This window comes from Artemia franciscana, chromosome 19 (assembly GCF_032884065.1).
Source record: "Artemia franciscana chromosome 19, ASM3288406v1, whole genome shotgun sequence".
NCBI lineage: Eukaryota > Metazoa > Arthropoda > Branchiopoda > Anostraca > Artemiidae > Artemia > Artemia franciscana.
The window spans coordinates 15,260,314-15,332,402 of record NC_088881.1 but is presented as its reverse complement, the minus strand read 5'-3'; the positions used below and the strand labels follow the sequence as shown (position 1 = coordinate 15,332,402).

The window sequence follows — 72,089 nt, the reverse complement described above, 5'->3', positions numbered from 1 at the left end:
AAAAATGGCAGTCAATTGAAGCCTTTGGAAAGGTGGTGTTTGATGGTACTTGGGTATTATTCAGAACACACTCAATAAGTGAAGTTTAGTTCTTTTGTGAAACTAACTATGATGCAGGTATATTTTAATTAAATATTTGGTACTTGTTCATTACTCAATTGATTCAATTCAATTCAGAACACACTCAAGAATTTTGCTGAGAAAATCCAGTTTCATAGCCACAAAGACAAAACTCAATTTAGTTTCCTATGCATAGTGATAGAAGATAGTGTTTGAACATGGATTTTGAAATGAAGATTTGGGATTTGCCAAAGGCTGAAAAAGAGGGAATTATATTTTTCCAGGATAAGGGGTTGTTGCCCACAACAAAACAGTGCATCAATGGACACAATATGACTATACTCTTAAAAGACAGAATATTTTTGGAAGTGAAACAATAGGCCATGTTTGAAAAAAGTCAATTTGCATGTAAATATATGGTTTGCTGACAGTAAATACCATTTATTACTACAGTTTATTGCTGGGTAATGCATTGTAGTTTCTTTCACAAAAGAACCTAACTTTACTTATTGAGTGTGTTCTGAATAATAAACAAGTACCTGTTTGATTTTTGACCTAGACTTTGAGTCACTAAACCAAGGGATAAGAAAAATGAAAGAAAAGGTTGGCAATTTCTAAGCTAGAAACTAGAAATGATACATCAAGATAACAGATTTCTTGTATGTCTAAAATATATACAGTTTAGAATTACAGTAGTTGAAGGTCATGAAGTGGGCAAGAATTTGGATCAGTACCAAGATACATTTCCTTGTTCTGTCAAGAGGCATTTTTTTTATTTTTTTGGACTCCCATCCTGCAGCAAAAATAAAGTTGCTTATAGCAATATCTTTTGATGGAGATGAAAAATGACAGTCAACTGAGCCAGTACAAATCAAAATATACAACTCTTACTTTGCCTTACTATCAGAAACAATTGCTTTAAAGCCTTCTGTACAAAATGAATATGTCCCATTTTAATATATGCTACTTGAGAAGCAAGTGTTGTATTTATAAAGTCTGGTCTAATATTGACAATGTTGAATAAATCATTCAAAAAAAATTAAAAATGTATGTAGTCTGATCTAAAGACCACACAGAAAGCATTAGAGATTTTTCTAAATATTTGTTCTTATGATGGCCTGAATAGAGTTAAAAGCTATGATAAGTACATTCTAAAATTTTTAGTGGTTAGGCTTCTATATTTAAGTCCTAAAATAGAACTTCTTAAATGTATTGAAGTGAAATTTTGCTAAAAACTAGTGGATCTTAAAATTGTCTGTTACCAAGGCTGGTTGTAGTAAAATGGTAAGGTCATTTTAAACAGACTATTCTAGGCCTACTAGAATTCAGCCTGAACTTGCCAAGTACCTTAGGTCTAGCCAAATTTGAGCAATAGTAGCCTAGGCCCAGGCTATGACTAGCTTCAAGGAGCCTAGCCTACAAGCAGCCATTTTGATTTCCAATTATTAAATGTTAACCTTAAGTTAACAGCCTAAGCTAATGATTTATAGCTGAGACAAGAACAAGCTTACAGTCAGTCAAGCTTCTACCCCCATATCTAAACTAGCCTACTTTGTAATTCAAAGAAGTCAACCCAGGCTATACAACCTGAGCCAGACCAGGCTATACTTACTCAGAAACTACTCCTGTAATGAAATAACAGAAGTTCTTAGCTAAATCGGACTTGCTACATGCAATCAGGCTATAACATTTTCTCTTAAAAATGGGTACTAACCAAATATTCAGAATAAAAAGTATTATTTTTGACAAATTGACCTACACAGATCTTTTTCACCTTCACAAGAAAAAAAATTACAGTGCCATAATAATGAGTAAATCTTGAATGTTTTCCAACTGTTTTTTTCTTCGTATCTCCAATAGGAGCGCTTCTGATGACCAATAATTTCAGCCATGCTATTCCTTCAATATAAATTAATTCCTCATATCATCAATATTTTCAAATAGCTTCGTGCTATAGATGGTGCTGAAGTAAAACGGTATACTTGTGAGCACTTCAGCTTCTTAACTATGTTTGTGCTAGTTATGTAGGCTCCCTAGAAAAATCAGTTACACTTATACCATGTTTTCTCCATCACCCTAAGCTCTTATACGACGAAAATTTTTCTTTAGTACTTATTTGAGCTAAATGACAGTCGTGTTATACAGGGGTTGAGTTGAATGAAGGTTGAGTTTTATGGGCATAGAGTTGAATGAAATTTGAGTTTCATGGGGCTCAGTTAAATGAAGTAACATTTATTGGGGATTTATTAAAAATGTTTTGAATTCGATGGCGGTTGATTTGGATAGAGGTAGAGTTGAATGGGGTTGGATTGAATTGAATCAGGGTTCTTTCAAATGGGTTGAGTTGAACGGGGGTTCAGTTACGCTCACACTTTTTAATTCAGAACAGAAAGGCTACTATTAAAAGCTTCACCTTAATACCCTTGGTGTACACAGTAGCACTAGTTTAAGTAGCATTAGTTGCAGTATGTACATAGTCTAAGCTTTAGTGACAGTAGTAATAATAGAAGTAGTAATAACAGTAAGAGCATTGGTAGTATGAGTAGAAACATTAGCATTAGGATGAATATATTTTCTTTTGGTAGTTCAGCATCCCTCACACCAATGCCTGTTAGTTTCAACTTCACACACGAAACTGTTCCTAAGGTATTGATGTTACACCCTTTTGACAACCTGCTTCTGTGGCATTGCTGATATGCCCTTTCGATAACATTTAAGCTATCAAATTTTCCTCTTAAAGTTCTTGCCCGTACTTGTAGTATAAATAGAGGTAGAATTAGTAGCAAAGGTGGCAGTAACAGTAGTATTTGTAGTAGTGTGCACATATTGCCTTTTGTGAGATGATCTTCCCCTTTAAGTATTCCCTGAAAGTCCAACTTAATCCCCAAAAAATTTTTCAGATACGCTATTTTGGCAATTTGCAGGCCCATAGCTTCTTTTGATTTAGCTCAAATTCCTCCTCAATGCTGTAAGTAGAGTTGTCTGGTAGTTTTATTGGTGGTAGTTGCAGTAGTGCTGGTAGCGTGTAAATATTGCTTTTTTGATCATATCCCTTATTCTTTCCTGAATTTTCCAAATTAATATATTCAGTTTTTCCTGTGTTACACCCTTTTGACATACTTACACACATAACGTGTTTTGGTTTAGTTCAACACTCCCCTCAACATTGTCTGAAAGGCTCACCTGAATGCCCTTCGTCTTTTTGGAAAATGAAGTTCAAACATGTATACTTTTCTCAATAACATAAGAGTGTGTAAACAATGAACGAATTGCTTAGCTTACAGCCCTTGTCCTGAGGACTGTTGGGAGGCTAACAACCCCAAAGACATAACTGCTGGACCTTTTAACAAGGCTGAACAACATAGATATCTTAAAATTTCGATCGGACATGTTTTGGACAATGATAGGCTTGGGGGAGCTGATTTCCCCCCATTCATTTCTGACTCTGAAAATGGCAATAAAGCTTTGGACTTCATTCAAATTAGCTCCATCCAATCGAAAGCTTATACGACCCCCCGTTCCATTAAGACTTTATATGCCCTGGGGCATTACTTAAAACCCTTGCCCATGGGCTCTGGGGGATTGTGTCCACGTTAAAGATATTGTTATTTGATTTTTGGACTATTGGTAACAAAACGGCTATCTCACAATTTTAATGAAATGTGTTTTGCGAAAAGAGGATGTCAGGGAGGGAGGCTAGTTGCTCTCCATCGAGTTTGACTCTTAAAAGGGATCTAGAACCATATATTTAAAATTAAATAGGCCTCTTCTAAAGACCCATGATCACTTTGACTCTAAAAAAAGGAACTGAAACATCTGATTTCCAATCCAATCATCCCCTTTGGCGTTTATGTGACCACCTTTTCTATAAAAACATTAAAGGCCCTCGGCGTATAACTGACAACCCTTGCACTGAGGGCTGGTGGGGGAGTGATATCATTTTCAAAGATATAATTTTCAGATCCTTGAACTACGCTGAACAAAATTTCTATCTCAAAATTTTGATTAGAAATGTCTTGGGAATTGATGGCTTATTTTTTTTTTTGGGGGGGGGGGCTTGTTGCCCTCCAATCACTTTTGACTATTAAAAAAGCTACTTCAATTTCCAATCGAACGAGCATTTTTTGAAGTTTCTACGACTACAAATGGCCATTCAAAAATTTCAATCAGATACATCCCGGGAAAATACGAAGTGTCGGGGGGAGGGGGTATCTATCCTGCGATCACTTTAGATCTTAGTCTTCTCAAAAATTCTCTATTTTTGACAATGTCACTCTACTTTGTCTTTGCTATCCGACTTAAGCATCTCATTTTGAATACGAGAAGGATAAGCTCGTTTTTGGCATTTATTGTACAGCCGAAAACGATATATGTTTAACGCCTATAGGGCGCGATGGGCATGGTCAGGCTGCTAAAAAGGTTAGTTTTTAGATGGTTCGAAAGGTGGCTGGACTTCCATGAATTTGAGAGTCTTCTGAAACTAGAGCTGGCAAAGACTAGGTGGCGTTTTACGTCTGCAGTGTGGCAATTATCAGCCGTTAACAGACTGCCAAGATAAAGCAATCGATTTCCTGTATCCACTTGATCACCATGAATTATTATAGAGGGGGGGGGATTTCGAGCTTTTTTGTGGATTGGTACTGTTGCTGACTTACACCACTGTCCTTGACATATCAAGGGGACTAGGTGGCTGTTGTAATACTATGGTTTAGGTCAACAACGTCTAATGAGTTGATATTTATTAGTTCCGCCGTGACATCGTCTGGTCCCAAAGTCTTTCCTCACTTCAGAGATTCTGTGGCTACTTTGGTCTCGGATCTTATTGGAGGTGGTGGGTTGTCACTTTCTGTGATTGGGATGTAGCTTAAGACGTTTGGTTCTATAATTACTTGTGGGTTTAATTTCGGATTAAATATTCCTTCCATCGGGCGAGCTTTATTTTTGCGTCATTGATGTTGTTCCCCTGTTTGCCCAAGATCACTGACGATCACACCAATCACTGACGATCACACCAACTCCCCCCAATGTCATCGGATCCAGTCGGGATTTAAAATAAGAGCTCTGAGACACGATATCCTTCCAACCTTCAAATTTCATTAAGATCTGATCACCACTCGTAAGCTAAAAATATCTCATTTTTTCTAATTTTTCAGAATTAACCCCCCCCCCAACTCCCCCAAAGAGAGTGGATCCGTTCCAGTTATGTCAATCACGTATCTAGGACTTGTGATTATTTTTTGTCTGAATAAAATGGCTATCTTAGAATTTTGTTCCGGTGTTTTTGGGAGAAAATGAGCATGGGAGGGGGCCTAGGTACCCTCCAATATTTTGGCTACTTAAAAAGGGCACTAAACTCTAATTTCCGTCAGAATGAGCCCTCTTGCGACATTCTAGGACCACGGGGTCGATACGATTACCCCTGCGGAAAAAAACAAACAAACAAATAAACACGCATCAGTCATCTGTCTTCTGGCAAAAAATACAAAATTCCACATTTTTGTAGATAGGAGCTTGAAACTTCTACAGTAGGGTTCTCTGAAACGCAATATCTGATGGTGTCATTTTCGTTAAGATTCTATGATTTTTAGGGGACATTTCCCCCTATTTTCTTAAATAAGGCAAATTTTCTCAGGCTCGTAACTTTTGATGGGCGAGACTAAACTTGATGAAACTTGTATATTTAAAATCAGCATTAAAATGCGATTCTTTTGATGTAACTATTGGTATCAAAATTCTGTTTTTTAGAGTTTCGGTTACTATTGAGCCGGGTCGCTCCTTACTACAGTTCGTTACCATGAACTGTTTGATATAATCACTTGGTATGACGTACTCCTTCAAATTACCTTGGCCAGTAAGATGCTGCAATCAATTTTAAGTTGAATTATCCTTATCATTAGTCAATACTGCCTACTCAGCCCTGGAAGAAAAGGTTTGAGCAGTTGAAGGCCAGGACTTCAATATTTTAATTACTCTTCAAGTTAGAATACTAGACAAACTGCCCGATCGACAAAAGCTTTTAATCAAATGCGAATAAATTGAAGAGCTATTGTACAATGGGAACAAAGTGACATTGTCGGGTGCGACGAGCTAGTTTTTCCACAAGCTTCCATTGGTTCACTTGAGATAATAGTGGTTTAAAGTACAAGAAAAAGTAATGAACCTATCAATTTAATCAATAATGAATCAGATTGAGAGGCATCAATTTAATGTTCAAAAAGGTGAAAAAATGCACAAAAACTGTATTTTAAGACCTTAAGTTTATATTTTTATGCCCCAGACCCCCCCCCCACCCAGTAGCGACATAAAATGTAGGCCTTGTACACTTCAGATTTTCGTCTTGGATTGGTCCTGATTCTAAGAAAACTTAAAACATACTTACCCTATGTTTATTTTGATAGTCGTTTCTCACTATTTAACACAGCCAAATGTCTCTTAGTACATAATTATATGGATGTCAACTTCTTCCCTGAAACTAGATTCCAAGAGTAATGAAAAAGCGAGATATCTCATTCAAGAAATTAATGTTCGGTAACTAAACTGTTGATGATTTAGAAACAAACTGTATTCTTTGAAGGGGCTATTTTACTTTTTATTAGCTTTATATTGATCTATCTGAGGCCCTTCATGTTCTTGTACATTTTGTTCCGATCAATCTGAATGTCCGCTTTTTAAACGAGAGATAGAAGAAAAAATCATATTGAAATTTTTTGCACTTCTTCCACAAGGTCAGAATCCAACACTGAGTACGCGTCATATTGCTGGAGTATGTTGTCTGTAGTGGGTAGATGATATCTCTAAAAAAAATACCTTAATTTGCTAGTTTCTATTTGATTTTGTTCCCCCTCTGGGTAGGTACGTCAAGAATAGGTAGGAGATTATTTACTTGTCAATTTTATCATGAGCTTAGTTAAATTGACTACACATAAATTATTATCTAGTATTCGATGGCCAAAAAGCCATCATTTGTGGCTTTATATCTCTATCTTTTAAGATCAGATTTCTGGTGCCAAAAATAAATGTTTTGACGTTTAATGTACTATATAGAATTCAATAAGAAGAACCAAATTGGATCGGCATTTAAATAGTTTAAGAGTCAACATTAAATTTAGTATATTTTAAATCTGAGTATACATAGATGCAAGTCCGGAATCCGAGCCGTAGCGAATAGCCTCTACTATTTTAGATCCTAATTAAGACGATAGCCAGGATTGCCGTTGGGCACGCAACTAAATACACTGAAAACATTTAAAAGTGCATTTTGGTAAAAGGCTCAAGTAAAACTGTTTGGCTGTTTTCTGAAAAAAATCAGCAGATTTTGAAGTTTAAGCTAGGATTTTTTTTTCCAAATGCAAATGGCACTTTAACTCAAAAACCCTAGAGAAAACACTAAAAAAATAATACAACAAAATTTTGTTACGCAAAAAATCAACACAGCAAGCATTTTGTTATGATCTTTTCCCGCCCCATTCGAGGAGGAAAACGCCCACTTTTACACTTAAATAGCCTATGAATTTATAAGTGCAGCCAATAAAAAACATTCAATTTTTATCATAAAACAATAGCTGTAGATGGGCTATCATACTCAAAACAGCCTAACTAAACCCTGTATGACATTGTATTTGTATTGTCTTTTGATCACAGGTACCAATTTTAGAGAATGGGGGCCATAGCTACCTTCAAGATGTTCACCCTCCTCAAAAAAAGATATACTTTTCTTAGTGCAGAACAAGCCCTTTACTTTCAGTTCATTTTGACGAGATTAAATTGAAACATCCTATTTTCTGTTGAGATTATTTCGGCATGAAACGGCAAAAAAAAAAAGAATAGAATCGGTTAGAAAAGAGACTAACCAAACCAAACAGTACGTAAATAAATTGAATTTTCAATTAGTTTATTTCCAATTTACAACATTTCAAATAAAAATCATCTAGACAGCAGTTTTGAGCGCAGCTGTGTATCTCTTGATTTTAGTTCCAATGCTCATGTCAACGAAACGATCTCCAATGGACACAACAAGTCCACCAATTATGGCTGGGTCAGTTTTCAAGGTTAACTTAATATTTTGACCTGGCTTCAGGAAGCCCTTCAGAGCCACTTCCAAATCTTTGCGCGCAGCTTCATCAAGAGGCTGAAATATTGAAATACACATTTCAGTAAACCTGTTCTTCTTGCGTTTATAAGTAAAATAATTTCCCTTACTCTCGGGGGGGGGGGGGCTAAAAGTTAATATTAGCATACGCTTAGAAAACATACTCTTTTTTTAATTCAAACAATGTAGCACATATAGAAATTATGGTGGTCATGTTTTGAACTGCACCATTTTCTTAAAATAATCCATGTTCAATCCTACATTTCAACGATGGAATTAGTCAAGTTTCTTGATAGGCTACTTAGTTAGTACACCATGAACCATTTCTTTTTTTTTACAAAGCCGCAAAGCTCACTATAATCCAAGCAATGTTTTTGCTGGTAACGCAATATTAAAACCATCTAATATTATTGTTCTGCTTTCCTGAATAAAAATCAATCTTTTGAGTTCTATCATAAAAAAAAAATGTACACAATATAAAGAGGTAACCTACATTCAAAAAATTTGTTTTGCAATACGAATAATAAATGCATTTTGTCGGGCTAAATGAACAGGGTCTGTTTTGTTCGGACACAAAACAGACAGTTTATTTTCAACAGGGGAAATTATTTTTTCCAAGTTTATCATTATACAATTTCACTATTTAGTATATAATCTGCTTGAGATCAATTTAAACGACATTTTTTTTTGTTCACCTTATGCTTCATTGGAAACTGGCATCTTCCCAAAAGGACTGAAGGCAACAACTGTCATCCTCCTCTCCAAAGGTGGATGCAGATTGGAATTAACTAGCAAAGGAATTATTTCAATTCTTTTGTTGTCCTATTAAGACACTTGAAAAAGTCGCCGATTGCCGTCCCTACCAGCATCTAACAAAATACGGATGGCTAAGTGATACTCAATTCGGTTTTCGCAAATGCCATTCGGTAACCCATTCAGTTCAGCCGTTTATAGGGTTTTGATATTAGTAAACTACCTCTTGCAGTTTTTTTTGTGGATTTTAAAATTTTTAGCACAGTGGATTTTAATATTTTAGCACTAAGATTGGAGTTTCTAGTAATTAAAGGTCAATGTTTGAGTTAATTTTCGTCTTTTTTAAAAGAAAGATGTATTCGATTCGTTCTTAATTGCTTCGAGTCCTTACTTTATTAAGTGTCGTGTTCCTCACGGTTTGATTTTAGGTCCGCTTTTATAAAATATTTGTGGATTTAGCTGAATCCAAATTTGTTCTGGAAACATAGTGACGTAGTTTCTTCCACGGATGACTAAATTGGTGCTTATCAAACGGATTTAAGGTCTCTCTGCATTACACAATCATTAATTCTTGCATATCTTATGGTTGTGTTCTATGGGCTAGTAACTTTTATGTGAATTTTGAACGTGCACAAATTTTACAAAATAAAGTTACAGTTCCGTGTTTTAGCAGGCTAAAAGTGCTGCAGGTAGGTAAACTCTGTAACAACCAGGCTCCTGTGTTTCTTTGCCACGTCTTAACGAGTTGTTTCATTAAGCCTTTTCAGATTATTTTAGATTAAACAGTTCTCTGCATGAATATTTACGAGAAATACCACTAACTTGGAGACAAAATACAGGAGGGGATGTAGGACAGTTTTTAACTTTAAATACGTGGGACAAGGCCTGTAAAAATTTTCCTCTAGATAGTCTAAGGGAGGTAGAGCACTAGTAGTTGTTTCAGAAAGAATAAACTTGTTTTTGTCGGATGGGAGACCAACAATATTATAGGGAATATAACAAATTATTAATGTGAAGTTTGTTTATTTCGAACTGAGTAAACTGTAAGAAATAATTGCTTAAAAAAAATGAACACTTGCAACGTTTGACTGAAAAAAAAGAAGACTGAAAGTCTTCAAAAGATACAAAAGAAAACACACAAAAAGATAACTAAGTCACACAAAAAGATAACTTTAATGAAAGCACAACTTCGATTAAGGTACAAGGAACAAACGACCTTAGTAAAGCAGAACTTTCGAATGTTTACGAAAAGGATTAAGCCGTACGATTGGCGTTCATAAGTAAGAGTAACAAATCACTGGTAGAATTACACTTAACATAATTAGATTCAGCACTTTTTAGGCTTTTTTGAAAGGCGATCGATCAGATCTGATTTCCTCTTCAAAACAAGTACTTCCACAGATTCAGCATCACCTGACTTTTCTCTTTCTTTGGAACGAGCTTTCAGTGCTGCTTCCAGCATGCTTTGAGCCAGACCCATGTTCAAGAAGTCCTTCTCTTCTACTGCTTTCCTTCAATTGTTCTCCTACTTCTTTCAGAAGAGTATCACGGATTTCTTTCTTCTGTTTGGCCATCTCTTTTTTCGTGAAATTTCTGACTCTAGCTCAACTATTTTCTGCTACTTCTGGACCAGGCCTTGGACTGCCAATTCGGCATCTATCTTTTCAGCTTCAAGCGTTTCTTTTTCCAATTCATCCTACTTTTTCCCAATAAGGGAAAGTTCATAGCTGATAGGGATAGCTATCAGCTATCCCTAGGTATCCTGATAAGGTATAGCTCTAGCTGATCTAGCAAAACACAGCACCTTCTTTGCGATCGGCACAAGGTGGGGCTTGTTCTCAAAGTTGCGGAGAGCATCCTCAACAAAAGCTTTAGCGTTTGGGGTCTGCTCCTCAGTATGGACTTGCATGCTAGTCATCAACTCAGCTGAACGAGAAAATCCTCGCTCCCCGTATGCACGTCCCTGGCAGAGCGAAAGAACTGCTCAACTACCCGACCCAAGGCCTGATACTTTACATTGCCACCTGATGGATTCGGTTCAAGGATCTTTTACCAATAGCTATCTATTCATGTACTGTTCATGGGTGGTGACAAAGGGTCCAACTGTAATAATAACCATTCTTCTTGGACTTTCTTAATGATCGTCCCAAAAGGAAGTTCTCTTGCGACGCAGAGAACATCACTGCAACCCCTCGGCCGAAAATCTGGCTTGGGAAGGCTGAAGAAGGCAAGGCTTCGGAGAAAATCATTTTTCAGAGGGCATTTTGCCAAAAAAAATACTGAACAGCAGCTTTGACGTACTTCCTAATTCTTAGAAAAAAAAAGTTTCCTATCTTTCTGAGTCACTTTCAAAGAAGCGAGATCTGCCAGGATCCGCTCATTACACACAAGGTTGCTCTAGACATACTTCTAGAGCCCTGTCTACGCTTTCAAACCGCACGGCGAGGTGATGGTTGACAAAATCGGTACGTACAATCTGTCCATGAAGAACTGTGCATAAGCGAAGCAACTCAAGATTCACCACACGAATCAACGCCTCTTGTTGTTGAAACACTCCAGTGTAAACACTCCAGAATACAGTGTAGGTATTTGCAGAACTCACAAAAAATTAGATTTCAGCTTTCATTGTTGTTTTTTTTTTTTTTTTTTTAGCCAACTGACCATTTCAAATACTTTAGATTTGAAATAAAGTTCTTTAAACTCTTTTTCCTTGGCACGAATTCCAGAAAATATTCAATCGGAGCAGGGCCTTGCTCGATCAAGCGGTTTGCAGCTTTTCCTATGGTAAGCCACATAGTGGGGACGTGCTTTACTAACTTATATGTCACGGAGCTTAACTTTTAGCTGACACTGGCTAAAATCGTCACAAGAGCAGACCATCCGCTGAATAAAATGGCAGACAGCAATTATCATATCAGAACATTCCTACCCGAGTTCCTGTAGTCTTTTTTGGAACGCATTATGCTCAGCATAGATGTTACAGGTACTGAATTTAAAAGATTGAATTTAAAGTTTGGTCAAAGTAAACAATTGACCAAACTTTCTTATTGACAACTGGACCATCGCTGGCAAGCATCAACAGTCTGTCAAGTGGAAGTCCTTCATCTTCTATACACTAGAGGAGCTTCTTACTCAGATCCTCACTAGTAGCATGTCCCAGATTATATGCTCTAAGATGCCGAGAATTGACTAGTTTTTGCTCCTTCTACTAGTACCGGACCTTAATTTGGGAGTCTTTTACCCCAGCATTGTTTATGGTCTTATCCTATTCCAGTACAAAGTCAGACATCTCAATGTCTTCAGCCCAATTTTCCCTAAATCACTGTTTATGGTCTTATCCTATTCCAGTACAAAGTCAGACATCTCACTGTCTTCAGCCCAATTTCCCTAAATCAAGGATAAATTGTCTGTCAACAAGTACGCCATTTTTTGGCATTTAACGAGAAGCCTTCTGGGACAGCGCCCGGGAACATAGTTCGAAAGACATCAGCAACGCCACCACACGACGATACAGGTAAAGACTTGGCTATGGCCTTCAAGACCCATATTATTTCTGCCTTTGAAGCCGCATCTCTCTCGCAGAACATCTCAAGCTTCTTCTCGTGTATTGTATTTCTAGCCTATGACTTGTTTCGGTTACAGTTGATCCAGTGAGTCAGAGTTGACACGGGTTTAGCACAGCAGACGCGTCCATCTTGTGTTCCTTTTTGGCGGATGTTGAAGAAAGGCTTGAAATCCTTTTCGACAGTTGAGTGTCTTTTGCATATTTTGCAGTATAATGAACTGTCACTATCACTACTCTTGGCACACCACTCTTGCACTAAGCGTCCAGTCTCGCCTTCCCTACCAAACCAGTTTAAAGGAAATTTTTTCTTACCCATCACTCAAAGTGATCTGAAAAAAGATGAGGCGTCACAATGGATTTAGAAAGCCTTCTCATCAACTCATATATTTTTGCAAACAAGTATAAATTCATAAAGCCATTGAAAGACCCTTATTCTTTCTTATATTTTAGCGCCCGTTAAAATAATTGGTCAGAATTTGTACCCTCTACAGGCAACAGCCAAACGAGAAAACAGAAGCAAATACTTGAAACATAACTCAAGAATCTCGGCCAAAGTGCCCATCTTCTAAGCAGTTAATTTGGGTGGAGGCTCAGTGAAAGGAGCATCTATGGTAGGATTATTTATCAAGAGTGAACTTACCTTTTCTAAAATCTTGAATGACTAACCTTCCGTTAGTTCACTAGACTAAAAAAGGAAGCTCAAAACATGAACAAAAAAGTGACTTTGGTGACAAATTCACTGAAGAAGTGACAAGTCCGAAAAAAGTGACTGCGGACGATTCCTGTAATAATAGCTGCACTGCCCCCGCCTTTCTAACTGGCTTATCAAGAAGTAACACCTTGATCCTCAAATAGGGAGAATGACACTTGTAAATAGAAAAGTACTCGAAGAAACACTACCTACGCTGGGCTGATATAATTATATTTTTCACCCTGCAAGACGACTCTAGAAAAAAAAATATGCAAAAGCAATAATAGACGCATAATAAAGTAGATGGGAGGAGAAAAGTAATGATGAGAGGAATGCTATTGACGAATATAACTGTTTATGTTTGTTTTAGGTTACAAATTCTGATTAGCCTATGGAGGCTTTAAAAATAAAATTAAAACTGTTCTCAATTTAATCTTATGTTCAATGGTTAATCTACATTTCAACTTAAGAGATATTAATTTAAACAGAGCTAATGTTCGGTTTTTCTCTTAAGCCGTCTTTGAAACACAATTTCCCTTTTTCTAACACCAAATGACTTTCAGCTACCCGAGATAGTCAGTCACTGGTGGCCAAAATTATTTAGAAAAAAAAACAAAACCAACGTAATCCGGTCCCATTTCGTCTGATTCATCTCATTTACATCTACGACTTCAACATACTTGGTGAAGCATTATAATACACGGAAATACAACAAAAAAGGGATTGAAACACACGCAAAAAGATAGTTCTTGGGCGAGAAAAAAGCCAAGTGAACTCGTAGTTTCCCGTTGTCTGGGTCTAACTTTACTAGTTGATACCCCTGTTTAGTTCTATGTCACCGGCAATATTTTGAAGACAGGTCAAATATATTCATTAATATATCTACCTGTGACCAAAATAATTTATTAGTAAGAAAAAGAAGTTTCAAATAGTATAAATATTGCTGTTAGAGTAGGAAGCAAATTACACTGAAAAAAATTCACAACTTTGCATTATTTATCAAGAATTATCCATTTCAATGCTTATAATTAAATATAGAAATATCTATATTTTTAATATATTATTTTCCCCATTCGCTTAGTTTTACCATTAAAAGAGACAGGCAAACGAAAGAAGACGGAGACAAAGAAAAAATGAAAGAGGAAAAAAACCTTAGCAGATGTAACTTCACAGATAACTTCTCCTCTATGAGCGGCCATGATAGTCTTGAAAGCATTAATGACACCATCAACCATCTTCAACCGATTATTTTCAGTCAACAAATCTAATAAAGAAAAAACACATTATGTGTAACTTTTCACCAAAAAATAACCTTTTAAATGGGTTTTATAAAAAGAAGAGCAAGATAGAGTTCGTCTTTAAGGGAATGGCCACCACAAGCAGAAACGGTAGCAGCAAGAGTGTTTTTCTTTAAGAATTAGCAATATTTTTACTAAAACGTGAAACGCCAATGAAGAAATTTTTTTTTAATCTTATCCAAATTGATTTTACAATTTCTTGACTTACAATTATTCAAAGACTGGCCATTACCGAAGGGCTTCGCCACCAAACATCTTTTTGAAGAAGGCAAGGATATTCCCTCTAATTATATACAGGATTCAGAAATTTTTACATGTGTCAAAAATTTTCTTTTTTCTAAAAAGAAGGCAAAAGTATATATTTTGTGGTCTTCAAAAAACAAAAATGTTTCCAAACATAGGGTAAAACACTCAGATGATTGGTCGAGGGAAAATGTTTGTGGTTCTGAGAGCAGCAATGTCTTTTTCAGACCCTCATAACAGACGAAATAGCATAGTAACTCAAATCAAACCAGATCATGCATTTGAGAGGAGAAGCAGAAAAAACTGCAGTGTGAGATTGAAATATTATTTGCAAATTATAGACGTCATACATGGATTTTTGGCAAGAGACACCAAGTTGCTTCTCAAAATAGAACAAGTATATCTGGAACTTCTAACTTTTAGTCAGCATATTGTAACTTTTTTTAAATTTAAAGCTGATACGTATTTTTCAGTGACTCAATTCGAGTATTTTAGCACAGCCATTGCATTGCATGCAGCTTACGACAAAACAGAGGAAATCTAAGCAAATACAAAAACTTCCGCTATCGCGCAAAACATCAACTATAGGAATACAGTAAACACATTTTTTATCTATTTATCACCCGAATTTTAGGGAAAAGTACTAATATAAGAAGCATCAAACAAAAGCCTCTTAGAAATACCATAAAACAAACAAAAACACCAAATTTCTAAGACGAACGAATACTGTGCGGATTGACACCAAATTTACTTATATTTAAGCTTTTTTTGGGGAAGTTCAGGGCATTTTCAATCGAAAAGGTTATTTCAAGTTTCTAACCCTAGAAGGCCCCCCAAGCAGTAGTGAGTCCAGGGAGTGAGGCACCTCCTGGATTGGATTTTGTGCAGTTTTACTTACATTAATACGTATCTAGTGACCACCCCCTGGCTTGGGTACATTTTCTACTTACACAATATAAATATATCATTAGAGAAAAAAACCATAATAATTCTAGTCCCCTCGCTTTCCAGTCTTCCCAAAATCCTGATACACTGTTGACCCTAGCCAGGCTAATAAGTGACTAGAATGTTTATTAAAGACAACAAAAGAAAAAGAAAAGTAATGTCCTAAATATACAAATTGCACTCTACATTTCCGAAATAAGAACCATTACTAATTCTCATTCTAATCCCCTAGCAGCCTGATAGAAAAGAAATTTCTTTATTTTTGGTGCTTACTTATATGCTTGACCATGGAGAATACAAGCACATTCCACAATTGACCTATTTAAATTAGAAAGCATATAAAAATTGTTTATAATACCTTGGCAAAACCATTTTTGTCATTAATCCTTCCTTTTAGAGAGTATCCTTGTCATTGTAGAGAGCTGAGATTCAATCAGATGCTTTAACTGCAAAAGTGCCCAAAACAGATTCCCCCAGATTCGGTTCTTGAAGACGCAATTTTTAGATGATCGAACCACTTAAGATTTTATATTTAAAACTTCCCATTTAGAGTTTACCTAAGGACTTTATTATTTAGTGTTTTACCTAAAATGTAGAGCAATCTAATGTGGATTCAAAAATCCGACTTAGGTCCTATGATCCCCAAAGATCAATTCAAGTCCCCCCCCCCCCCCCGAAAAAAAGAACAACGCCTCTCTCCCCATAAAAGGACATTGACTTTGCTTACAAAAAGATAGGAAGAGAATATGTGGTGTTCACAAGTTAAAACAATGACACCTACATTACATAAAGGGTTACCTAAGAAATTGGAGGTCAAATCTACAGCTTTTTGTTCTTTCAACATTGAGCCTATGGCATCTTTCTTCAACTGACGGCTCAACGTTGGATTCTTAAGGAGTTCACCAAGTCGAGGAAATTTCTTCAAGGATGCCTAAGATGCAACAAGAAGCATTAGCAAAAACAAAAAATTACAACAACCAATGAAAATATGGTAGTAATTAAAACGCTTAGAATGTAAACAAACAAAAAGGAAAGAAAAGGACATCTATAGTAACCAAAGAATGAAAAATAAAAAAACGGCAGAAATTTGTGACTTTTCCAAATCATTGTGAAAAAGAAGAGTACAATACTGAAAATATGCCTTGGTAATTCAGCACACCTGACAAAAGCAGTACTATTGAGTTACCTAAAAAAATAATAGCCAAATTCGTTTTGGTTTTTCTTCACTGAACTTTATACTTATCTTAATTGAACTTTTTCCAGAAACAAGGAACCTTGTTTTGAAACAGAAAACTTTGATTTGGGAACTTTTTATTTAACAACTGCAAAATATAGGACTTCGAATCCTTTTCAAAATCAAATATAATAATCTGCTTCCTTTCAAACAAATTGCAACTTATGGACTGCTAAAAGGTAAATTCTGACCCCTAACTATTTATTGTGAGATTCTCCAGAGAATGTTGCTTGGGCCACATATATTTCTTTTCACAGTTGCTAACCTCAGAAATTGGCTAAAAAGCCAATAGAAATCTGTGGACACCTTGTAGATTCTTAAAATTTGCAATAGAATTATTAAAAGCAACCCTTTTGAAATCCTTACCCCCTGTGCTGATGAGACCGTCGCTAAACTTGAAACTGAACACTTCGGAATCAAATATCTAACCTCATGAAATCTTTGCCCCATTTTTCTAATTACATTATAGACCTCTTTGATACTGTTATCTAAAGAGTTAACTAGCTAATACATCACTTTCTTTTGAATAAATTTAAATGCTCTTAGATCCATTCTCTGCCATTGTATCTGGTTTTTGCTTTGTCAAGCCACTACTGACTTAGTCTGGCATCCACACCTGTCAAAAGAATTTGGCAATAAAATTGAATCCGCCCAAAAGCTCCATCTCAGAAGTATATTTAAAGAGACTAGCATTCCATTCTCCTTGTAAAGTCCCCTTGCCACCCTGAAAGATTAAATGGATAGCATTTGCCTGCATTTTTCCGAAGTTTGCCTTCATCAATATCATTATCAAGTCATTTTCCTAGCCTTTACAGTCCTAATATCCTCCCTCCCGGTTTTTCCCTTTAAAATCCCAAATGAGTCATCAATATGTGTCTGCACTGAAGGTGATAGGGTGACTTCATCCTCTTGCTCATCAAATGTCTCAACAAATGTATTGTCTTCTAATCCACCCTCCAAAGTATTTTCATTTTCTAGGTATGCTCTCTCCCAGGGAGGGAGAGAGAGGGAGAGAGAGAGAGAGAGAGAGAGAGAGAGAGAGAGAGAGAGAGAGAGAGAGAGAGAGAGAGAGAGAGAGAGAGAGAGAGAGAGAGAGAGAGAGAGAGAGAAAGAGAGGAGAGAGAGAGAAAGAAGTCACTCTTGACTTTTTTGTTGTTGGAATAAATGCACAGTTTTCCAGTTAACAAGGATATAAAGTGGCAGGAAATAGAGAACACATCCACCATTCTTATCTAGGATAGTATTTATTTACCTTAACTGCATTTTTGACTTGGCTCCTATTGAATCCACATGTTTTTGGATTTTTGACTAAGTGAATAGCTCTGAGATTGCAATTTTTAAAGTAATGATGTGTATTAGGGGGCATGTGGCCCCTAGACTTTGATTTGACAATACCTTTTTGGGGGTGGTTATATTAAAAAAAAAATTAAAAAAGACAATTAAGTTTCCTTAGACCTGGGAAAATGAATTTTCCCACTGAATTTTCATAAATTAACACCACTGTCTATAAGTAAAAATTAACAGAGTGATAATGTGTATAAAAACCAAGATGAAAAGATTAAGTTACATTAAGCTGAACTAGATCCTTTTCGACAGCTTCAAGCTTCTTCTGTTTAACAGCAGCAGAATATAAAGCTGTTGCATATCTGCCTTCAATCCCAAAAACTTGAATAGGAGCCTTCACAAGCTGAGTTGCTGCTGATGTGGTCGAAAATTGTCTAGCAGCCTAAAATAATGATAATGATTTTACTGAAAACCTATTAAGCCATGTAAAAGATTTAAAGAAATAAACAAAGAAAAATAAGAAGGAGGCTTTACTAAACAGCAATAAGTTTATACAAAAGAATAGAATATACTGTGCATAACTGCTAAAATAGTTTAACAAAGGCCAAACTAAACAAATAATGATGATCACACACAAAGAGGAAGAGGACCTTCAGAAACAAATTACTTTTCTAACTTACTTTTTTAAAAAGTTAATATTTTTTTTTACAGTTTTAACTCCAGTCCACTGAATTCAAAATCAGGACCGAGGTGTCAAATCAAGAAATATGACCTTGAAATCAGAAAGAAACCAACAACAAAATAAGCAGTATAAAAGCTAGAGGAAGGATAATCATGGCACGAAAATGAGTAGTCAAATAAATCATCAAACTACTTGGACAAATTTTCATTTATAAGATAGCGAAAAGATACATTTAAAATGTCATAAAGCTGTGAGAAATTAAATTTGATATCTGATTCAGAGCACTGGAAGAAAATGAAATAAAGAAAAGAATAATTCTCAATAGCTTTACAACAGAGCATTACAAAACATAACATAATACTCATACGTAAATAAAGTTAGAAAGCACAAATTTATAACAGAAGATACAATTTTCTTGAAATATTACATGAAAAAAAAACTAATTAAAACCAGATATTAGAAACTTTAAAAATAAATAAAATATCTGTTTATTTAAAGAAAAATCAATATTTTAAAAGTATCTGTTTTTTGAAAGCAAGATTCTCATTCAAAATAAAACAAAAATAATAGAATTGTTATGAATTCAAACCAACTCAGGAATAGAAGCAGAGGCGCAGCTAGGGGGTGGGGCTCCCACTCCAAAGTTTCAAGGCAGTGGGATGAAGTGCTGATGCCTTGGAACTTTTGGTGTCTTTTGTGTCTTAATTTAGCTTACGTGTCAATATTTGTCAGCACACTGGACAATTGTGTTAGCACATTCTTTATACTGTTTTTTTTTTTTTGCAAAAACGGTCGACTTAATAAGCCTAAGGACTTAGCTTTAGCTACCTGTGTTCACATCTGGCTATGTAATTTCAGCTCATTATCAATTATAACTCCTTCTTCTAAACAACGAAAATAGGTAAACTACAAACTAGTCTCTGAAAAACTTCCCAATATGAATTGGAAAAAGCTTATTACTGATGATTTTGATGAGAGTTGTCAAATGTAAAAAACAGGAATTTTGAATGATGAAAAATCTTTTTGTAATCAAAAAACCAACCAAATAAAGGAGTTGAAAAGAGGATTTGAAAAAAAATTGGCTGAGGAAGTAAAGGATAACCCTAATTTTTCTGGCATTATTCCACTCAAAAATGTAGCTGCTAACACAGTCCCAGACATCCTGCACAATGGTCAATCAGTAGCTGATCCTGAGCTGAAAGTTTGAATTTTCAATCAATATTTCTCATCTGTTATTTCCTCCAGTTCCATTATTGTGTACCCCACACCTCCTTTATGATATATCCCATATGATGGAACCAATTACTGATACATTGGTTCTAGAGGAACTTACTTCCTTTGAACCGAATAAATCTGCTGGTCCAGACAGCATTCAGCCACATATCCTACATGAATGTTGTACAGTTTTGTGTCATCCTCTTTTCCTGTTTTTCAAGTTATCATTAAATTTTTCCAGACTACCTCTAGAATGGAAATCTATCATTCCCATATCATCCCTATATTTACAAAAGGTAGAAGTATCTTGATGAAAACTATTGAACCATTAGCATGACATTAGCAGTTGTTAAGGTCTTTGAAAGAATAATCAATTCTGCAGTTGTTAAACACCTTTAGGCAAATAAAGTTTTACACAGTTCACAACTTGTATTTTGTTTAGGAAGATCTGTTGACACCAATCTCCTTGAATTGTATGATCACATCACCAAGTTTCTTGATATGGGGGTGCCTGCTGACATGATTCTGCTTGACTTTTCTAAAGCTTTTGACAAAGTGTGTCAATATCAACTTGCAATCAAATTATTTGCAGTCAAACTTGATGAGAAATCCCTGATCTGGATCCTTGATTTTCTTCATTTTTGATCTCAATGTGTTCAGTTATTTGATGATTCTGGTAATTGTATTTTCTTACTCTATGCATGTTCTGAGGGGAGTTCATCAAGGAAGTATTTTGGATCCTAAACAATTTAATATCTTCACCAATGATGCTCCATCCATTTTCAGCAGTAAATCAATTCTTTATGCAGATGGCCCTAAGCTTCTTGGACCAGCTTTGTCCTGTGATGATCATACCCTGCTACAAAATCATCTTCAACTGCTGGGTCAATGGGCTGAGGCCTGGCTTCTTGAATTCAATGGTGCCAAGTGCCATATCATTCACATTGGCAAACTGAATCCTTGCTGCTCTCATTTAATCTTAGGCCACCCACTCTCCTCTATAAACAATAAGCTGGATCTTAGTGTCACTATTGACAATGTATTAAAATTTGGCACTCATCCTAAGAGATCTGCTGCTGGGGCTATTTCAACCATGGGTCTGATTAAGCATACTATTTCCACTCATTTCTCTAAAATCATCAGTCTTCTACAGAGGGGACTTGTAGGTTTCTAAGCTTGAAGTTGGAAGGTCTCTTGCCTCCCCATATTTTAAAAAAGACACTCTTCCAGCATTATTCCCTACTGTTGGTACCAACTCAAGAACTAGAGGTTATCACCTGAAACTTGTCAAGCAGTCTATAATATCTTGAGTCCATATTCAATTCTCTTCATAACACATTGTCAACAGTTAGAAAAAACTATCTAAGAAAACAGTTAATGCTGAATCCATTGATGTTTTCAAACAAATCTTGTATACTACTTGAGTCACCCATCAGACAGGCATGTATAAGTCACCAAAAATCCACCCCAAGTTGTCCCCCTCCCATCCTTTTCTCTGTCCAAAACTGAGACGTAAAAAATAACATATCTTGCAAACATTGTATGAACTCTGACAAGAAATTCAGTTTAGGACAGATGCATCTTTGGTAGACTGCAAAAAAGAAAATCCTTGGCTGCTGGACTGAGCTAGGTGATCTAAACCTGGCTATCAACCACTGAAAGATTATTGCAGAAAACTTGATATGTCCAAGTGGAGGGCATTCCCACCAGGCGATGGACTATTACATACTCCTTCTACCAGCCCTGTAAGATATGTAAATAGTAATATAGTAGATAGTAAAGAGCTGTGAAGTATTAATCAACTTTCTAAACCATCCTTCAACTCCATCACAAATGGAAGTCCTGTTTTAAGCAGTAATGAGCTGTTAAGTATTAATGAACTTTCTAAACCATCCTTCAAGTCCATCAAAAATGGTTTTTAAAATAAACGGAACAAGACCACCTCTGTTCTTTTAAAAGAACAAGCTGATATACTTGCAATTGTGGAAGTGTGCCCCAAATTTAGCAATATCAAACTTACAGAATCTTGCATCAGCATCAATGGCTATAAACTTTTTTCAAATTTATTGGACCCTGATTGTATTAGAGGAGTGGCTATTTTTGTTAGGGAGGAGCTGCAGGTGGGTGTTATTTTTCCCATAATCAATTATAGACCTTGGATTGAAACAGTGTGGTTTACTATAACTATTGACAATAATATAATATGCTTTGGATGTGCATATTGTAGCCCTAGTTCCTAAAGCCAGATTATTAGAAAAAATGCCCTTTCAGATATGGTATCTGATATCTTAAAAATCAAATCTTTAGAGACAATTATAGTTGGTGATTTCAACCTGCCAGAAACTTTATGGATTGATGGATATGGGTCATCTAAAACACAAACTAAGGGTTCTCCTTTTGCATCTTGTCTATCAAACAATTATCTATACCAAACTGTGAATGAGCCTACACGAATTTTTAGTGATCAAAACCCACCCCTTCTTGGCCTAGTTACTGTTTCTCGTCCTGAGATATTGATGAGCAATGATTATCTGCTTCCCCCCCCCCTGGAAAAAGCAACGATGTTACAATTCTCTCTACAATTAATATTCACAGCAAACAAACTACTTGTAAATGCTGCTCATTTATTGATTACAAAGCTGTATATAGAGATTTAGCATGTATTAACTGGAGCTTTGCCACAGATGATGATCTTGAGACTTTATGGCATATCTTCGAAACTTTATTACTTGGTGCTGAATTGAAACATGCTAGCATTAGGATGTTTAGACAGCCAAAAAAATCCTGCCATATCTAACTCCTTTTATTTGTAATCTCATCCAAAGAAAATCCAAAGCATGGAAAAAGTATTGCAAGATAGGAACTCATTTAACTTTGAAAGATACCAGGTAGCCAGAAATCTTACTACGAATAACATTAAAAAATCAAGAATCAAATTATGAAAATAAACTAGTTCAAAAAAATCAAGTTAAATCCCAAACTCTTTTGGAGGCATGCATCAACTAAAAAACCAGGCAGGCCCTCAGTTCCTGATTTGTGGGAAAATGGACATGGGATATCCACACCTGAAAGTAAAGCAGAAGTCTTGAACAAACAATTTTCCTGAGTATTTCTTGATGGTCAGGATGTCCAACACCCTGCACTCTCTTTTTACCCTGTCACTACCACTATGCCAGATATTGAAGTAACTGAATGCATGGTGAACAAGAAACTTGCTTCAATTAATGTAAATAAATCTAAGGGTCTTGACAATATTCATCCTCAGCTTCTCAAACATACTAAAGATGTCCTAGGTGCCCCATTAGCTGCAATCTTCCAAAAATCAATTAAAACAGCACAGCTTCTGGTGGATTGGAAAAAAGCATACATAACTTCTGTTTTCAAAAAGGAAAAAAGAAACTCTGCTGCAAATTACAGGCCAATCAGTATTACCTCTTCTGTTGTCAAAGTGATTGAAGAAATAGTTAATGATGCTATTATTAAACACCTTGAAAAGAACGGTATCCTTCACTATTCTCAGCATGGTGATCTATTGACACAAATTTACTGCAGTCTTACAATCTTATTACAGATCTAATAGATAAGGGAATTTCTGTTGATGTTACCTTCTTTGACATAGCCAAAGCCTTTGATAGGGTTTGCCACAGGAGACTGATTGTCAAGTTACATGCTGCAGAAATAAACAACCAAGTTCTTGGCTGGATTAAGGGATTTTTTGCTAAAAGGACCCAACAGGTCAGAATATTTACATTTCATGGAATGCTGATTTATTCCAATCCATTGCTAGTCAAGAGTGGTGTGTTGCAAGGTACTATCCTTGGCCCTACCCTCTTCAATATTTTTATTAATGATGCCCCTAGTGTAGTACACACTTATTTGAATTTACATGCAGATGATTCTAAGCTTATTGATGGTATCAGAAACCAACTTGATGCAGATGTTTTTCAAAACAATTTAAATGAGCTTAATATTTGGGCAAATGCCTGGTTATTGAGCATCAACACATCTAAATGTCTCGTCCTTCATTTTGTAGAAAATAACTTACATTTTGGGTAGACTCTCAATGACCTACCACTTGAGGCTCTTCACAAGGATAGAGACATGGGTGTCTTGGTTTATGAGAAATCTAAATTTGATTCTTATGCTGCTATTGCTGCTTCATCAGCTAACCAGACCCTAGGAACAATAAAGAGAACTATCAGCTTCTTGTTTGACCTAAACTTGAAGTTGACATGACACTTGCATCCCCTTTTTACAAAAAAAGACAAATTCATCCTAGAAACAGTCCAAAGGAGGGCAACAAAATTGATTTGCAAATTCCAAACAGTCCCCTATTGTGAATGTCTCTGTTACCTCACACTACCAAGCCTAACATATAGGTGCAAAAACGGGGATGTCATAACTGCCTTCAAACTTATTTTGACAAACATTGTCCCTGATTTATTCTTGTTTGCCATCACCTCTTCTACTGAATATCACTCAAAGAAACTGTCTAAGATGTCATGCAGACTCCACCAGAGAAATCAGTTCTTTTCAAACAGAGTCACCAGCCTTTGGAATAGACTGTCAGAATATGCTGTCTCTGAACTTGTCTTGACACTTTCAAATCAAGAGTGAATGCTGAATAGAGTGATGTTGAGTGGAAATATGATTGGGAAGGCCCTGTGTCTTCAACTTGTCAGTAATTCTTCATGGAGCCTACAAGGAGGAAATCCTTAGATTGCTCTAAGCTGCAATTTAAGGTAAGCCATCATTCTGGAACTCTACAAGGAGAAATCCTTAGATTGCTCCTAGCTGTAATTTAAGATATTTTAAGGTAACTCCTTGGTCATTTGCTTCAGTTAATGCTTCTAGCTGCTCACCTCTAATATAATAAGTTTGCTGCATCCAACATATAAATCATAGCATTCTGAGTTATTAAATTCTAAGGCTCAAATGATGGACTGTGTTGCTAGTCTATCTAAATCTTAGTGTAAGTGAAAAATCTTCTCTTCAGTTGCAACAACACCAAATAGTTCAGAATTGTCACCATAGAAAGTGAGTGGGTTACTCAGGTAACTTATGTAATCATTATGTATATGCTGGACAGGACTGATTCAAGAATAGTTTCTTTTGAGACATAGCTGATGATAGGAGAGATGGTTAAAGTAACATTGTCATTACCATCATACATTACAACCTTCAAGACATAAAAGCCAGAATCCTTGGAACAATGCCCTTTACTACTTGATTGACTCTTAATTTCAGGTAGGAGTGTTCTATTTTATCAATTGCTGTTGCCTTGTCAAGTAGGACAATGTCCACCAGTTTCCAAAAGTTTAATAATAATGTTGTAAGAATAAATTAAATTTGTTTCAACTGACCTACCTTTACAAAAACCATGTTGACTATCAATAAATAATTTTTTACGCTCAAAATAAGAAACAAGAGCATTATTAATAATACAATCCATGATTTTGCAAATTACTGGGGTAAGATTTGTTGATCTGTAATTTTCTACACAATCTTTGTCTCCTTTCTTGAATATTGGTTAATGTGTGCTTGCTTCCAATCTTGGGATGATTCTTTCCTTGTACCTGACATACTAAAGACAGAAACAATAGATATGACATGTACTGGGCAGTTTTTTTTTTTTTTTTTTTTTTTTTTTAGGAAGCCTTGGGTGAAAGTTACCACGCCAAGCTGCTTTATTTGTATCCAGGTTTTTTAGTCTTTTACAAACATCTGACAAAGGAAACAGTTAGCATCTGAGAGGCAGATATCATAGTGAGAGTGTTAGAGGAGGAGTTTCTGCTGGTAATGTAGTTTTCCTTTGCTGTCATAAGCTTTTCTTTAAATGTCAATTCCTTCCTCAAGAGGATTTGCTTATGATGTTTTCTAGTTTGGTTTTGCAATTGCCTACACACAGGGCCTCCTATTTACAGGGTATTTCTGGTTAAAAATGGCATTCTTTTCAAGGCCTAATTTTCTTTCTCTCTCCAAAGGGCACTTACCTTTGCATCATAGAACTTAAATCTTGAGAGAAATATCAAGCACTCAAATAAGGTACAAGAAAAGTGTTTTCAGCCTCATACCTTTGCATAATCATAGCTTAAAAGATTATATAAATTTAAAATCATAAATTTAGGAAAAAATCCTCAATCTGGCTTAATATTCAGCTGAAATAATAGGAACTGCTCTTTAAAAAGCCAATGAAAAATATGCTTAAAACCTAAAAGTAAGGTAAAGCATTTCTTGCCAAAGTTAAATAGGTATAGACATCTTATCAATGCAATCAAATACGTCCTAGAAATAAGGAAAGGAAAATACATATTAGCTTGACAACTTCTTTGTAGACACTGTTTAGATCCTGTATTCATTCTTGTAAGATTCATTAACCTGATTCACATCAGATAGAAAGAAGCTTTTTTAATTGTAACTTTACTAAACAATGCATCAAGAGATGAAAAACTATATAAATATATTATTTAGGGTGCTACCTGTGACCATTAGGAAGAGGGGAGGGTTCATTGCCAGAGTATTAAATACTATATTTTGAGAGACTTTCTATTAGGAATAAAATTGTACAACTGTTTTGTTACTATAGTGTTCCCTTTTACAGGGGACATAAACTAGAATATTGCTATGTAGCCTATCCACCTTGCCTTTTAATAGACTGCAAGTTAAAAAGATCTTTATATGAAACAAACACCATGCTGGGTAAATATATGTATGCTTCTATTGTTGATGTAGAGATAAGGTGAACACACTACTTGATGTCTTTTTAAGATCTTCCTAAATATAATAATTGTTTCTTTTGAAAATGTAGACCATCCCCTTATGTTCCTATATATAGCCCTATTTAATACATTTCTCTGTCTTTTGCAGTCTTTGATGCTTTATTTTCTTTGTGACTAGATTTTCTGACTTGTCAAAATCATCAGACCTATATTAGATTGTAAAAGAATTTCAGATCTGTTGGTAGGCCTAATTGAATATCATTCTAAAATGAACTATGAATGCAGATAACAATAAAAGTAAGTATGATAATAGCATTATTGAAAACATAAGACAGGCTAGCCTAGGCTATTACAAGTCAAGAATTTGTTTGTCTACATGTTTTTTGTTTAAGTCTTGTCCAGACCTATATCATAGTGTCATAAATGGGACCATAAGGAGGTGTGCATACATTTACTAGTGAAATTGTCATCATATTTGGAAAGAGCATAACCTGAAAAGGCATTAAGCAATGTTTGGTACTAGTGCTGCATTTCTAGGATACTCTACAGAAGGAAACATAACAAAATTCTGAAAACAACTTTAAAACATTCTAAAATACTTACTTGACTAACATCATTCATTAAGGTGAACCAATAAACTTTACCCCCACTCCCCTTAATCCTTAGATATGTATGCCTATGCAATGAATTTTCTATTTATGACTTTTCAAATTGATGTAACAGCAAACTCAACATAACCTATAGAGATATCACTATGTAGGCTATATACAATTCAAGATAGCCAATATGACCCTTAAGGGGAAATGGGGGGAGGGGTAAAGTTTATTCCTAAGCCTTAGTGATTTACAATCAATAAACTAATAGGCTTATCATTTACGGAATGATATTAGTAAGCATTTCAAATGTCTTTAAAGCAGTTTTCATAGTGTTATAGGTTATTGCTTCTTCCTAGAGTGAAAATGCATCACTATTACCATGCCTTCGCTTTGTATCTACGTCAATAACGAAAGCATATATTCAGCTCTTTCTTTTAAGGGCAAGGCACTTGATATTACAGTTTATTTTAATACGTACTATTTGACATATTTGTTTGGATGCCATTTTCAATGATTTTTCGGTTTTGTTTTACAGAACGAAAACGGATGAACTTATTAAAATTTTCGATCTTTTAAATTAAAACGATGTCAAACCATAAAATTGAAAGACCCTAATTGCCCATAATCCAAAACCCGTCGTCCGGTAAAATATAAGGCTTGTTTTATTAAAAAGCTTCATTCTAATCCATTCCTTACTTTCTGCGTTTTATTAAGGAATTATGTTAACCAGCAAAAGGCTGAAAATTTGTATAACTTTTTTCGGCACCAAATTGTATAGAAAACGGCAGGGGTTCGAGCTTGAAATTTTTTCTAGTTTTCGGGACCGATTTACAAAACGGCTACATACCGATCCTCAAAAAAAGAAAAGAAAAAAAGAAAGCAAAGCAAAAGATATCAAATGTGAAACACAGTTAGCCAGAGATGCCCGTGGCAAAAGACCCTGCTACTAAGGTCCTACTCATGGAGGTACAATCGTATCCAACGCTATACCCGCCTGGTGATCCAGAATATCTAAATACAACGAAGAAAGATGTTGCTTTGGAGAAAATATTAGAATAAACTGCAGTTGAATATTGGTGTCTAAGCTCTTTAGTCTTGGAAATCTTGTAAGAAGGGCGCAGTTTTTGTGACTCTATCGTTTGCCCAGCGAGCTGCTAAAATTGTTGTTGAAAAAAGTTACGTATGTCTGGCCCTTAAAAAAATAAAACAAAAACACAAGCTTGGTACAGTGGCGATTTCTTACCATTTCTAGATTTGATTAGACAGGGAAGGAACCATTACTTCATAAAAAAAGCTTGCTTTATTTATTTTTAGTAAACCAAAGTTAACATCATTCCCTAATAAAAAGTAGAAGCTGATGAATACAGTGGAACGAGCCTTTCTTAATAAAACAGCATCAGGCGCAAACCCGAGGGAGAATAACGGGGATACATCCCCTCCCCCAAAATTTGTCTCGTAGGGTCGACGCTCTTATGGATCCTTTCACTCTAAAACTTGTGATGAGGATAAAAACTGAATGATCTATTCATTTTGAAAAATGAATTGAAAACATAACTGTCTTAAAGGCTAATTAATGTCATCGTTGGTTTTATTCCCATTGATTTAAAGTAATATATGCACAGCAGTTCAGCAATGTGTGACGAACTTTACACGAGAATTTTTCTTGTGAAAATACAACTGGGGAAAATGCCAGGCAGCCCCCAAGTAAGTCATGCGCTGTTATAACCTCGGGCTCCTAAGATAGTTGAATTTCATTTAAATCACGTATGTGCTTTTGCAGCGTTTATATAGAAGTGTACGCCCCTGTTTGTTAATTATACGTCCATCATCTCAAAACAGAAATAAAAAATCATAGACTTTTTCAAAAGGAAACAATTGGTTGATAGCAGACCTTAGTTCATACAAACCCTAATTAGAATGGGAAGCAATTAAAATGTTTGAGGGAGGCAAGGTTATGATGGAGTTTAATCTAGGAGCGGCAAGTTTCAAGGCTGAATTTCTATGCTCCGTTTCATTTCCAGGCAGTCTATGTTCACTGTGCAAGTCACTCCTTAAACATAGCACTGAGTTATGTGTACAACATACCTATTATAAGAAATTGTCAAGGAGCTTTTAAAGAAGTAATTAATTTCTTTAGAATTTCACTTAAACGCTCTGCTATTTTCAAACAAGTTGTCCAAGGAAGTAATCTTATCAAAGGGACAAACAAAATAAGACTGAACAAATTTGTGAGACAAGATGTGTGGAGCACTTAAAAGCAATTATTTTGTTTAAAAAGATGTTTATTATTATCGATAAGGCTATGAAGGGCATTCATGAACATCCTGATTCAAAATCTTCAAGCAAACCTTATTCTTTACTATATGCTACTGAGATGAAGTTTCATTGCAGCTATGATAACTGTCAAAGTTTTAGTCTGTCACACAATTCGTCGGCATCTTTGCAATAAGAAACTATAGGAAATACAGGACCTTGTATACTTTTTCAGACGTTCTAGCGATCTTAGGAGCAAAGTTAAAGACATGAAAGAGAGGAGTGAGGCTATGTTTCATCCACTTTTTACTGAAGGGACTGAACTGTGTCAAGATTATAAAATTAGCAGTAGAGTGGCCAAATAAGCTCAAAAACAAACGTATAGGAATAATTACGCAACAGCGTCAGATGATCCTGAAACGTACTACCGACTTTCCGTGTTTATCCTGTTAATGGACTACTTTCTGCAGCAGCTGCATCAGCCATTCATTAGTCACAGAAAGTTGCTGGAGTCACTGCAATACCTATTTCCTAGGCACTGTATTTCCCTCGACGAAGAAAAAACAAAGGATTTATCGGATACTCTGACTCATTTTTTAGTATCTTGATGCAAACAGGTGTAGGGGAAGCTTGCCAGCTGAGTTAGCTCTGTGGAGGAGAATGTGGATACAGTCGGGAAACCTGGCACCACAATATTTCATAGTGTGGTTAAAAGAATGTGATGATTTTCCCAACCCTATATCAATTTTTGAATATTGGTGCAACAATTCCAATCACTATGTCACTGCGAGCGATTTTTTACTACCCTGAGAAGAGTGAAATCTTTCGCCAGGAGTGCCTCAGGTCAGAAACGGCTTAATGGATTCACCTAATTATCCATATAAAGGGATTTTCCCGTCAATACGGAAGACGTTTTGGAGAAACTAGCTAAAAAAAAACGGCTTGATTTTATAATTGCATATTTACAGTGTTGTCTCAATAAAGATTGTACCTTATTTTCTAAAGACTTTATTTTCATTTTTAGCCAGTACTGCCGTCCCTCAGTCAAAATATGTATCCCCTCTCCGAAACTTGTCGCTGGGTTCGCCCCTGAACAGCGCTATAATCTTACTTTTAGGTAAGGTTGTAGAATTTCAGATCTAGAATGTAAGCTGACGATCTCGATTTTTGATGAACTGCTAACGGTGAAAGCTTATTTTACAATATTGATTATTAGTGCACAGTGAATTGACTCTAGAACCCTATGCGATTTAAGAGTGAACCGAAATTCCAACTTTTACAAAAAGAACTCATCACAATAACTTGGGTGAATAATATAGCCAATACTGAATCCTACTTCCAGCCTTTTTAAAATAAATCTGACAAAAGAAATCCCAACTTTAATGATTATTCGATGTTACTTTAAATAGTTTAATGAATGACCTCAACTAAGTTCTTGTGGTTTTCCTGCTGAGAGAAGGAATTTTTTTTTTTATTATCACAATGAAATTTGGTGCCATTTTTGTGAATTGGCACCAAAAACTAGAAAATTTTTCAAGCTCGAATCGCTGCCATTTTCTATGCACTTCGGTGCCAAAATAAGCTACGTGTGCCCAGCCCTTAAAAAGAAAAAAAATATCATGGATAAGCGATGCCGTAGTCCTAGTTATAGATACCAGAATGCATACTGCTGGTAGTACATCTGTGAGCAGAAGCACTTAGTAATTCAACTCTAAGAAGCACTCGATTTAGTTTTTAAAGATCACTTGAAGTACTTCTGAAAAACAGTTATCTAGGTACTTATAAATGTACTTACGTACCCTCTGATCAGTCACCATCACTTTCTCTCAAAGACCGAATATGAAATGTTTGACGTGCCTTTTGATAAATAACTGTGTGAAAATAAAAAGGGGATTTAGAGTGGGTAGCTAGGCTAGTGCTAAAAGTTTACTTAGTCATTTGCAGCCTTTATAAGATGCTTCATTATATATATATATATATATATATATATATATATATATATATATATATATATATATATATATTTATATATATATATATATATATATATATATATATATATATATATATATATATATATATATATATATACATATATATATATATCTGTCTAAGACCCTTCCTGTTTTCATCTCATGCAATCCAGGAATTGATCATGTACAGAGGAATTTGCCGAGCAAATCAATGCTGGAAGGAAACGTGACGGATGCAGACATTATACCTTTAATGCTCATTCTAAAATTAAACAAAAAAACAAGTTTTTTTTAAAATGAAAGTAAGGAGTGACATTAAAACTTAAAACGAACAGAAATTACTTCGCATATGAAAGGGGCTGCTTCCTCCTCAACGCCCCGCTCTTTACGCTAAAGTTTGACTCTTTTTCTTAACTCTACATTTTAAAACAGTGAAACACTTTAGCGTAAAGAGCGGGGCGTTGAGGAGGAAAAGCCCCTTTCAAATAAGGAGTAATTTCTGTTCTTTTTAAGTTTTAATGTCGCTCCTTACTTTCATTAAAAAAAAACTTGTTTTTTTTGTTTAATTTCTGGACGTTTTTGAATTAATGCATGGTTTGATCTTGGCTCTTCGCACATAAATAATTAAAACGAAATTTGCATATTAATTTTTTGGGAATAAATGGCTTCTTCGTAGTTTTAATCGGAAGATTTTGAGAAAAAAGGAGCGAGGGAGGAGGCCTAGTTGCCCTCCAATTTTTTGATTACTTAAAAAGGCAACTATAAGTTATAATTTTTTACGAACGTTTTCATAAGTAAAAAATATACGTAACTTACGAATTAAATTACGTAGAAAACTTCTACATTCGTATATTTTTATTACGTATATGAGTGGGCTCACCCCTCGTCGATACCTCGCTCTTTACATTAAAGCTTAAATTTTGTCCCAATTCCTTAAGAATGACCCCTGAATCACAAAGGCCGTAGAATAAATAGTTGAAGTTACTAAAAATACTTTAGCGTCAAGAGCGAGGTATTACGAGGAGGTAAACCCCTAACATGCGTAATAATTTCTGTTCGTTTTAAGTTTTAATGCTGCTTCTCACTTTCAGTAGAAAAAACTTTTCATATTTATTTTTTCATTGTTTTTTAAATAATGATAGAAACTCCTGCGCCCCCTCCATTGAAAGTCTCTTCCCCCATGGTAAGATCCTCCCCGGTAACCCTCCCCCCAAACCAAAAAAATCCCCCTGAAAACGTCTGTACACTTCCCAGTAACCATTACTATATGTAAACACGGGTCAAAGTTTGTAACTTGCAGCCCCTCCCACGGAGACTGCGGGGGAGTAAGTCGTCCCCAAAGACATAGTTATTGGGTTTTTCGACTATGGTGAATAAAATGGCTATCTCAGAATTTCGATCCGGTGACTTTGGGGAAAAATGACCGTGGGAGGGGGCCTAGGTGCCCTCCAATTTTTTTGGTCACTTAAAAAGGGCACTAGAACTTTTTATTTCCGTTAAAATGAGCCCTTTCGCGACATTATAGGACCACTGAGTCGATACGATCACTCATGGGGAAAAAAAAACAAAAAAACAAATAAGCACACATCCGTGATTTGTCTTCAGGCAAAAAATGGGAAATTCCACATTTTCGTAGATAGGGGCTTGAAACTTCTACAAAAAAGTTCTCTGATACGCTGAATCTGATGGTGTGATTTTCGTTAAGATCGTATGACTTTTAGGGGGTGTTTCCCCCTATTTTCTAAAATGAGGCAAATTTTCTCAGGCTCGTAACTTTTGATGGGTAAGACTAATCTTGATGAAACTTATATATTTAAAATCAGCATTAAAATGCCATTCTTTTTATGTAACTACTGGTATCAAAATTCCATTTTTTAGAGTTTCGGTTACTATTGAGCCTAGTCGCTCTTTACTACAGTTCGTTACCACGAACTGTTTGAAACTTGGCTTGCATTGAATGTGCCCATGAAAGTAGGAGGATCACCAAGGAAGTAATCATATTAGAATCAACTCACACCACCAAGTTCAAGGTGTCGGGCTTCTCATAGTAATTAAATAAAAAAAAACTACTTTTTTCCACTGAAAGTAAGGAGCGACATTAAAACTTAAAACGAACAGAAATTACTCCGTATATGAAAGGACTGTTCCCTCCTAAATGCCCCGTTCTTTAGGCTAAAGTTTTACCCTTTCTCACAATTATACTTTTTAAAACAATAAAAAAAACTTTTTCACGTTTATTTTTCTTTTTTTTTAAGAATGCTGAAAATCCTGCGCCCCCTTCATGTAATTTCTCTTCCCCCGTGATAAATTCTCCATGGAAAGATCGCCCTCCCTCGGCTCCCCACCCCCAACAAAAAAATACCCCTAAAAAGTCTATACATTTCCCAATAACCATTTCTATATGTAAACACTGGTCAAAGTTTGTGACTTGCAGCCCATCCCCCGGGGACTGTGGGGGAGTAAGCCATCGCCAAAGATATATTTATTAAGTTTTTGACTATGCTGAACAAAATGGCTATCTCAAAATTTTGATCTGGTGACTTTGGGGAAACAATGAGCGTGGGAGGGGGCCTAAGTGCCCTCCAATTTTTTTGGTCACTTAAAAAGGGCATTAGAACTTTTAATTTCCGTTAGAATGAGCCCTTTCGCAACATTCTAGGCATTCTAGGACCACTGAGTCGATACAATCACCCCTGAAAAAAAACAAAAAAACAAATAACGCACCCGTGATCAGTCTTCTGGCAAAAAATTCGAAATTCCACATTATTACAGATAGGCACTTGAAACTTCTACAGTAGGGTTTTCTCATACGCTGGATGTGACGGTGTGATTTAAGATATTATCTACCTTTGATACTATCTAAGATAGATAGTATCTTATCTTTCGTTAAGATACTATGCCGTTTAAGGGGTATTTTCCCCATATTTTTCAAAATAAGGCAAATCTTCTCAGGCTCGTAACTTTTGATGGGTAGGACCACATTTAATGAAATTTATACATTTAAAATCAGCATAAGAATCCAATTCTTTTGATGTGTCTATTAGTATTAAAATTTTGCTTTTTAGAGTTTTGGTTACTATTGAGCCGGTTCGCTCCTTACTACGGTTCGTTACCACCAACTGTTTGAAAATGTCAATCTCCTATATACAAAATGCGTACCGATTATGCTCTGTAATTCTCTTTATTCATTGTATCGTTGTTGTTTTTCAGGAGTAATCCTATCAATCCAGCAGGGGGGGGGGGGGGTACAAAATAGTCACAATTAGGTCTGTTCACCTTAATAATGTTTAATTTCACCCAAGAGTAGTCTTATCAAGCTGTAGGTAGTAAAAAGCAGGAAAAAACGTTTGTTCCAGCGAAGGATAGCCAGTGCAGACTAAAAAGAACAGGAAAGACAGATACAAACTTGCTAGCATCAGACTCCATAGGAAAGTCTCATCTCATTTGCAAGTAACTCTAAGATCCAAGTAGAACAGCCGTTATGCTAATGCGTAATTTGACTCTCTGGCCTTTAGAAGATATAAGGGGCAATAGTCCCACTCTTTATTGTGGTAATTACCGCTCATTTTACATTCTACTTGATTAGTCATTTCAATTCCTATTCGTTTCAGGATTTACCTATTCACCTATAGCACCACCTTTCTACTTTATATTCGATGTGATAATAACTTTTTTTTTCTTTTCAAGTTTCATTTTTATTGACAGTAATTCCTGTTCATTTTAAGTTGGAAAAATTGTATAACTTTATTTCTACTCGTCTTAGGTTTCAAAAGGGCTCTTCACTTCTCCCTTAAATTCTTTTTTGCAAAACGCTTTTCAAATTTTTAAAAAGAAAGAACAAATATTCTGCTTTATAACTTTTCATGGACTTATAAAAACTACCTTTAGTTTTTTGCCATCGATTTACTATATTCAGTAAAACAATTAAGTCATTTTCTATATGAAAAAGAGAGCAAAAATTTTGAGATGCTACTGGCTTAAACAGCAATCATCAATAGGATTCTCATTCTGTAGCTCTAGCTCTGAGGACACCAATTATTATAAAACGAGTAAATGAATAAAGGTCTATAGTCAAGTGAAAGTAGAACAGGGGGCATTAGCCAACCCATCTTTTGTTAATATATTTTACACGTTATACAATTTTAAACAGGAAGCAGATATATGTGACAACAACGGCAAAACTGCCAGAACAGCACTTAAATAGTAAAAATCAAAACAGGAAATTCGAATAGTATATTTGATTTTCTTATAAACAAAATCAATCAAGTAATATCCAAAACCAGGTAAGCAGTCATTTTAAACATGAAAAACTTTTATAACTCTATTCACTTTCCTGTTACAGGCCGGACATTTAGACATTTTTTTAGCGCACATATAACAGTACAAAATATGACCACTTCGTCCATGAACAAAGACGGCATTTCTTGGCCGTTCAAAACAAATTCCACAAAGACTCTCTGTAAAATAAAATATAAACAATTCAAATCACTGAAAAAGGAGAAAAATATGAATTAGACCATCCAAATCTTGTAGTAAATAGAAATAGTGTCTAAGATATCGACACAGATATATGGTACACAAAGACATTCCATAGCCTTGACCCCACTTTCAGTCAAATCACGAGTATAAAATAATTAATATATATGGTAGTCAGACTGTTATTAAATACGGTCTAGAAAAAGACCTGAACATCACCCTTGACCAGCTTATGGACCTTAAACATAAAGAAGAAGATCTAACAATAATGCATTTACATACATATTCTAGTGTATCCTTTGAGAGGATATCCAAGTCCAGAAGATCCAATTTTTCCCCAACTAGCGAAAAAATTGGCTGCTAGCAGCTCAGTAGGTTAAAACCAACAAATATAAATAACTAACTGACGTACTATATAGTGTTTAGTCTCCATCTCTGGTTTGTTAAGAAAATTTTATTTCAGTTCATTCCACATCACTCCTTATTAACAATGTATTTTTTTTTTCTGAAGAGTAAAGTTAACCAAAGAGGAGTTGCTCTTGATCTGATCACTACAAATAAATGTTGACTACATTAAAAAGTGAGAATGATCCTTTTATAGAATAACTAAAGTTTTAAATAAAACATAAATCACGAAGACTAGATTGAACTACACTGGAATAATTCCGAAAAAAAGGCATTACACTTTCAATGTATTTTTAGCTTCACTGGTAGAATATTTCGTTTCTTCAAGAATGCTTTTTTTAATTATTTTAAAACATCCTCTTTATGGTTTACAATAAAAAGAAAAATATATAAAAAGCGGGTAAAATTTTGTAACAAGAAAAAAAGTATTTTTTCCTACTAGATCAAATAATAATAAAATAGAGTCGATCTTTTGCCACCCGTGGGATATACGCAAATAATCTCTTAGACCAAACTACTTTTCCATATGCAAATTATTATTTCTTCTTTGTTGTGTTTCGGGAAGGAACATAAAACCACAACCTCTCCGTCCTATTCTCACAGTTGTAAACTAAATCAACAGTAACACCAATAGCATTGGGTACTTGAGGTTACTTGGATTAGATTGCCATCAAAACTTTTTTGTTGCCAAATGATCATTTTGTTTTTAATGCTAGTGTTCAATGTTTTTACTCGATATTAGGATTTTTGGGAGATTTCAGTTCTTAGCGCTTAAAAAACAGAAACACAGTTACTTTACAGGATAAAGTTTTCTTTAAAAGTATCATAGCAACTCTAGACAATTAGCAACGTCTCATTATCGTTATCTTTCTCATCAAAATGTTAAGTCCTTTTTTCTCACAGGAAACCATACTGCTCCAATTTTCCCTTTTCATGCCCATGTGTAAATACGGAAAAAAAGACCAGCTTTAGTGCCACTTACTTATAAGGTTACTTGTTTGACATGCATCAGTTTTACGCATCTTTATTTTGACTCATTAAAATAATCGTCATACTCACGATTATAAAATGAATAACTGGAGCCGTTCAAGGATAGAGGGGCAAGTTGCCCAAGCTGCAATGTAGCTAAAGGGTATTGAGACAAAGAATCAAAAGGTGATCGAGTGAGCCATTTGCCAGTTCACATAAAATTTTTCGCGAGGGAGAATTTGTGTGCCGAGGTTAATCTTTCCTTGAGCACCACCAACCATAGGAACAATCAATTTGTTAGTTTGCTCTACGAACTCATATTTCACCCAGTACTTTGGAAAATAACTAAAGACACATAATCAAATACTATCTTAAAACTCAGCTTAAACTAGAAGGATTATTCGTTTCTTGCAAGACCAGCTATAATGTAGAAACTCAATTAAGAATAGTCGTTCTTTTCAAAATGACTTGTGAGCTTTTTATACAAAAGGTCTTTATTAGCTCTTAGTTGGTCAATATTATTCCCAGTAGCATTTGTACTATTTTAGATAATAGCCTTGAAAATCAAAAGATTTTAAATGCATTGTTCTATTACAATAAACATGGTAAAATATAACTGAATATATATGCACACCAATGCAACTACATTAATCCCCAATCTTCTCCCGAGTAAAGACTATGTAGTACCAGGGCTTATTACACAGGCGAAGGGCGGGGGGACTTTAAAAAAGTTGACAAATTATTTGGCAAATTTAAGAATATTGACGTTTTAGAAAAGCGGAAGGCATGAGTCCAAGACCAATCTTGTCACATCACCTAGAACAGGTTTTCCTGAAACGAACAAAAACTTGAACCGATCACAGCCAAACGTCACGGGAAAAAACTACCAATAAAGTAGTGTTATGTGCCCGAATAATCTTACTACGAAACACAAGTGATTGTATAAAGAACATTTAGAACACCAGGCACATAAGCACAGCAGCTGATATAGTGGGGACTGTAGCACGAAAAATCACTCTATACCAGAACAGCATTGGCATGTAAAGTGCAGACTGGTAAACAGGGGCAGAACCTTGCAGCAATAATCTTCGGAACTACATCCAATCTCCGTAGATGCAGCTTAGACCTTGAGCTTTTTGAAAATATTGCTAAGCTGAACAATAAGAAACAAGGAGTCCGGAAACTTCTAAAAGACTTTAAATAAAGCTGGAGTTAAACTCCTGGAGCCATCAACCATAGGAAAAAAGAAAGAAGAAAAAAACGTTATATAATATGCAATCTTTTTCTAGGTAAGACTTATACCAAATACTATTATTAACAATTTACAATTCAAAAACTCATAAAAAACCTGTTCATAGCTGTTCATTCATTATCCCCTCCCCAAAGTTCAGATTATTCTTCTGATCTATTCCCATCCCATTAGGGAACCACTTATTTTCGTTCGCTTCCAAATAGATGGATAAAAAGCACACTCTTAGTCAATCTGTCATCCAGCATCCGTGAGACGTAGCCTAGCCACTTCAACCTTTCTTTCTAGCCACCTCAACCTTTCTTTTATTACAACCCTAGAAAGGGAAACCGAACAACATTTTCATACAACTTTATGGATGGTATATGGTCAGTCAATGAACACTTAAAACCACCTCAGACAATTCCTCTGAAAAACATATAACAAATCTTCGAACTTTCAAGGCCCCACGTTTCAGAACCATATTTGACCACTATCATTACCATGCCTTTCCATATTCTAATCTAACTTTAAAAGTTGATTCTAATATTCTTCCAAACCTTTTTTTGTCAATATACTCTACACTCTAAGCTTTGGTAGAAACTAAAAATTTTCATTTTGATATGACAAATATCGTTTGCAACACTACTTGTGCTTGCTTTTTAAATTAATTGAATCTTGCAAATGAGTTAGAATGGATACTTCGCATCACCTTTGTAACAGGATTTTGAGCTCAAGTCTATGACTTTTACATGAATGCTATGGTGTTTTTAACAAAATCTTTACTGTTCAAGACTAAAGTCCCCACCTACCCTTGCCCAATGAACTCAAAATCTTCAGAAATATTTTTATTTATGGTATTGGATGATCTGCATGTTTAAGTCTAGAAAAGTATTTTTAGCTTATCGTTCGATATTACATTCTTTAATTGCCTTTGCTACGAATTTGATCAAAGTGAACATCGTTTTCGGTAAAGCACAAATGAGTTTGGCCTTTTAGACGGCTTGAGCCCCACTAATTTCTGCAATTTCTCTTAAATGTAAACCTTCAATAGCAATATGATTTTCTTTCCTTTTTTTATCTTATCAATAACATCGCTGTTTGGATAAAAAAAACACGCTATTTCAAATACAGATTGTTTCAGTAAAGGCTCGAATGTCAACCAAGTCGCACTACAATTCTCTTAAAACCTTAAATTAGAATGCACCATATACTCATTTAGTTATGAAGAAGATATTTGAGTAAACATTTACCGTAATTACAGTAGGTTTTAAGCTAGTCACGTTCCATCATTTACCGATAATACTTTTTGAATTTATTGACAAATAAAACTTAAGTCTATGGTACTCAAGTAGATCTTTTAATAATCACAATCATCCCACACAATTTGCTTCGTAGACAAATAATGCAAACACCTCTACGATTACTATGCTCCTTTTTAATACCTTCTTATAAATGGGTTTATTAAAGTAGTCTTGAAATCACAAAGTACTTCTTTGTTGTCAAAAACTATATTTATCTTATCTCTGACTTCGTAGCCAACACACCTTAAAAACACTCTTGTCACAATATCAGCTCCTGAAGCTTTTTATTACCTTTAGTTTTTTAGTATCGCCTTTCTTTCCTCTTTTATAAATAGGTATTGCTTCACTTCTAAGGTATCAAAAACTGGTTCATTAATTTATATATAATTTCCGACAAGCTTAGAACGATTTGATCTATTCTCAAACTGTTCTGGCAGTCTCATTAACGCTTTTTTTTATCACTAATTCTTATCTTACATCGGGGATATCTGTTACTGAATGGTTTCACTCAATTTCCGTACATGCCAATGCCATCTGGCAGCATCTTCATTACTAGTCTCGTTTCATTTCAGTTAGCCTCTTATCCCCATTTCACGCTTTAATGCCTTCTCTACTTCTCTTACGTTCCTTTTATTCTTGTAACATTTATCCCTCGGAAATATCCTCTCTAAGACATCTTCTGCTATTTCACAAAAATCATTCCGCCATCTTTTAAATTATTAGGTTTTGAACCGTCAAATTTTATAACTTGAAATATTCCTCTTTGGTCTGATTGCGCTATCAAGCTGGAATACCATTCCAGCTACATGTACCATTGGATAGAACAAGTCAATTCAGGGACTCTTCCGTTATTTTCTCAAAAATAAAAGTTTACATTTTACAGTAATCTCTTTATCAAAGCTTAAAAGCCAATAACTCCTCTTCTAGCGATAAGAACTTTTTGTTTTTCATTACATGTTTCATAACGGTACTTTTTCACATTTTACGATAGTCCGGTACTAATGTTTACATTTTCACTTTTTATTTGAGGCGAAAGATCTGAACAGCAGAAGAATTTGTCAACTTGAGTTCGTAACTAGCCAATGAAAGACCTTGTAGGTAATTCCAAATGGCCATAGTTTTGGTTGACCATTTATTCATTTTTTTTTACCTGCACTAATGCTTTTTGGTAAACCAACTTTTTTCAGCAATTAGATCCTGTTTATTTTATTTTGTCATAAATTTATCTTTCTACGACCGTGGAAATGAGCTTTTTCATTAGAAGACAAAATTCACTCCCATTTCAGTATATAGTACGTTTCTTTTTTCCTGTTTTAGGAAAATTATACATTCATATTGTATAGTGTTTAGTAGTACATTTTATCTATGCTTAACCGTTTATGGTATTAACATATTAGCCTCGGTGGCAATCCTGGGTGTGACCATTCTGTACAAAAATTGACGCTCAGCTACAAAGGGAATCAACTGCTATGGCTCAGTTTCAGTTAATACTAATGAAAAATAAGCCACATTTTCCAGATTTGAATATACAGCTTTTTCCTTGTGAGATTGTTTATTATAGGGGTGAAACTAAAAAGGGAAATTTATCCGTTCCATAAATTTCAAAATTAATACAACAAGGCAACAGCCACATTTATTAAACCACGTAGGCACCCAATGAAGGTTGGTGTGTTGGACTTGCGTCCAAAAACCCGAGATGCCCCCCCCCATAATACCTTTCATTGTTTTTTTATGGTTTACACCAAATAAAAATAAGGTGCCCCTGTATAAGCAGCGACACCAATTTACGAGAATTTATCGGAGGGGCAAGGATTTCCTCATTTTTGTAGGGATAGTCTAGGAGGGACACATTTGTTTTTCTTTCAATTTTTTTAAAGCAAAAACGAAAAAAAAATCCGGATATAAATGAGAAGACAATTGGCCTCCAATTAGGGCCCCTATACCTCCTGAAAGAATGAATAAACTTTTTTAAGGGCCTATTTGCTTCTCAATTCATTCCCATCTCATTTCTTTTAAGGGCTATTTTGAAGGACCTTTATAAATATTTGTTCAATTTTTAGTTTTTATAGGGTAACACATAGGATAGCTTCGTGACTTTTTTATTCGTTACATTTTGTTTATTGTCTAACATAGAGTAAAGATATATATATCTCATTACAGACTATCATGGACTCCCGAATAGTATATCTCACTTCTTGACAACTACTGCGTTTCAATGGCGTTTCCCTAAAATACACACTCGCGGCTGTTAAAACAATAATAAAGAACACAAACTTACCAGAAGATGTGGATTCTGATTTCTCAATCCCAGAATCTTGGGATGTGCCTAAAAAGAAAACAGGAAACAAGGCTAACATACGTTTTTTTTAAAACTTTCTTTTATTAAGCATTCGGCTACTAAAGTTAGTTATTAGCTGTGGTTCTGGTGGTTCCACTAGCTACCCACATTCGTGCTAGAAAGCAAATAATTTGGCTTGCATTAAGAACGTCAGCTTAGAATATAAGCTAATATTCTCGGTTCAAAACGCAAAGAAATAAATACAAAATTCCAAAGCAGCTTAATTTATCAAATGGAAAAATTTGTCCACACTTTACATCTTTTTTTATTAATCTTTCACTCAAACGAAAACAAAATCTAATAAGTGAATTTTTACTGGTATGCAAAATATGTTTTTTTTTATCGAAATTATTAGCAACAATTTTTCGGTAAATTGCAAAGATATACCTATGAAGTCAACAACTATTTACAAATTCCAGTCCTTTTTCAAAGACAACATTAATAGAATAAACAAAATTGGATCACTGAAGAATTTCTGTTTTCATTGATGACCGATTGTGAAAAAAAAAAAAAAAAAAAAAAAACTGACAGTGTTGATTGGATCTTCAAAAGAGATATCATTACTGCACAAAGAATAAAGATTTCATAATATTGTTTTGCAAGCAGCAATTAATATACAGAAACAAAAAGGCAACAAAATAAAAGATAAGCTTTTACAGTTAAAAAAAGTAATTTAGTCTAGCAAATACAAAGATAAATTATCAATATAATAATCAGCTTTCAACCCAATAAATGCCTAAATTTCGTTCCTTTGATAATCGTATTGTTGAACACATCATTATAAATAATAGTCTAAACACTCATAGTTGGTATTTTCAATCACGTTTAGACAATTAAATGTTAATAGAAAAAGAGACGAAACAAACCAGTAACCCTAACTAACTCCTCAGTTTATGTAAGACTAAACTTCCCAAAGAACAGCGCCACCAAGACTTGAAAAAAAAAGGAACATTAAAATTCAGGTTTCTCAGTAGACTAGTTCACCAAGGCTAGAGAACAAAAAAGAAGAAGTTAGGATTGGGGGAGAGGAAGGGGGATTGTACAAGCTCCCTCGATAAGTCCCTCCTTAATACCATATGGAAAAATCCACATACTCCCCATATTTGAGTAGAGTAAAAAGTACGCTCTAGAGATGTCTTATTTCAGAATATCTGATTTTTTTTTTTTGGGGGGGGGGTTATCATTTGATGTAAGATGAAGGGTAGTATAAAGAGTAAATCTCATTAACGAAATGGCGTTAAAATTTTCCAATCTAAAGTGCACATAAACAACCATTAAATAGTTTTTACTGTTGGGTACATTCTTGCTTAAGTTACATATGCAATTTAGGAGATTTAGCTTGCTTGTAGGTTTTACAGGATAGTTGAACTAATTTTGCTTTTTCACAATAATAGATCAAATACGGAATCTGTTGATTTTCTTCAAGTGCTTTCTTGAAAAATTTGTGAAAATGGACCGACACCCATTTTGCCTGTCACTACTGATACCAAGCAAATAGCTTACTTGTACAGGGGTCATCCAAGCGTGGTCTCTTTGGCATTGGGCCATCAACGACATCATATGAGCCGTCAACTGTATCAAACACTCCATCAACCATATCCTCAGATTGACTAGTAGACGGTAAGGACGTCATCGGAACAGGAAGTGGTAAATCAACAGAAGTCATTGGTATAGGTAAGGTCACACAGGTGGATTCAGAATAAGGTTTTTTCACAGCCAATCTTTTCTTCTTTCTCTTTGGTCTTTTTGGGAAGCAGTCAATCTTGCCCTAAAGGAAAGGCTCTATTGAATATTGAGTCATTGTGTGCTGTCAGCTGTTTGTTTCATATTTTTTGATAGTAATAGCATCTTTCAACTTTCTACATTAAGGAATGCGGTAAAATTATAGCAGTTCATATAACTGGCTTACCAATAAAGTGAATACACCACTCGATGTCTATTTTTATGTTCTTTACGAATATAAAAATCGCTTCTACCGTGAATTAAAATTTAAGCACTTTTTGAGCTCTTAAAAATGACGAATTTTCAAAAAATTATGACAGTTCATATGACTGACTTACCAATAAAGCGAACATACCACTCGATGCCTTTTTTTATGTTCTTTACGAATATAATAATTGCTTATCGCTCGTTTTCCACAAAATAATACTATGTTTTCTCAGCGCCATCTTTTTGCGTCGTTTTCGAAAAAATAATCCCACATTTTCTCAGTGCTAAAATTATTTATAATAAGGTTAGTTTAGCTTAAATTAAAAAGTGCTTAAATTTGAATTTACAGTAGAAGCGATTATTATATCCGTAAAGAACATAAAAAAGGCGTTGAGTGGTACATTCACTTTATTGGTAAGCCAGTTACATGAACTGCTATGATTTTACCAGGAAGGCACCTGAATCTGACATTTTAGGTTGTCACATTAAGACTGGAAGCTTTGCAGCCAACAGTTTCTTCTTTCTGTTTGGTCTTTTTAGGAGGAATTAAATCTTATGCCAAGTTCAGACGTACAGGGCAAACCAAGGGCAAATCAGACAAACCAATGAGAAAACAACGATCGATACGAAAAGATAAGTGTTCAAACGAAAGGTGCAAGATTTATCCGAAAAGCACAGATAATATGTACTTCCTTGCCAAATCCTCCTTTCCTTTATTCACTTTATATAGAACATAACTCGTTTTGTACAAAAACTGGTGATTCTGGACAAGAGCCGTAAAATCTAGAACTTCCACGTGCTTAAAAAACAACATATTTTCCATTGTCAAAAGTGCTTGCTCATCTTTGCTCAAAGACACAGAAAAACCAACCGGTATCATACGGAAACTAGAAAAAATTCCTAGCCCCAAAACAGAACAGTACTATGTGCTAAACCGATCGATTTTCACATTGTATCGATCGTTTTTAAGCGTTTCCCTGAATGGAAAGTTCAGATGACTATTGAGTAATGGCGTAATATCAATTTTACTTTTATTCTTCAATAGTGTCAGTATATATTGACAGTTCCTTATTAATTATGGCGTTGTAGATTTAAGCGTTATTCCACATGCTAATTTCATGGCTATTTCAAACAAATCTGGCCTGTGCCACAAAATTTTCGATCTTTTATACATGTATAAGCTAAAAGGTCACTTTTTAGAAGTTCTACATAAACAAATGGTATTCACGGATTTGCAGGATTAAGATAATTTATTTCACCTCTTACTTCCACTCCTTTCAAGTTTACTAAACAACAGAATATTTGAAAAACCAGACTTAAATAAGTTTTATTTGCAGCCTTGTTCCTCCATGGACTACTCTTGGTTCTTGGCCCATCCTCATAATACTACTTTTGATTGACAGGTATTACACTCTGCTCTATGCTTTAGAGCGAATGTGGCATTATTATTATTCTTTACCACCCCTGCGGCTGGACGAGCATTTGTTGCTAACTGTGGTGATCAGTCGGAGGGAAGTTGGCACATTAGAGATTAGTAAAATTCATGACTCTGAAATACAGATTAGCTTCACGTTTGAATGCCAAGGAAACATAATATTATTGACTGGATAAGCAAGTTACATACCCTGAAATAATTTTCCGTTTCAAATAAACCAGTCTATCACAATAAGATATGACTTACCCCGAAACATTCTCTGCAAAAACTCATTGGAACAGAATGGAATCGTTTGCATTTAATACACACCCAATGCCGTTTTTCTGTTTCTGACTCTGAGCATGATTCAAGATTGTCGAATGTAGCTCGAATTCCAGTACATATACTTTCCATGTCCGACTCACTATCAGCAAACACAGTTGAGGCACCAGATATGCCATCCCTTATAGACTGGGTTTCCACCTGCAAGAAGGATTTTTTACTTGATTTTAATATTTTTATTAATTAAACAGTATAACATTCAAGACCAAAAGTCAATTTGGTTTTCTATAAAAAAAATAGGAAAAAATCTTTGCTAAAACACAACCAAGGTAAAAATTCTGGAAACTCCTAGTGATAAAAAGGTTAATCAGAAGTAGAAATGGTAATATCGAGAGCTTATCAGGGGGTCGGAATCGGGACCTAGAAAATTTTTCCCTGTTCTGAAGACAAGTGCATGATTGAGTTTTGTTTGTACAAAAAATAAAATTTCGTCTCGAATTTTACAGAAAACGCCACTTTTCTGTGGCACTATCTTATTTTTGCACTAAGGATCAATTGAATCCTCCCTTGATCCTCACAAATCAAAATCTTGAATCTACTTGAATTAAAAAAAAAATTTATTCATAAATTTTTGGCAATCCACTGAATGAAGGCAGGCTGATTTTCTTAAAATATTGTAGTTTTGCTGCTTGTTTTCAATGATCTAAGTCAACCCTGTCTATAGTATCATTGAATTGCAAACTCCTGGTAATAAACGAAACTTATTTTTGATTACATCATTTAAAGTTCAACACCAAAATGATAATTTCTTGCTAAGATTTTGCACTAATTTATTATTTGAAGCTATAAGTTTTTGATAGTTAACACTTATTACAGTTTGGACACTCCAATTTTTTAGAACTAAAAATACATTAAAATAGCATAATGCTTAAATTTGTCAGCGTAAATTCTTTTTTCTGCATTTGCTCAAAATCGACATTAAAGTTCATTTTTACAGTAAAGCATGTATATAATTTTGACCATATACATAGAACTTATATCAAAAAGGAGGAGAGGGAGGTGTTCAAGCCCAAAAACCCAGACTACTTAAATAGATACTATGGGGAAACTGGAACTGGAATGATTTGAATATTTTCTGAGGGCTTAGACCTGAAAAATTCCCAGACATACTTTCCTATAAACCACCAAATAAATAAAGGGAGATGAAATTAGGCTTTATTTGCATTTTCTAAAGAGACATTTTTTTGTTGTTGTCCCTAGTGTACAGTAACTTCAAAATGATGTATTACAACTGAATCAATGTAGTCAGAGGATTCCAACCCACAATAATTGTCAATAAATTATGATGGTTCCACTTACTTTCCTATCTCTAGGGCGAACACCACCAGCTTCAAATTTATTCACTGGGTATTCTGTTTCACTTTCAGGCATGTAAATATGATGGTCCGACTTATTTTGCTAAATCTATTCCTTCTAAGGTCAACCTCACCAGCTCCAAATTTATCCACTGGGCATTCAGTTTCATTTTCAGATCCCATTCCAACCAGTTTTAGCCTATTTTGTTGTTTCCTTTAAGTTTTTTAGAGGGCTTTCCTCTTTTTTTAATTGTAATCAGGTTATTGCCATTCGATAGCAAAATGTAGAACTGAGAACTTTTTAGGGAGTGGGCAGCAGCGAAAAGGGGAGGCCCCCCCCCCAAAAAAAAAAGTTCTAAGGCATTGGTATGCGGTGCCGACGCCTTGGAACCTTGGGCGTCTTAATTTAGCATGTGTTTCTCCTTTTTTTGGCAGACTAGACAATTTTATTGGTACATTCTTTATATCACCTACCCCTAAACTAAATTCCAAGCTTCGCCCCTGGAGGAGGGGGAGAGAAGAGGACAAAATTCGGACTCATATTTCTGCCTTCTTCTTGAAATCCAAGAACTTCCAGAGAGTAGTAAAAATTATCTAAAATGCTAATAAAAAGCATGTAAATATTGAATCAGATGAAAAAGGGGATTTCAAAACAAGGTAAAACAGATGCGCAAAAACAGGGTATATAGATTTTTCTGATAAAAAAGTTGATTTTTGATATGTGCATGTGAGTAGAAACAAGAAAAACAAACCATTTCAATACAAAAAAAAAAAAAAAAAAAAATGAAAGGATCCAACATAATGCACCCTTTACTGAACATATAATAGATTAAAAAGAAAAGCCCAGTTGTAAGGGCATCCAAACTCACAAAAAAAAAATGTTAATTATAAAAACACACAATAGAATTTGGGAAATATCTTGCAAATTTGGACATTTGGGGAAGAGAGCCTAAAACACCCCCTCCCCCTGCATACAAACCTGGTAAAGAAATACTTTCATACATACTTCCTTTAAGGTTCAACTTGGCTAGCATTGGGATAGTTTTCCTGTTGCATTTTCATTTTGGTAAATGTATCACAGTACCCCTTTAAGGTAGAGTTAATAGGCAAGTAGTTACGTGAACTTTCGCGCGACCGCAAACCCTCATCAATTTTCTCTAGCGCAAAAGTGTTGTTTAATTTATGTATTTGTGAATGTGATTTAATAAACGTATGAACTCAACTTATGAGTGGAGCAGCACAATTGCTTTTATAACTTCTTTTTTCCCAATTTCAACCTGATGGGTTATTTGATCTCAGCTAAAGTTGATGGTAACTGTAATGGCCTAACTGTACTTTTTGGGCATCCAGATGCAATACAAACTTTGTGAGGAACAGAGCGGAAGACTGATTTGTTGTTATCACAACATTACAAGGACTATATTCTTATCACCTGCATCAATCAAAGTGGCTTGTTGTATCTCTATTAGACATGATTATCCGCTAGGGTTTTCATTGCACCAATTGAAATTGGTGAACTTTTAGAGTATTTGCTTCTAAAGTCAAATAGCATATGAGCATCTGGGCCTTGTTTAATCTTTTAGTTAGGATGCCCCATGAGCCAACCAAGAACCAAGCCGGTTTTTTTTTTATGTACATCTTATGCAGAAGATAGCACCATATTTCCTCAGATAATTTTGATTGTCCATTCTGTGGGGGCAGGCCACCAGCTAACAGTGACCCTGGTGGAGAGAGCAGCAGCGGTGAGTCAAATGAAGTTAAAGTATACTTGTTGTCAATACACACCTGGCGCAGCAATGTTCAAGATGTATAGTGAGTCCGACAATGTAAAATATCTACCAAAACAACTAAAAATAATACAATAAACCATACATTTCAGTTTAATGAATGTTCACTTGCAAAAGTGAAAGATCCAAAATTCAATCAATTAAAACCATGGTATCCAGTCAAGGGTGCAGCTAAGGGGGAAACAGAGATGTTGTAAGGTTGGGAGGGGAAGCTCAAAGGTGTGAGTGCAGCGTGTCGACACCTTGGGAAATTTACCTTTTTTACCTTGGAAATTTAGTTTATGTGGCTATATTTGTTGGCATATTGGATGATTTTGTCAACATATTCTTTAAATCCTTATTCCAAATTTAAAACCCTAGCTGCAACCCTGTATCCAGTGTGCCTAGCATCGATTGGTTAGTAAGAAAACATTATCATATGAATTTAAAGTTGTTACATTAATATGTGAAGGATTAAAATACAAATTCATTCTACTGAAATGTCAGTTTCAAATAATCAATTTCAATAAATGTCTCATGCTTCTTTCTATCAGACTTCCACGAATTTCTGCTTATGTATAAATTGCTTTTCTAAATGAATCTTTTTTGCATTATTTGGAATGCTCAATGAATTATTGAGGCTGTTCTTTGTTGTGTTATAGACCAGGGAGAAACATTTGAGCATTAATATTATCAGAGAAAGCAGGGTTTACACTTTGGGTAAGTTTTTTTTTTCTGGAGGGGAATTTATTGGCGAATTATATCAGGATTGTATTGGTATGTTACCGATATATTGGTGTTGGATCTTGAAAATTCATATCAGTCAGACCCTAAAAGGGATATTGCCCTAGTAAAGATCAGCCTCATTCAAAAGCTGTTTTTGAGCAGCAGCAACCTTGCCTGCTTTAGTAGAGTATCTAGTTCTTTAAGAACCTAGGAATAGATGCTCAAAGGCTAGTTAGAATAAAAAACAGGGATTATCCAGACCATTTGTGTTTTGTTAGAATAATGAGCAGAAGAAAACTTAAACTGGCTTTTTTATGCAGATAATGGACTACAGGACCTGTTCAACCCCCTATTATATTATAATTCTTTTGCACCCACAGTCTTTTTAAGAACAGTCTCTTTGATGAAACCTTAACTACAAAGCATCTTCTCATAAGCACCATGGACAGATGCATACCAAACTGGTGCTAACTAACTGCACACTCTCAATTGGCCATGTCCTAAGCCTGTAATTTGCTGATTTTGAAGAATCAAAGCTAGCAAGAGGTAAACTATGATAGTTACAATTAGGCTAAAATTCTGCTGACTAAAAAAAAGAAAATCTAGGTTATATTTCTAGCATATATATATATATATATATATATATATATATATATATGCTTAAGGAATACAACAAGAATATGGCTAAACTAATGATTTGCAGACAGTCAAAGCAATCAGGTCTGTTTCAAAGTACTGGTAAAAGTAAATTGACAAAGAGCAAATGCTCAAGGTTCCCTTTAACTATTATTTAGAGCTTATACACTTCATTCTCTAGCCACAATTCTGTTTTGTTGCATCAATATCTTATCCCACAAGTTTCCTGTGTTCTTCTTATCTGATGTAAATGTTCTATTCCTTCAGATTTCAAACTAGCATTTTTAAATTATTTAATTTTATTGGACTATTTAATATAGTTGATTCTATTTATTTCATACATCACCCTCTCCAAACCAAGTATGCTTACAGCATAACAAGGGAGAAAGACACTGTGCTCTCAAGGTCAAAATTTGTACTTACATCAAAATCACTCAGAGTGTCTGAGGAGTGTGAGTCTAGTGATAAATCATCAACAGGTTCATATTCAATTCCTTCAAAGTTGTCTGAAGACCCATCTAAATCAGTTCTTGCACATTCTAGAAGAAAAATAAAAAAAGCAAGCCCAATACTAGTTCACAAAACAGATAATATCATAGATGATCACTGATCATAAGAGAACCCCTAATGGGGATCAGAGTTGGTGGCAAGTAGATAGAAAGTTGACCCACCCCTACCCATTTGTAGGACAAGTACCATGGATAATGGGACAGGAGAACAATGATTTTTGGAGGCATATTCCCTTCTTTTACCCTTGATGTAGATTTGATGCTGTGTATTTTCCAATGCTATGACAGTACATCTGTTATGAGAGGGGAATTTAATAATGTTCAAATGAAGCTTAAGGAGAGAAGGTACCTGATGCATCTAATGTATACTGTCACCTTCAAAGATTAAACTTGGTTTTGACTGACTATCTAAAAAATATCAGTAAACTTTGTGGAGATTTTCCGTGTGGTGTAGAAACTACATATTTTTATCCTGCAGCAACATGCAACATGAACTATTTGTGAAATCTCAGCATATCAGCAGGCAGAAGTCTTGGAGCTTGAGAAAACTATCCTGATTTGTGGTTTCAATCAGCCTTCAAAGTGAAGGCTTGATTTGATAGTACTGTTGCAGAGCCAGCCTTAGATTGTTCAGATGGCACGGCATCACATGAAGAAAAAAGAATACTGGACAAAATCAAAACAGCCTCATTTGTCTCAAGTTTCCTAATAATAGAAAGCGTTAGCCATTGTAGATTATTCATCAGAGCAACGTCAATCAGAAAGTTGGCTAATTTGGAAGGTATTTGCAGTGATTTCTGGGATATGCAAGACACTCAAAAAGCTAAGAAATGACAATAATCCTAGCTCCTCTTGCAAAGTTGTATCTTTCAAAAGGGAATATCTCAAAAACAGATCTTCTCTAAGCTATTGAAATTTCATCCAACCTTCCAACTATTTATTCTGCATTGATAAAATGATGAGGCTAGTTGCTACATTGCATGTGACCACTGCCAACAATGAAAAATTCTTCTCAGCATTAGGGCATGTGAAGGAACATCTGTAATTGATAATGAAAAAGAAAAGAATCAGTGATATCATGATCACAAAAAATTGAAAAAACTGGAATTGGATTGATTAGTTTACAGTTTATCCAAGCAGTAATGTCACCACTAACCCCTATTTTCAGGTATGTTTGTTCAATGTTGTTTTCCTTTTTATCATCTCCCTTAAAAAAATCAAAAGAAATAAATCTTTGCCCCTCCCCCAATTTTCATGAATTGGTGTCCTTGCTAAACATATCTGTTTAACCATGTACTTGCTTATGTATAGAAGTTCAGCTAAAGCTGTATGTGAACACTGCACTTGAGCCCATATGATCAAGATACAAAAAAGGCTCCCTGAAGGGAAAATCATATGGTCTTTGTCAGCTGGCTACTTAATGCTGAGACAGGTGCTGAACTAAATCAGCAGATAGTAACTGAAACAAGGTTGTCAAAATGGCATATTTGCAGTATCTCAGGAATTGCTAAGGATATTAAGTTGAAACTTTTTGGGAATGATGAACTTGATCTAAAGACACTGTGCATATCCAGGTGTTCAAAATGACTACAATATGGAAATATGTCTATAATATTAACCAATGATAAAAGAATTACAATAATAAACAAACTGAAACCAATAAAAAACAGTCTCTTAAAAATGAAGCTTTATAAACACAAGTAAAGTGCCATATGATTAATTTAAACTTAAAATGGTCAGAAATCATTATCAATGAATAACCTATATTATAAACTTTTTAGTGTACTTATGATGTAACATTTAATATAATTGTAACATTTGTAATGAACTATTCACCTAATATCACCATGGCTTTAGACAAAGAAAATCACCTGAGACAAACCTCCTAGAAGCATATGAATATATAATTGAACTTGTTGATAAAAGGGTGGATGCAGATGTTGTGCTTCTTGACTTTCCTAAGGCTTTTAAAAGACTGAAAATAAAGCTATATACTATTGGTATTACTCCAGTTGCAGCCAGCTGGATAAATGCCTTCTTGACAAATAGGAAGCAAGTGGTCAAGGTTCATGGTGATGAAGACCAATCTTTCTTTTCTGAAATTGCAACAGTCATAAGTTGAGTTCCACAAGGTTCTGTGTTTTGGCCAACATTCTTTAATAGCTATGTTAATGATGCCCTGTATGCATTCATAAACAAACTAAGACTCCATACTGATGATGCTAAAATTAATGACCCAGTAAATGCAGACCCTACATTAAAAGCTGATATTAGATCTTTCTCTAAATGGGGCATCTTGAACTGAACAAGTAAAGAATTATCCACTTTGAGAAAACTAATTGTAGTCAGGTATACAATATAGATTCAAATAATGCACAACCTCAACATGTTTCACCTACAACTGAAGATAGAGATCTTGGGCTTATTATAGACAACAAGTTGGAATTCACATTGTGTACAAGACTTATTATTGGTAAAGCATCACAAAGACTAGGGTTACCAAAAAGTACAATCTTCTCCAGAGCTCCATAGACTATGCTAAAACTGTACAAAGCCCTAGTTTGGCCTGTCATAGAAAATGGAATGACTGTTCTATATTGATTTGGGCCATTCAGCCCTTTGGGGTATTATTTTGTAATTGTCATTTTATGGAAATAAAAGGAACTTGAACTTGTTGCTTTCCCTATTAATAAGGATGATGTAACTGCTTTTGAGTCTATTCAAAGCCACAAATGTATACAAGGTACAAAAGTCTTGATTAACCTGCAAGATTAAGAAAATTTAAGCTACCTTTGCTAGTTTATAGAAGACAAATAGGAGACATATCATGACTAATAAGTTATCAACCAGAGAAAACCTTCTAGCTTATACCTAACTAGACATGTGCCAGAAGACTAGAGGCCACTCTTTTAAACTGTTTCTGAAGAGAGCCCAGATGCATACAGCAAACCACTTTTCTCCAACAGAATCATGTTCTACTCAAATTCATTAACTAATGAGATGGTAACAGACCCTGTCACCAATGCATTTGGGTCCAAAGTTGATCATAACTACCACATGCAACCATGGAAGACAAAGTGGGATGAAAATCATTGCCATCACTCACCAGCACCATCACAGGATTTACCTTAGTTGCTGCACAATATGTTTTAAGTTAATATTGAAAAAAAAATGCTGGTAGCATGGATTCTAAAAAGTTAATGTTTTTATATATTAAACATTCAGTTTAGATTCATTAGTTCATTATATTCAAAATATACACAGCTTCTGATAAAAAACAATGGGCATAAAAACCTTTAGAAGATAGAGGGGAATAGGCTAGTAGCAGTAATCCTGTTTGTAGTAATTTATGTCTATTAAAATTTGACTTGATTATTCATTTTAATTTTTACTTGTTTTAAGATATATTTATTCATCTGGCCTATATCTGTATCTATCATCTTTATGTTTGATGTGACTTTTTACATACATATAATATAAATGTGACTATTTACATACAATTTCTATTTGTTTTGGGTTTTTAATACTCACAGATAATAATTTCAGGTGGTTTTAAGTTTGAATTATCCACAACAAAGAATTGAATCTGAAAATGAAAATATGGGTAAGAAAACAAATCTTACTTCATAGTAGCCTATGCAGAATAACCCTATTTAAAACATTTCGCAGGAGGAGAACCTTTATCTCCACTTCTTCCACTGTTGTACAATGTTTTTTTAAACAACATTTAAAAAAAATAAACATGGATTCAACTGCACTTTTCCATAAATGTAATTAAGCACCATCAGTGCTATCTCATAATTTCTCACAAAAACATATTAATAGAGTAATACTGATAATGTGATAGAAAACTGGAAATACAAGGAAGAGTGAATATAATGGTTATCCCTCAACAAAATCTGTAAACTAGGATAATTCTGCATATTATGACATAACAACTGTTTTCTTAACATGTTTCCTTATGTACTGATTGAATCCTAGGCTTATACCCACACATCCAATTGTCTGTTCACTTTCTACACAGCCAGGTATTGAAAAACTAAAAATCTACTCTTTCTAACATATCCTAGGCCTATTCAATCAAGGTTGATTCTGTTATTAGGCTAGCCTAAGACTCCAGATTGGAGTTGCCTTGCTTACCAGTGTCATATCCTTGGAAACTATAAATAGATTCACGGTCTCCTGAATCATTTCCAGATTCTTGTTCGTGTTCTAATGCTTCTTGATACAAGCTCTTAACTGACGAAAGTAATTCAACCATTTTAAACAAAATTATCTGTAACCAAAACTATAAACAAGTTTAAACGCGCCATTATATTTAAATAGATGTTAAGATGGCGTACGAGAATAGTTTTATTAAAGATGTGTTCACAGAGAACGTACCGTTTATAAAACTTCAGTATGATCTCCCCAGATATTCTTTGTCATTTTCAAGAATAAGTACAAATCCCCATTAAACTAAAAAATTAAATGCTTAGATGACTCCCCCCCCCCCGAAAAAGATTTTGGTGATTCAGAAAAATTTTGTTAAAGAGAAAGATTTAGGCAAAAATGGGCAGGCTGGCGAAGACACGATGCTTATTTCTTATTTTTTTCCGTCCATTTCCAAAGTAGATGATTTAGCACGTCTTTCTTATTCCTGCTTGTAACCGAATTAGGTGGATTTAGTAGCCCCATCGCATTTGGTTGTAATATAGCATGTTTATTTTGGTTCCCATTCGGTTATCTAATTCAGTAGATTCAGTAGTTCCACTCCATTAAGTCTGTCCATTTTCAAATTCGGGGATTCAGCATGTTTATTTGGTTTTATGAAATTAGCTCGGATAGTAACTTTTCTGACATTTGCTTGGAAATAACAAGTGCGGATAAAAAGAATAATGTTTTCGTAATCAGACCAAAAACGTATAACCGTCGAATTCTGTGAAATTGACGCTAAGATAAATAAAGACTGTTTCGAAAATCAAGTTCGTCGTTTTCAAACCGATCTTTAAGAAACGTACAAAAATGTGATAGTGCCATTGTTTAAAGTCCTGTTCACAGCGTCAAAGAAGCAAAAATGAAATCACAACAATTCTGTCGCTACAGCTTTTGCCTTTAAAATATTATTGTGGCAGGTTTACTTTTAGCAGACACCTGTACATAAAATATCTCAAGATTATTTTATGCACTTAAATATGGTCAAAAGTAGTGTTACATAAATCAAACTCTAACGAATTTATAATTTCAGGGTTGAAACCTTCAGATAAGATACCATTTTATTCCAGACACTACTCACTTTCTCTAGAAATATCCGCTTGGCAAGGATTCTAACTTGTCATGGGATATTGACCGTTAGATATTTCAGGCATCAATTGATATCTTAAAGAAGAGAAATATTGTTTACTAACGATTAAAGCTTTAAAAAGTCAATTTTTTAAAAGGATATGATTTATCTATAGTTTTTGATTGTGCAGAATAGAGCGGGAATGAGCAGAAAGCCGTATTGGTGCCGGCCGGCTTAGTCGCCTTAAACTGCTGGGGACAGGTAGCTCAGGTACTCGCACCTCCCACAATCAATAACAGTGTATTATTGTACATAATTGCATGTATTCATTGTTTGCTGACTGGAGGCGAATAGTGCTTCCAATGGCTAGTTTTTCTGAAGAAAAAGTCAGAGGTAAAAGGACTTGTTTTTAGTCCATGTACCTCCCTACAATTTTTGGAATTGGAACTGGAGTTCAATCTGATTTGCATTGGCACTGTTTTGGACTACAGTTTTTGGAAAGTTATTATTTGTTTCAATGTTTTTCTGCAATGGGGTTTCTTTAGTCCAGTGACTTAAAAGTACAAGTTTCAAGCCCCTCTTGATAAAGCTTGAAGTACTCTTGGCTGAAGAAATGATCACTACATTTCATAGCTGGCTGGATTACCAAGATGTATCTTACAAATCTTTTTATATTATAAGACTTGCGTGTAGCAATGGAAAAAGAGCATGATTTATAAACCTCGCCCCTGGAACTAATTGTTTCACGGTGTCCCAGGCAACACATTAATGGATATTTTCAATATTGTATGTGCAGTGTTTATCCAGAAATATTTAGCTGATGCCATTGAGTTACAGGAGCCCATGAAAAAAATGACAAAGGTCATAGACAGGAGGTCGGTTGCTGTTTAATTATTTTGGGGCTTTAAATAGGCATTATCATTTTCGGTCAAATGTTTCCGCTACTAGGTTTTTCCATGTAAAGTTTTATTAAACCGTCATAAAAAACTTCATAAAAATGTAATAATAATCGGAAAAGCAGCAATGAAAACAATAGATCTGGTCCATAAAATTCAAAATATCGTTAGATTCTAACAGATACCGCACTTGAATGTTGGCAGATTACTTTTGTGTGTGCAAATATGTGCTTTGTTCACAGCGTGCCTATGCGGTACCATTGCATTGTTTTTCGTACACATTAAAAGTCCTGGTGCAATGCGGAACGCTGAACATGTTTTTGGAACAATCGTGTTTTTGATAAATTTTGATTTTACTTATTCCTTCCTGACTCGGATATCTGTTAATATTTTTGTTTATCAAGGATTTTTTGTTGTTTTGGCAAGTTTGAACCTGCTGTTCTGATAGTAATAATTAATATATTTCCGTGCAATTCTAGTCAGAAAACTGGTGCAGATTGTTTCAAAGCGTTAGGAACGCCGTTTGTTTCTTAGCATCGCTACCTATCTAAACTCGTAGTAATTGTATTTTACCACAACAGAAACTTTTAAATTTGTTAAAATCATAAATAAGACTAAAGAAAGAATAGTAATGTACCGTGCAATTGAGTCAAAAATTGAAGGAAAGGTTGAAAAAGTTGAAGCTGTAGTTGATAGAGAAAAGGTGGGTATCACTTTTGTTAGGTGTGCTCTAAAATATATTCTAGGCTATTTGTTTGTAATACTCATCCCATTGTCATATATTCTCAATATTAAGGAAGTGGGCCCTTTACCATCAAGTTCTCTTTCACCAGGCTCTATTTTATAGGGTTATAGGCTAATCATGAATTGCAATCAGCAATGCCAATTATGGGAGGGATTAGCCTCTTAGATTTTGGAAAACACCTTTGAGTAGGCTATAAGCCTAGGATATAAGCTCCATATAAGGAAACCTCTTAGAAAATAATTCAGTCAATGTTGGTATTACCTGAACAATTGTTTTGGGACATGAAACTATTGTCAATAGATGCATTTTGACTTTTTGAACATCTTTTCTCTCTTGCAAAACTACCACAAACTCACTATTATTTAGTTATTCCAGCCCAAATATTCTTGTATTTACACATATAGAATTGCAATCATTTCTGTTTTTGTTGATCAGATATTTGAAATTATGAATCTGTAATAGTTTAGAAGCAAATTTGGGCTATATATTTGTACATTAGGGGGGCAGGGGTAAAGCATAGCATATATTAAATACATAAACTAACCATTGCTGTATTTAAACAGCATCCTCCAACATCCTCAAACGGCTTCAAAATCTTGACACAAATAAATCAACTGGACCAGATCACTTGCACCCAAGACTGCTGAAGGAACTGGCAACCATCATCGCAGGACCACTGTCTGACCTATTCCAAAATTCTATTAATGCCAAATCTGTCCCATCTGATTGGAAAACTGCTTTTGTGACCCCAATATTCAAAAAAGGCAGCAGACTTAAAGCAGAAAACTACAGACCTATAAGTCTCACATCAGTAGTTGCAAAAATCCTTGAAAGAGTGGTCAATGATGCAATACTGGAACATCTGAAAGTCAACAATATCCTATCCCCTAATCAGCATGGGTTTCAACCAGGAAAGTCAGTTGAAACAAACTTACTGGAAACATATGACATCATTACAGATTTGCTTGACAAAGGATTGCCAGTGGACCTAGTTTTACTAGACTTTGCTAAGGCCTTTGATAAAGTCCCACACAAAAGGCTAAGAGAAAAGCTTACTGCTGCCCAGTTACACCCCAACCTGGTTGATTGGCTTATGGACTTCCTGTCAGGACGAACCCAGAGTGTAAGGCTATTTGGTGTTGGAGGTGAAAAGGTCTTTTCCGAGCCCTGTGATGTCATCAGTGGATTACTGTAGGGAACTGTTCTTGGTCCTACACTGTTCAACATCTACATCAATGATATATTCAGCGAGGTGGAAAACAACTTGTCTCTCTATGCTGATGACTCAAAGCTATTTGGAGCAGTGAATGTAAAATCCCTGCAAACAGATGTCCAGAAAATCCAGCTGTGGGCAGACAAATGGCTCTTATCATTCAATATAAGCAAGTGCAGCACGCTACACTTTGGATCCTCAAACCCATGCACCCAATACCATATGCATGAACATGCCTCCAACTCTGATTCACCCATCAAGACCAGCACAGAGGAACGCGACCTTGGGGTCATTGTTGACAGCCTTCTCAAGTTCCATGCCAACACCATCAAGAGCGTGTCCCAGGCCAACACAAACTTAGGTCTGATCAAAAGAACAGTTACCAGCAGATCCCCACTAGTTTTCCTGAAACTTTACAAGGCACTAGTCAGACCCGTTTTGGATTTTGGTATGTGCGCTGCCTTCCCAACATACAAAGGAGATGTCAGGCTAATTGAGGGAGTCCAGAGGAGAGCAACCAAGGCCATCACAAACCTTGGAGACAAACCTTATCAAGATCGTTTACGGGCTCTCAACCTCCCTACCCTCATGTACAGGCGCAACCGTAGCGACATGATGATGACCCGCAAATTGCTGAACTCATCATATGCCAAGATCCTGCCCATCCACCCAGGCCCCCCACAGTGCACCAGAGGACACTCAAAGAAGCTGTTCAAGCAGTCAGTCAGAACCAGGGCCAGAAAAAGTTTCTTCACCAACAGAGTCGTCAACCCCTGGAATGAACTGTGCGAAGCAACAGTCTCAGCCCCCACCTCCAAAGCATTCAAGAAGGCACTGGATAAAGAGTGGGCCACAAAAGACTGGAAGTATGAGTGGGACATTCCGTCCTGCTCATACCTGCTATGAGACATCACCGATTCAACTCAGGAGCATTCAACAGATCTACAGATCTTAATTTGCTCCAAAGTGCAAATTAAGGTAATTAAGGTAATATATACTATGCCCCCCCCCCAATGTGCAAATATATAATACCTCCATAATGGTGAGTTTGCAGTAGTTTTTCAAGAGAGAAAAGATGTTCAAAAAGTCAAAATGCATCTATTAACAATAGTTTCATGACCCAAAACAATTGTCCAGGTAATACCAACATTGACCAATAATTCTTACTTCATAGTATGCAGAATAATTATAAAGTATAGGCCTATATAAGTCCCTTCACATAAAGAAACATGTTAAGAAAACAATTCTTACTTTGTAATATACACAGTAATCATATTTAGCACATCATGCATGAGGAGAACCTTAATCTTCACTTCTTCCACTGTTTTACACTTTTTCTATGATTTTAAAAAAAATAAGCATGCATTTAACAAGCATTTTATAAGTTTTCAAATTTGTGCTGAAACAAATTGGATCTGCAAAATTTTTCTTTAGATGCCAATATATGCAAAACACAGTGGCAATCAGGGCTTCCACTATCCCTGAATTTTTGGAGATATCCCAGAAAATGTGTCTCCCTAGAAAAAAAAATTGGTTCCCCAAATCTCCAAAAATCACCCAATCACAGTGTCACCCCTAGTGACCATCCCTAGCAAATACCATTTTACACACCTTAACTTCACTACCCTCTTGTTTGCTTATTTTTGTCTCATGTGTTACTTTGCATAAAAATCAGACCAATACAATTTAAGTCAGTCAGTTCCTCATGTGTTCACAAAAGTAGCCTTTCAGTTTCTTGAATCTTGATTAAACTATTTCAAATGCAGTATTCCAAATGATATAAGATTCTTACATTTCCATCATTGGTGGCCAAGACAATCTTGACAAGATTAGCCAAGAACTATACTTTAAGTTGTTTAACAGAATGTTCTGTTGGATTTTTGGTTTTACAATTGAATGTATAAAGAAGGAGAATTGTTTTAAAAGCCAGATTGTGAGTTTAAATTTTGTTTTCTCTTGCTATTTTTGGTTGTGGACATACTGTATTAATGTTGAATGCCAAATGCATAATATATTGAAGGAATTAATCTTTTCACCATTAATTCTTACCATTTAAATTTTTGTTTCATTCATCATATGAAAATTAAGTTTTTTTTTATGTGAGAATTGTATTTGTAACACCACCTTCTATCCTTAAACATATTCGCCTTCCACTCCCCTCACAATAATTATTCTGGTCCCTTCACCTGTACAACATTTTAAGTAGGCATAATATTTTAAAATGCAGTTTTAGGATCTTTTTATGCTCTTACAAAACTGTTAGTTAGGTAAAGAAAATTTTGCAGAGAATATTCTGCTCAAATTAGGGATGACCTAGTAACTTTGTTTAAATATCTAGACCTTCCTTTAAAACTTCTAATGCTTGAACAACTAGTAACCCTGTATGAAGGCTAATCCAGAGACAGAAACAAAATAATTCAAAGAAAACATGGTATAATTGTATTTTTCTTAAGAACTATCCCTAGATACAATGTTCTTACCATAAAAGTTGCACCACCACTCCCTCCCCCCCCCCAACCCCTCCTAATGAGGCAAAATTTAGCTTTGAACTATGTACAAGGTAGGTGAACAGGGGATTTAAACAAGTACCCCAAAAAATCTTATTCATAAAAAAGGTTACATCCCAGCTTAAAGTAAAAGTTTGGTTATGAGGCTTATATTGTTTTAATGTTAATTTTATATTATTTTTAAACTTATTTGACTTTTGTATCATTTGTAGCCTATAACTATCATGTCCAGGCATTGGATAGGTTGATATAAAAATGAGTAAGCATTAAGTAGGCTACTATGTTTGGAACATGGACAGCTGCATAGGTGGTGGGAGGGGTGGGGTTAATCAGTGACTATATGGTAATTATGAGGTAACCAAAAGAATAGAAAGCATAGTAGAAACAAACAATGAAAAAATGTGTGTTCCAAGGGGGTATTTTCAGCAAGGGGGTGGGTTTTATCCAGGGTGTATTCTCTACAGTTTTTTTTTGTTAAAAAAGTATTTTCTTTCAATTAAAAAGTATAGTATTGAATGTTTCATTTGTGTGCTGTTCCATCTTGTCTCTTTTTTTTAGACTGTCTAATTCTAGTGACTACATTGTTTACATGGCTAGGTATGTCCCCTGAAATTGAAAAATACTTGCATGATTTTGGTTTAAGCAATGTGTAACATGTCTACCTTAGCACTAACAAATTAGTTGTGGAGGGGAAGTTGGATGAGTCAATTTTACCTCAAATGATACAGATTGAAATTTTTTGTAATGCTATGGTTTTAACAAGGTTTAAAATGATACATTTTCTCCCAAGATATATCTTTGAGGATTAGCCCAATTGGATCATTTGAAGTCCTTGCCTTTGGAGTTTTATTTCCCAAATGCACGCTTTTTGGACCTCTTAGCCATTCCAAATTTAATGGCTTTCAACAATTTTTTTTGTGGACTTTGGGTGGTTAAATGGTTGCCCAGGGGAATAAAAAAGCTATGGGAAGGGGCTAATGTTCTTCCAACCATTTTTGGCCTGTATAAAATGCAGCATACTTCCAATTGTTGATTAAACAAACACCATCCCAAGTTTTTACAATAACCCCTTCCATCTGGAAGGAAACACAAGTTATATGTTGCTCTTCATTTACTTAACATTATAACTTAGACTATGAATAATTTCTGTTTTTAAATATGATTTTGTTGAATGAAATCTTTCATGTATCTGAACAAAAAAATTATTTTTGCTGAAGATATGGTGTGCAATTATTTCATTGTTGGATGCAAATTTAATTCTTCCCCCTATCTCTAGCTACAACAAGCTGCAATATCTAGTTAATTTTGAGTTATTTGCAATGATGTTTGCATAATGTAATCTGTAGATGTGAAAAAAAAAAACACATAATAAATGAGTCACTCATGCCTCACTAAGGCCTGTTTTACTAAGTAAGGATCATTCCTATTCATTCATTACTTTGTACATTTTATTAAAGAATGAGATTAATTTTAGTCCATTAAAAAGGAACTCTGAAAATTTCTTGTTTAATTAAGGAATTGTAAGGAATGATTTTATATACAACAAAGTTAAGGGATGATAAGAACTTCTGATAGCAAATTTTTGTCATTCCTTATTTTGACTGGGCAGGACTATCCATCCTTGTTTGTTTATATATTAATTTGTTTATTCAACTTTCTGCTGAGTATTTCAAAATTATCAAATGGTGTATTTTTCCAATAAAACCTTCTCCCCACACCATTAGGTTCACCTATTCAGTACAGTATGACTGAATTACAAAAGCTTTCATTTAATTCACTTTCCTTGGTTTACTTCTTTTAATGGCTAGAAACAACTAATTTGTCTGGTTGTATCCATATACTTTTTTTTCAGATGTGTCCTTTCCTGTTGAGAGTGTTCTGCAGTACTGGTAGTCATAATTCTCTTGATGACTATAGAGGTTCAAATGTGCCTCTTCACAATGAGTATCAAATGTATACCTGGTAATGAGTACTTTTGTTTACATTTTATAGCTTATAGTAATAATAATAACTGTTTATTTATTGCAAGTTGTACAAACACCTAGAAAAATAAAAAGAAAAACAGAAAAAAATATTATATAAATTGTTTTATTATATAAATATATATAAACAAACAATATGAGTTAACAAAGTAGCAGTGGCTACTTTGGTTGAAATTTTATAAAGTATTTTGTACTTTTAAAGATACTAATGTATTTTATCATAATAAGCTCAGAAGCACTGTTAATGGCTTGGACAATCAAACACAGAAAACAGTACGGTAAATCTTCACACTATGATGAAGGAATATTTAAAATGCAATAATAGAAGAGAGAAAAGGTTGGATATACTTTTTAGATCTACTTGAGAAAAAAAAATAGTAAAGAATAGTAAACTTTTTCCTAGTAAAGAAGCTGTTTTTTTTATTGGTTAGCAGGCTGATTTTTCAGGTTTCCTGAACTAACAATTAGTCAATCTCTTGTTCTGCCTTTTTCAAACATTGAATAATAAAAAACAAGTTTTTTTAACTGGAAGTAAGGAGCTGGATTAAAACTTAAAATGGACAGAAATTATTCCGTATCTGAAAGGGGAGTCCCCTCCCCAATGCCTTGCTCTTTACACTAAAGTTCTTATTGTTGTAAAAAGTAGAGTTGCGACAAATAGTCAAACTTTAGTATAAAGAGCAAGGCATTGAGGAGGGGACTCCCCTTCCATATATAAAATAATTTCATTTCGTTTTTAGGTTTTAGTGTTGCTCCTTACTTTCTGTAAAAAAAAACTTGTTTATTTATTATTCAATCTCTGAAAAAGGTAGAACAAGAGATTGAAGAATTGTAAGTTAGGAAATGCTTTCAGTTAAAAAACCCTGTATTTTTTTATTTTAATTTCTGAATGTTTTTCGACTAATGCAGGTTTGAATTTGGCTCACTGTATATGTGTAATTAAAACAAAATTTGCATATTAATTTTGGCAGATTTATTCCAATTTGAAGGCTTGCCCCCTCCTCAATATCTTACTCGTTATGCTAAAGCTCTTAACACTTATAAAAAAGTTTCCTATTCTAATATAACAGCCATTGTGTTTCAATTTTAGTAAGCAGTCAAACTTTAGTGTAAAGAGGAAGGTTTTGATAAGGGGGCCACCCTTCTTATAAGGCATTATTTCTGTTTGTTTTTCAAATAATGCTAGTAAATCTCGTTCACCCTCTAGGAAATACATCTCTCCCCCTCACGGAAAACTCCTCCATAAAAATTTCATCTGACATGACGTGCACCCCCCCCCTCTTGTCAAATTCCCTCCAGATAGTTCCATCCTTGCTGAGAATCCTCCCTCCCTGTAAAATTGCTTGTGGATGATTCACCTTGAAAAATTCTCCTTAGCATTCTTCCTTAGCATTCCCCCTTGTCAACTTATATTTTTGATATATTTGAATGAGCTCTGACAGAAGAGGGGAAGTTCCAGTTTTCTGTACAGTTATAATTCTAAGCACCATGTTTTCAAAATTCCCAACAAGGAGTGGGTCTTCAAGCCATTCTTAAGAATGAATTCGTCTTTGAGCACACAAATGCTCATAGATTAATCCCACTTTCGACTTATCATAGAGGTTCCTGGAATATTCATTTTATTTTCAGCAGGGGAATTAAGTTCTACTTCATTTTGAAGGAATGACGCTACACTCAAAGAGATAACAACAGTAATCCAGCATGTCAACGAAGACTGCCTTAAGAGAGGGACTATAGTACTAGGTTGTAATGTTATGTTAATACTACAGTGTTTCTATATAATATTTCTATTTATAGTACTAGATTGCAGATATTTATGATATTTAGATTAATCCCAATTTCGCCTTATAGAAGATCCCAGAATATTCATTTTATTTTCAGCAGGGGAATTAAGTTCTGTTTCATTTTGAAGGAATGATGCTACACTCAAAGAGATCACAACATTGATCCAGGATGTCAACGAAGATTGCCGTAAGAGAGGGACTGTTTTTGAGTTTGCAGTTGTCCCTCCTGGTGCTCGGCGACCAAATTTTCGTACTATCGGGACTACTATTGCTGGACAGCATTCTCCAGATGATAATAAAACTCTTTTTGCTTCTAGGTATTTGTCAAGATTTCTTTTCTTTTTTCAGCACCTTTCCTCTGAATTTGCATCAAAAACAGACATACTATCGTAAACAAAATCTTGTGGAATGAAGGAAAAAATTATTCTATTCGAGTTGATGTGTAATTTTAACCCTTCAATATTGTGTCAATATTGCATTTTCTATATTTTTTGTATAAATTGTAAAGTTTTGTAAGTGACACCATTCTTCCTTTTAATTGGTGACCTTGATGCAAAATTTCATAAAATTTCAAGGTCGCATACTGGTTAACTAAACATATGCTATGTAGCCTGCTATACACAATCATCTTTATTTGTCTTCCCTTTTTGGTTTATGCATCATTATTTTTGAAATCACTTTTATAGTTTGTGGCTGTGATTTTACTTAAAAAAACAGCAATTGCTGACAATGATGGTGGGCGAACTAACCTGCTATTAATGCTAATCTAGTCTAGAGTCAATTTATTGGCTTTGTATGATATTTATGTTCTTGTTCTTATTCTTCTTTGGTGGATCTCTTATTACTGTTAGCTAGTGATGCTTATAGTAGAGGCCATAAATCAGAAGTTCTAGGGGCCTTTATAAGAGTCAAAAGTTATTGGAGGGCTTCTAGTCCCCCCATGCCCTTTGTTGCCCAAATGCATCCGATCTAAATTTGAAATAGCCATTTTGTTAAAAATAGTTCTGAGATCAGATAAAAAAAAGCTCTGGGGTCAACAATACCCCCCAGTGCCCTGGGGCAAGCAAAGTAAGTTATGCCCTGGGCGCATTATTATATTGTTCTTATGGAAGGGATGGCCATATAAACTTCAGAGGGGGCTCTATCGATTGGAAATCAGAAGTTCAAGCGCCCTATTTAAGAGTCAAAAGTGATAGCAGGGCGACTAGCCCCTCCCAAGGTCTTTTTTCCCCAAATTCAAAAGACCAAAACTTTGTGATAGCCTTTCTGTTCAAAATAAGTCCGGGGTCAACACAACCTTCCAGAGCCCTAGAGCGAGTGTTCCGATTTATGCCCCGGGGGCATTTGAGATTTTTAAGTAAGGAGTGGTCATATAATCTTCAAAAGGGACTCATTTGATTGGAAATTGAAGGTTCTAGTTCTCTCTTTAAAAGTCAAAAGTTGATAAGATGTCAACTAGCCTCCCTCCACACCCTCTATTCCCCAAATGCATCAGATCGAGTTTTTAATATAGTCATTTTGTCCAAAATAGATCAAGGTCATATAACAAAAACTCTGGGGTTGACAGAACCCAGAGGAACCTGGGGGTAAGCGTTATAAGTTGTCCCTCTGGGGCATATAAGGTTTTTTTGAAGAGGTGTTAATATAAAATTTGGAGGGGGTTCACTTGATTGGAAATTGAAAGTTATAGTTTTCCCTAAGAGTCAAAAGGAACAGGGGGCAACTAGCTCTCTATTCACCAAATACATCCAATTGAATTTTTAGGCAGCCATTTTGTTTGAAAGAGACCAAAGATCATGTAACAAAAACTTCGGGGTTGACACAATCCCCTGGAGCCAGTCTTATAAGTTATGTCCAGAGGCATATAAGCTTTTTTGTGGACGGAATGGTCATATTAACTTCGGAGGGTGTTTATTTGACTAGAAATTGAAAGTTGTAGTTCCATTTTAAGAGCTGAAAGTGATTGGAGGCTAAATAGCCTCTGCCCGCCCACTTCTTTTCCCCCAAAAGGATTTTGTCGAAAATTTGAGATTTCTATTTTGTTCAAAATAGTCCATATGTCATATAAAAATGCCCTTGGGATTGATACAATCGTGCAAAGCCCAGGGTTAAAGGTTGTAAGTTATACCCCGAATGCATGTAAGTTTTTTGGAAAGGAATGATCGTATAAACTTTGAAGGAGGATTTCCCCAAGTGCATCCGATCAAAAATTTAAGATAGCCAGTGTGTTCAATTTAGACAAAGATTATATAACAATGCCTTCGGGGTTGACACAATCCCAAGAGCCCTTGGGCAAAAGTTGTTATTAAAGCCCCAGGAGTGTATAAGGCTCTTATGAAATATTGGAGGCTCATTTGATCGGAAATCGGAAGTTTTGTTTCCATTTTAAAGTATTGTGAGTAACCGGAGGGCAAATAGCTCCCCCCCCTCTCACATCCATATCAATGCCATCAGAAATGGCACAATTCCCAGAGCCCAGGACAGGTTTGTAAGTTATGCCTCAGGAGCATTAAAGGTTTTTATGGAAGTGATGGTCATATAAACTTTGGAGGAATCTTATTTGATCTAAAAATTAAAATTTCTCGGTCCTTTTTAAGAATCAGAAGTGATTGGAGGGCAACTAGCCCCCCCCCCCCTTCCCATGGCCTCTTTTCCCCTTATGTATCAGATCTAAATTTTGAGATAGCCATTTTGTTCAAAATAGTCCAATGTCAAAAAATAATGGATCCGTGTTTGAAACCTTCCCCACTCCACCCCTAGGGAAAAGCGTTATAAATTATGCTAGTTACCATCGTTAACATATAAAATTATTATGGAAGTTGTGGTCGTATAAACTTTCAGGAGGCTCATTCGATTGGAAATCGAAGTTTCTTTTGCCCTTTTTATGAGTTGAAAGTGATCAGAGGGTAACCAGCTCCCCCCTCCCCGTTTACGCTTTTCCCCCCAAATGTATCTAATTTAAGTTTGAAAATAGCCCTTTTGTGGAAAATATTCTAAAATTCAAATTACTGCAACTTAGTGGTGGGGTTAAAAAATCTAACTGTTAATCCAAGATTAATTCAACTGGAAATTGAAACTTATAGTTTTTTTCAAAAGTCAAATGTAATCAAAGGGCAACTAGATCCCACTCCCATTTCCAAAGGTATCTGGTCAAAATTTTAAGATAGCCATTTATTTTAAATAGTCAATGCTAAAGGCCAAATAACAATGCTTCCAGGGTTGAACCCCATATCCCAACTCCCGGGAAATGGTTTGAGTTATGCAAGTTGCTAATTGTTACTTTGTTGCTTGGATTTACTGATTTACGGGGCAGCTTTGATTATTGGGGTAAGGGCTGTAAGTAATGCAAGTTGCTTATTGATTACTTTGTTTACTTTGATACTAGTTCAGATACTTTAATGAAACTTCGATATTGAAAAAAAAAGTCTGATTTAGGTCAGATACTTCAATGAAACTTCGATGTTGAAAAAAAGTCTGATTTTTAAATAGGCAATTTTGGAAACTTGAAACTTTGGCAATAAAAAACGAACAGAAATTAGTTTTAAAATTTAATCCGAAAAAGAAGTTTTTAAAGAGAAATAATGGCCATATTAAACTTAAGATCAGCAGAAATAAAAATCTATAATAATTCAAACTCAAAACGACCAGAAATTAGTTTTAAAAAATACGTGAAACCTAAAACGAACAGAAATTAAATGAACAATCATAGCGAATAAAGATATAACAGGTACCATATACAGAAGTAAATAAATCTTAAAACGAGTAGAACTTAGATTGAATATGCAAGTCAAGCTTAAAACGTACGAAAAATCTTTTACGTCTAAAGAATAATAAAACCCATAAAAAAAAATTAATTAGCAATCATAGCAAACAAACATACAACGGATATTGAATAAATAAATCTTAAAACGAGTAAAACGTCAACTGAATATGCAAATCAAGCATAAAATGAACTAAAATAACTACAAACAAGAGTTTAGCTACTGTTCCCTACCCTAATGGTAAAAGTATTACTGAAAGCTACGCGTGTCTTCGACAGTCTCGGAAATAATTATTGAAATTAAACTGAATATATGATATATAATGGTATTAATTGCTGAAAGCTCATCAGCTCAAGATTTTACTTCACTGCAATTCTCATTTTATTTCTTTATTTTTTTTTCTTTTTATTTCTTTTATTTTTTTTTCATTTTATTTCTTTTATTTTTATTTTATTTTATTACAGTGTTGTAATAAGGACAAAAGAAAGTATTTTAAATATAGTTCTTTTCAGTAGAGTGTCAGTGACGCTATTGGCTTTATACTTTTATCGTTACGTAAGGGGGCATTAGCCAAAGTCTTGTTTGTAGTGATTTTTGTTAGTTTTGTGATCGATTTGCGTATTCAGTTTAAGTTTTACTCGTTTTAATATTTCTTTATTGATTTATATCAGTATGTATTGTATGTTTGTTTGCGATGATAGTTTATTTAATTTCAGTTTGATTTGGGTTTTACTTATTCTTTAAAAGCAAGTTTTGGTCGTTTTGAGTTTGAATTATTACAGTTTTTTATTTCTGCTGATCTTAAGTTTAATATGGCCTTTACTTTTCTTTGAAAAACTTCTTTTTCGAAAAGTTTTTCTTAATTAATTGTATACCCTAACGATAGTTTTGTAGATGGTGGCTGATTTTGCTCACAGTTGTTTTCTTTTTTCGAAGTAATATCGGTGTTATTCTCAAACTAGATTTATCGTAATTTTTTTACCATATTCTTTTAAAATAACCTCAAGTGATTGTTCCAACAAAAAAAATATAATGACATTTGCACAATAAATTAAATGCACATCGTGAGGTAGTGCATTAATCTCTAAAGGTGATTTCAATCAACACAAGATGCGCGATTTTTATATGTTTTTTTTATGGAGTTAAAGTGACGATCACACAAAGGTCAACCACAGAAAGGTCAATTTTAGGCTTGCAATCTCAACTTTCCATGTGGGACCTTTTCTCAAGTGAATATGGAGGGTTCGGGAGAGGGAGGGGGTTGTTCTCATGTAATCTACGTTTATTCAGAGGAATATATTTGGGACTAAAGGTGCAATTTGGATACTGAGAGTATGTGAGCTATCCTCCTTGCTGTAGAGATTCTTCGCCAAATCAGTTTTTAACCAATCCAACGTCTTTGAATATTATTGTCCATATTTTAATGTGTGATACAGACTCATATAAACTAGCCCTTATTCTCAAAGCACTGATTGCTTCGAATTTCTCTTTTTTATATTTTGATTGTTTTGATGTGAACTTCTCTCCTTCATAAGCCCCTTTGAGATACAACTAATTGCAAAGGGATATATCTTACAGTATTGATTAGAACTAATTTGGTCCCTTTAATGTTTATTTTGACCAACTAATATATTGTCTAATTCTAAATGGATCTTAATTAATTTTTTTGTTTGAATCACATCCTATTTTCGGGCTTTACGTATGAGCGTCATAATTTTCTCTCTAAAATTTCTTTGTTTTACATTTTTTATTGTTAGGGTTTGGCAGACTCTCCCCCGGGATTTTGTTTAACATGCAACCATTTTTAAAATAACATTTTTTACGGTATTAATAGTAACCATTTTTTTATTCGACTTTGATCTGTTTGATCTTTATTTTGGCCAATCAGTATATGCTCTATATAATGGATTCTACTTGTCATTTTTTAGAATCTCATCATCTTTTCCCCCAAAGAGCGTCATGCTTTTAATCTTGGGTTTTTATTCGTCATTCTTTGGGTTTTACTTTCAGGTTCGTTGTTGTTTTTTCTGACGATTTCTGTCCTTCTCTCTTCAGTTTTTTTTTCTTTTTTTATGGGTATTATTTTCCAACTTGTTCATGGGAACCTAAACATGCTTTGGAGCTTGATTTGTTCCTACTTTCACCATTTGTGTCTTCTCTGTTTTAGATTTTTGATTGGTGACTATTTGGATGTGGCAATCACTCCTCCGGGAAGACTAATTCCGCGTAGACGACCTTTTGGAGCCCGTGAAGACTACAGAAATAGATATTAGAATTTTTCGTTATTGAACGAATGCGTTTGATATGTTTACATACCTTTGTAATGAGTTATTTTTTGTACAATATACCTTTTACTGGCCCATTAAAATATTAAAGTTAGCCCTGTTCCTACTAATTTGCATATATCTTCCAGAGCAACAAGACAACCTAATTCGATATTAGGTGCTGGGAAGCTTTTCATGTGAACTTGTAGAATTATTTAATGCAGCGTTTTCCAAACTGAGAGGCGCGCATCCCTAGGGAGGCACGGTCTAGTCCAAGGGAGGCGTGAATATTACGCAGGATTAGCGAAAAATCGAATGTAATTAAAACTAGCGAGGTTTTATATATGCTGCTGAACACTCCGTTCTGGGTTTATCAATTAGACGATCTTTGCGATTGATTAGTTTCTCAGGTACGCACTATGTTAAATTCCCGCACTCGGCAAATTCTCCCAAAGTTTTGCTGGATTTTCATAAGAGGTTTATCAGATCAAAAATTGATTATGGACTGATAGTATACATCAATTGTAGTAAAACCACCATAGCAAAGCTAGAGACCCTTCAAAATATACATCTTAGAACTGCTTTAGAACTTCACCACCACTCAGAGAGAGCTAAAGTTCGCCAACTAGCTGGATTTTTCTTCGATAGTTAAACAGATCCAAATGGTCTCAGTAAGGTATTTTACAAGGTATTAGGCAGATGGATCAGTCCGCCAACTGTACCTGTTAACATTCGGG

General features: G+C 35.0%; 4 protein-coding genes across 7 annotated transcripts in view; 1 reads left to right on the top strand and 3 right to left on the bottom strand.

Annotated features, from left to right (window-relative positions):
- LOC136039331 (chromatin-remodeling ATPase INO80-like) overlaps positions 1 to 1,980 on the bottom strand; it is a 138,516-nt gene extending 136,536 nt beyond the window's left edge. Inside the window, exon 1 of one of the 4 annotated variants that reach the window (XM_065722956.1) lies at positions 1,775 to 1,980. Coding sequence is in view for 1 of the 4 variants with exons in the window: in XM_065722952.1 (XP_065579024.1) it covers positions 1,861 to 1,863 (3 nt within the window). In the remaining 3 variants the exon portion in view is untranslated. The remainder of the gene's footprint in view (positions 1 to 1,774) is intronic. The other 3 variants (XM_065722954.1, XM_065722953.1, XM_065722952.1) reach the window with 3 other exon arrangements.
- Positions 1,981 to 7,934: 5,954 nt separating this feature from the next.
- LOC136039330 (ATP synthase subunit O, mitochondrial-like) lies at positions 7,935 to 27,980 on the bottom strand. Its single transcript, XM_065722951.1, has 5 exons — positions 27,853 to 27,980; positions 18,446 to 18,604; positions 16,443 to 16,575; positions 14,310 to 14,422; positions 7,935 to 8,188 (listed from the first exon to the last, which is right to left on the bottom strand). Exons 1-5 carry the CDS (start codon positions 27,877 to 27,879, stop codon positions 7,988 to 7,990), a joined length of 633 nt encoding a protein of 210 aa, XP_065579023.1. The 5' UTR covers positions 27,880 to 27,980; the 3' UTR covers positions 7,935 to 7,987.
- Positions 27,981 to 35,818: 7,838 nt separating this feature from the next.
- Positions 35,819 to 55,289, bottom strand: LOC136039327 (E3 ubiquitin-protein ligase Mdm2-like). Its single transcript, XM_065722950.1, has 6 exons — positions 55,078 to 55,289; positions 50,852 to 50,967; positions 45,931 to 46,146; positions 43,824 to 44,088; positions 42,261 to 42,308; positions 35,819 to 36,057 (listed from the first exon to the last, which is right to left on the bottom strand). Exons 1-6 carry the CDS (start codon positions 55,196 to 55,198, stop codon positions 35,897 to 35,899), a joined length of 927 nt encoding a protein of 308 aa, XP_065579022.1. The 5' UTR covers positions 55,199 to 55,289; the 3' UTR covers positions 35,819 to 35,896.
- A 2,305-nt stretch (positions 55,290 to 57,594) lies between these two features.
- LOC136039326 (histone deacetylase complex subunit SAP18-like) lies at positions 57,595 to 71,467 on the top strand. The gene is made up of 4 exons (XM_065722949.1): positions 57,595 to 57,799; positions 63,414 to 63,523; positions 65,456 to 65,644; positions 71,256 to 71,467. The coding sequence occupies exons 1-4, from the start codon at positions 57,728 to 57,730 to the stop codon at positions 71,359 to 71,361; spliced, it is 477 nt and encodes a 158-aa protein (XP_065579021.1). The 5' UTR covers positions 57,595 to 57,727; the 3' UTR covers positions 71,362 to 71,467.
- Positions 71,468 to 72,089: the final 622 nt, after the last annotated feature.

Bases quoted from the DNA above. Each gene is read 5' to 3' on its own strand.
- LOC136039330 (XM_065722951.1), bottom strand. From the start codon at position 27,879: ATGGCATCCAAACAAATATGTCAAATA. The intron at 18,605-27,852 runs GTACGTATTAAA...TCATTATTTTAG, and splicing joins CCAAACAAATATGTCAAATA to GCTGCTAGACAATTTTCGAC. The intron at 16,576-18,445 runs GTAACTTAATCT...GTTGCATCTTAG, and splicing joins AGGATCTAGTTCAGCTTAAT to GCATCCTTGAAGAAATTTCC.
- LOC136039326 (XM_065722949.1), top strand. From the start codon at position 57,728: ATGTACCGTGCAATTGAGTCAAAAATTGAAGGAAAGGTTGAAAAAGTT. The intron at 57,800-63,413 runs GTGGGTATCACT...CTTTTTTTTCAG, and splicing joins CTGTAGTTGATAGAGAAAAG to ATGTGTCCTTTCCTGTTGAG. The intron at 65,645-71,255 runs GTATTTGTCAAG...TCTCTGTTTTAG, and splicing joins AAAACTCTTTTTGCTTCTAG to ATTTTTGATTGGTGACTATT.
- LOC136039327 (XM_065722950.1), bottom strand. From the start codon at position 55,198: ATGGTTGAATTACTTTCGTCAGTTAAGAGCTTGTATCAAGAAGCATTA. The intron at 44,089-45,930 runs GTAAGTCATATC...CCTTTCCTTTAG, and splicing joins TTTGCAGAGAATGTTTCGGG to GGCAAGATTGACTGCTTCCC. The intron at 36,058-42,260 runs GTAAGTTTGTGT...TTTATTTTACAG, and splicing joins ATCAGAATCCACATCTTCTG to AGAGTCTTTGTGGAATTTGT.